Consider the following 72,089-nt stretch of genomic DNA (forward strand, 5'->3'; position numbering starts at 1 on the left):
ATAGGATCCATTTATTATTAAATGAACATTAGGCTACTTAATGAATAATAAATCTTTGACACAATGAAAACTCTTAATGCAGAGTGAGACCAAAATGAAAGTAATAACTGTTTTTCTTCTAACCCTTGCTTTAGTTGGTCTTTCCACCAGACTGTCACTTTAAGGATATTATAATAGCACAAAGCCACCAGCTTTACCATTAGAGAGATCTTCATTAAATTATCTTTGTTGTAATAAAGGTTATCTGGAGGAAATACTGGTCTGGACACAATAATAAATGTCAAGCTTTCTAATATTTTCCACTTTTAGACACAAACTGAAAGGATCATTTATAATGTCAAAAATATACTTTTTTCTAACTAATCTATCCTATGACTAAGACGCTATTAGCAATTAAAGTAGATAGAGCAAATCTAAATGTGGAGAGAAAAAGTAATTTCCACTTGTTTGAACAGATGAAAGCACGAATAAATTGAAAGCCTGAAATATTAGCTTGGGGGAATAAAATCACTTGGGGGAGCAAAAGCAGGATATACCAGCCTTTAACTCTACACTTCCCCCAAGAAAAAATTTATAGATAGCTATGTACAAACCAAAATAGCGCTGGGAGGGTTCAAGGGACCACTTAAGAAACTATAGCAACACAGTGAAGCCAAAAAAAAAAAAAAAAAAAGAGAGAGAGTGAAAGAAAAAAAAAACAAAAAAAACAAAAACGAATAGCCATATAGAAAAAACAACTCCTGAAATCAGCATACCTGAGACAGCAGAAACATCTTTTTTGGCTAGGAACGAAAAAAGCAGAAAGGGACTATCAGTATCAGCCACAAGGTGGAACCACTATGGCCCTCAGTAACCCTCTCTGGCAGAAGACACTGGCATTTTTGCCCTGCAGTAAGCAACAGCCATTTCTGAGAGAAAATCCAGAGGAAAAGATGAAGATGTACCATCCCCGCCCACATCCCTTTTCCCCCACCAAAAATACCGTGACTGTTGTGCCAAACCAGGATCGGAACTACTACCTTTCTTAATCTGCATGTGTCCCTGACATATGAGCAGCAACCATTTCAAAAGCTCCCACATAGAAATGCTCATACTAAATTTATTCTGTTACTTAAGACTGTTTATGGATTTACATTCCATTTGTGGACTATCTCACTGGATCTTCTTTCCTGCAGTAAGAGGTGGTTTGGGTGCTGCTGAAGGTCATTGTCTCAATTTGTCTGGTGTTTGCAGAAGAGATGTCTGCAAAGTAGTAGAAGATCAAATTGGTGCCTGCCGAAGAAGGATGAAGTGCTGTAGAGCATGGTGGATTCTAATGCCAATTCCAACACCACTTATCATGTCAGATTATCAAGAACCCCTTAAACCTAAGTTGAAATGAAACTGATGTAAAATAAAAATACATCAAAAGTGAAGTTATTTGCATCTAAGAATATTGAAATATACATATTAAGTACTTCCATCTTGATAACCATCTTGTGTTTTCACTTATCAACATAAATGAATAAATACTAATTTCAAATATACCCAATACTATTCCTTTGTGAGTCATTAACAGATCTTAACAAAACCTTTAAAAATGAGAAAACTGTTACTTTTGTTTTCCAAGATGGTGGATTGAAGGCATTGTTAGCCTGCCTCTTGCACTTGGAAAGACAAAATGGTGTGTAGAGATTCACACTGAACTTTCTTTCAAGAAGCAACACAGGAACTTAACAGGAAAATTGAAATAAGCCACAGACCATTTGAAAGAAGCAGCAGGATGCAGCTTACACCATAAGCTAGGCAGAAAATTTTGAGTTTCCAGGGTGTGAGATGGGGATAAACTGACTGTAAGATATACACTTCCATTGGGAAACCTATCAATCTAGGCCATGGGGGAAGGCCTTAATCGTACTCAGGGCTGGAGTTGATTCAGTGAAGAGTGACGAGTATATGAGGAGTGGCATTGGGATGTGCTTTGAGTCTCCAGCACGTTCCCAGTTTCTGGCAGGATGGAGGGAAGCCATTTCTGATTCTACCTCAGAGAGGACCTCCCAGAAGTCTGCCAGCTAACTCAAATGGTGGTCACAGGTTGAGAGAACCTCCCAACTGAAATGTTTGATATAATTTTCTGTGGGGACAAACTCCCCAGGCCAGAACTGAGAGGTGAGTGGGACGTGTGATGCAGCAGCAAGCACAGGAGCTGGATGCCCCTGCTCTGCAGGTGGATCAGGAGGGGTTTGGCCTGAAGGCTGCAGTTACTGTCTCAATAGGAGAGGCTTATGGTATGGGTCAGTTTTGAGCTCTGAGTTTAGACTTCTTGAAACTTAGCTAACTACTCCCAGTGGAACACTGTGGGTGTGAGACCTGCCTCGCCAAGGATGTGGGAGCTGGATGGGGCTTACTGCCAAGCTGCTACTCCCCATTCTTCATATGGACTCTCCTTGTACAGAGGCAGAGGCAGCTTCACTTCTCTCTGGAAAATTACCCCAGTGGCCTAAGAACTGCCTTCCAATTCCCACTGGAGCCACTGCTTGTCCCACACGTAGAGAGCCAGAGCATCACTTTACCTGACCTAGTTCCCACTTGGTTTTGCTCAACCACCTACCCTGGTAGATTAACACAAATAACAGAAGAAACTTTTAGAAGCCCTTTGGCTCTACCCGTTCCCTGAGACACCAGAGTACCTCCCATGGGTAACATAAGGCAAGTCCAAATCTCACCACTACCACCACAGCTGGCAGTCTTTTGCAAGCACCACCTCCTGGCTGAAGGCTAACTGACACAGTCCATTAGAGCATCTTGAATTCAGAACATACAATGTCATGACAGGCCGGGGAGCCTCCTCTGCCCTAATTTGGCTCTCTATCACACATTCACACACACACACACACACACACGTCACACACACACATCAACCTACTGGCAAACCGAGGTAAACACACACACACACACACACACACACCTGCTCAATTCAGGCCATTATCCCTGATGAACATCGATGCAAAAATTCTCAATAAAGTACTGGCAAACCGAATCCAGCAGCACATCAAAAAGTTTATCCACCACGATCAAGTGGGCTGCATCTTTGGGGTGAAAGGCTGATTCAACATACACAAATCAATAAATGTAATTGATCACATAAACAGAACCAAAGGCAAACACCAGACAATTATTTTGATACACGCAAAAATGCCTCTGATAAAATTCAACATCCCTTCCTGTTAAAAACTCTCAATAAACTACGTATTGATGGAACATACCTTAAAATAATAAGAGCTATTTCATACAGCCAATATCATAAAGAATAGGCAAAAGCTGGAAGCATTCCATTTGAAAACCGGTACAAGACAAGGAAGCCCTCTGTAACCACTTCTATTCAACATAGTATTGGAAGTTCTTGCCAGGGCAATCAGGCAATAGAAAGAAATAAAGGGTATTCCAATAGGAAGAGAGAAAGTCAACTTGTCTCTGTTTGCAGATGACATGACTTCCTATTTAGAAAACCCCATCATCTCAACTGAAAAACTTCTTGAACTGATAAGCAACTTCACCAAGGTCTCAAGATACAAAATCATTGTGCAAAAATCACAAGCATTCCATTACACCAACAATAGTCAAGCAGAGAGCCAAATCAACAATGAACTCCCATTCACAATTGCTACAAAGAGAGTAAAATACCTAGGAATACAACTAGGAGTACAACGGATGTGAAGGACCTCTTCAACGACAACTGCAAACCACTGCTCAAGGTAATAAGAGAGGACACAGACGAATGGAAAAACATTCCATCCTCATGAATAGGAAGAATCAATATTGTGAAAATGGCCATACTGCCCAAACATTATAGATTCAATGCTATACCCATCAAAATACCGTTGACATTTTTCACAGAATTAGAAAGAACTATTTGAAATGTCATATGGAATCAAAGAATACCCCATATAGCCAAGACAATCATAAACAAAAATCACAAAGCTGGAGGCATTACGCTAACTTCAAACTGTACTAGAAGGCTACGGTACCAAAACAGCAGGCTACTGTTGCCAAAACAGACATATAGACCAATGGAGCAGAGCAAAGACCTCAGAAATAACACCACACATCTATGACCACCTGATCTTTGACAAACCTGACAAAAACAAGCAAGGGAGAAAGGATCTCCTATTCAGTAAATGATACTGGGAAAACTGGCTTGCCATATACAGAAAACCAAAACTTGACCCCTTCCTTACACCTTATACAATAATTAACTCAAGCTGGATTAAAGATTTAAATGTAAAATCCAAAACCATAAAAACCCTAGAAGAACACCTAGGCAATATCATTCAGGACACAGGCAAGGACAAAGATTTCATGACAAAAATGTCAAAAGCAATTGCAACAAAAGCCAAAATTGGCAAATCGGATCTAATTAAACTAAAGACCTTCTGCACAGCAAAGAAACTATCATCAGCATGAGCAATCAACCTACAGGATGGGAGAAAATTATTGCAACCTACCCATCTGACAAAGGTCTAATAACAAAAATTGACAAGGAACTTAAACATATTTACAAGCAAAAAAAAACAAACAACCCCATCAAAAGTGAGCAAAGGATATGAACAGAAACTTATCAAAAGAAGACATTTATCTAACCAACAAACATATTTTTTAACAGCTCAACAATACTGATCATCAGAGAAGTGAAAATCAAAACTACAATGAGATACCATCTCACACCCATCAGAATGGTGATTATTAAAAAGTTAAGAAACAATAGATGCTGGTGAGGCTGAGAAGAAAGAGGAACGCTTTTACACTGTTGGGGAAACTGTAAATTAGTTCAACCATTGTGGAAGACAGTATGGTGATTCCTCAAGGATCTAGAACCAGAAACACCATTTGACCCAGTAATCCCATTAGTGGCTATATACCCAAAGGAATATAAATCATTCCACTATAAAGACACATGCACATGTAAGTTTATTGCAGCACTATATACAATAGCAAAAACATGAAACCAACCCAAATGTGCTTCAGTGCTAGACTGGATAAAGAAAATGTGGTACCTATACACCATAAAATACTATGCAGTCATAAAAAGGAAATGAGATCATGTCTTTTGCAGGCACATGGATGAAGCCATCATACTGAGCAAACTAACACAGTAACAAAAAAATCAAACACCGCATGTTCTCACTAATAAGTGAAAGTTGAACATTGAGAAAACAAGGACACAGTGAGGGGAACAACACACAACACGGCCCGCTGGGGACTGGGGGTGAGGGAAGAGAACTTAGAGGATGAGTCAATAGGTGCAACAAACCATCATGGCAAAGGATACCTATATAACAAACCTGTACGTTCTGCACATGTATCCCGTATTTTTTAAATTTAAAAACAGGAAATACTTATGGACATACATACATACATACATACACACACACTTTCTTCCCGGATCTTCATTCCTGGTAAGCCAAGGAACCTGGAGAAACACCAGAATTCTGTCCCTCTGAAAATGCAGGACAGGTCTACTTTCATCAGCATAAAATTTTGGACCAAATGTGGTAACTGCAGGTCCACCCCACAATGAGTAACTGAAAATTGAGGCAGTATTTCAGATCCAAAAAAACTGATGAAGCAATTCGTGACACATTTGGGTTGTTTTTGCCTTTTCCTACTATGAGGAATGGTAGTAGGAAGAAGGAAGAACGGTGTACAAATATCTGTTTGATTCTCTGCTTTCAGAATCCTTTGCTTGTTTGTGTGTTTGTTTGTTATTTCTTGAGACAGGACATCACTACAGTCAGCCAGGCTTTTCCAGTCTGTAATTTTTGTTCTTTCCTTTTGTCAAGTTTTAGATTTTATTTAATTTCTATTGAATTTTAAGGCATTTTTAGATGTGTATTAAAACATTATCTCACATGCTGTGTGTTACATTTCATTTATTTTCATCGTCCCTTTTTTATTTTATTATTTTATTTTATTATAGTTTATATTCTAGGGAATATATGCACAAAGTGCAGGTTTGTTACATATGTATACATGTGCCATGTTGGTGTGCTGCACCCATTAACTCGTCATATACATTAGGCGTATCTCCTAATGCTATCCTTCCCTCCTCCCCGCACCCCACAACAGGCCCTGGTGTGTGATATTCCCCTTCCTGTGTCCAGGTGTTCTCATTGTTCAATTCCCATCCATGAGTGAGAACATGTGGTGTTTGGTTTTCTGTTCTTGCAGTAGTTTGCTGAGAATGATGGTTTCCAGCTGCATCCATGTCCCTACAAAGGACATGAACTCATCCTCTTTTATGGCTGCATAGTACTCCCTGGTGTATATGCGCCACATTTTCTTAATCCAGTCTATCATTGATGAACATTTGGGTTGGTTCCAAGTCTCTACTGTTGTGAATAGTGACGCAACAAACATATGTGTGCATGTCTTTATAGCAGCATGATTTATAATCCTTTGGGGATATAGCCAGTAATGGGATGTCTGGGTCAAATGGTATTTCTAGTTCTAGATCCTTAAGGAATCGCCATGCTGTTTTCCACAATGGTTGAACTAGTTGATAGTTGACAGTTCCACCAACAGTGTAAAAGTGTTCCTATTTCTCCACATCCTCTCCAGCACCTGTTGTTTCCTGACTTTTTAATGATCACCATTCTAACTGGTGTGAGACGGTATCTCATTGTGGTCTTGATTTGCATTTCTTTGATGGCTAGTGATGATGAGCATTTTTTCATGTGTCTGTTGACTGCATAAATGTCTTCTTTTGAGAAGTGTCTGTTCATATCCTTTGCCCACTTTTTGATGGGATTGGTTTTTTTTTTTTTTTTTCTTGTAAATTTCTTTGAGTTCTTTGTAGGTTCTGGATATTAGCCCTTTGTCAGATGAGTAGATTGCAAAAATTTTCTCCCATTCTGTAGGTTGCCTGTTTATTCTGATGGTAGTTTCTTCTGCTGTGCAGAAGCTCTTTAGTTTAATTAGATCCCATTTGTCAATTTTGGCTTTTGTTGCCATTGCTTTTGTTGTTTTAGACATGAAGTCCTTGCCCATGCTTGTGTCCTGAATGGTATCGCCTAGGTTTTCTTCTAGGGTTTTTATGGTTTTAGGTCTAACATTTAAGTCTCTAATGCATCTTGAATTAATTTTTGTATAAGGTGTAAGGAAAGGATACAGTTTCAGCTTTCTACTTATGGCTAGCCACTTTTCCCAGCAGTATTTATTAAATAGGGAATCCTTTCTCCATTTCTTGTTTTTGTCAGGTTTGTCAAAGATCAGATAGTTGTAGAAGTGTGGTATTATTTCTGAGGGCTCTGTTCTGTTCCATTGGTCTATAGCTCTGTTTTGGTACCAGTACCATGCTGTTTTGGTTACTGTAGCCTTGTAGTATAGTTTGAAGTCAGGTAGTGTGATGACTCCAGCTTTGTTCTTTTGACTTAGGATTGTCTTGGCAATGCGGGCTCTTTTTTGGTTCCATATGAACTTTAAAGTGGTTTTTTCCAATTCTGTGAAGAAAGTCACTGGTAGCTTAATGGGGATGGCATTGAATCTATAAATTACCTTGCACAGTATGGCGATTTTCACTATATTGATTCTTGATTCTTCCTATCCATGAGCATGGAATGTATGGAATGTTCTCCCATTTGTTTCTGTCCTCTTTTATTTCATTGAGCAGTGGTTTGTAGTTCTCCTTGAAGAGGTCCTTCACATCCCTTGTAAGTTAGATTCCTAGATATTTTATTCTCTTTGAAGCAATTGTGAATGGGAGTTCACTTATGATTTGGTTCTCTGTTTGTCTGTCATTGGTGTATAAGAATGCTTGTGATTTTTGCACATTGATTTTGTATCCTGAGACTTTGCTGAAGTTGCTTATCAGCTTAAGGAGATTTTGGGCTGAGAGGATGAGGTTTTCTAAATATACAATCATGTCATCTGCAAACAGGGACAATTTGACTTCCTCTTTTCCTAATTGAATACCCTTTATTTGTTTCCCTTGCCTGGTTGTCCTGGCCAGAAGTTCAACACTATGTTGAATAGGAGTGGTGAAAGAGGGCATCCCTGTCTTGTGCTAGCTTTCAAGGGGAATGCTTCCAGTTTTTGCCTATTCAATATGATATAGGCTGTGGGTTTGTCATAAATAGCTCTTATTATTTTGAAATATGTTCCATCAATTCTGAATTTATTAAGTTTTTAGCATGAAGAGCTGTTGAATTTTGTCAAAGGCCTTTTCTGCATCTATTGAGATAATCATGTGGTTTTTGTCTTTGGTTCTGTTTATATGCTCGATTACGTTTATTGATTTGTGTATGTTGAACCAGTCTTGCATCCCAGGGATGAAGCCCACTTGATCATGGTGGATAATCTTTTTGAAGTGCTGTGGATTTGGTTCACCAGTATTTTATTGAGGATTTTTGCATGGATGTTCATCAGGGATATTGGTCTAAAATTCCCTTTTTTTTTGTTGTGTCTCTGCCAGGCTTTGGTATCAGGATGGTGTTGGCCTTATAAAATGAGTTAGGGAGGATTCCCTCTTTTTCTATTGATTAGAATAGTTTCAGAAGGAATGGTACCAGCTCCTCCTTGTACCTCTGGTAGAATTTGGCTATGAATCTTTCTGGTCCTGGACTTTTTTGTTGGTAAGCTATTAATTATTGCCTCAATTTCAGAGCCTGTTATTGGTCTATTCAGGGATTCAACTTCTTCCTGGTTTAGTCTTGGGAGAATGTATGTGTCCAGGAATTTATCCATTTACTCTAGGTTTTCTAGCTTATTTATGTAGAGGTGTTTTTAATATTCTCTGATGGTACTTTGTATTTCTGTGGGGTCGGTGGTGATATCCCCTTTATCATTTTTTATTGCATCTATTTGATTCTTCTCTCTTTTCTTCTTTATTAGTCTTGCTAGCTGCCTATCAATTCCGTTAATCTTTTCAAAAAATCAGCTTCTGGATTCATTGACTTTTTGAAGGGTTTTTTGTGTCTCTGTCTCCTTCAGTTCTGCTCTGATCTTAGTTATTTCTTACCTTCTGCTAGCTTTTGAATGTGTTTGCTCTTGCTTCTCTAGTTCTTTTAGTTGTGATATTAGGATGTCAATTTTAGATCTTTCCTGCTTTCTCTTGTGAGAATTTAGTGCTATAAATTTCCCTCTACACACTGCTTTAAATGTGTCCAGAGATTCTGGTATGATGTATCTTTGTTCTCATTGGTTTCAAAGAACATCTTTATTTCTGCCTTCATTTCGTTATGTAACCAGTAGTCATTCAGGAGCAGGTTGTTTAGTTTCCATTTAGTTGAGCAGTTTTGATTGAGTTTCTTAATCCTGAGTTCTTGTTTGATTGCACTGTGGTCTGAGAGACAGTTTGTTATAGTTTCTGTTCTTTTATATTTCCTGAGGAGTGCTTTACTTCCAACTATGTGGTCAATTTTGGAATAAGTGCGATATGGTGTTGAGAAGAATGTATATTCTGTTGGTGTGGGGTGGAGAGTTCTGTAGATGTCTATTAGGTCTGCTTGGTGCAGAGCTGGGTTCAATTCCTGTATATCCTTAACTTTCTGTCTCGTTGATCTGTCTAATGTTGACAGTGGGGTATTAAAGTCTCCCATTATCATTGTGTGGGAGTCTAAGTCTCTTTGTAAGTCTCTAAGGACTTGCTTTATGAATCTGGGTGCTCCTGAATTGGGTGTATATATATTTTGGATAGTTAGCTCTTCCTGTTGAATCGATCCCTTTACGATTGTGTAATGGCCTTCTTTGTCTCTTTTGATCTTTCTTGGTTTAAACTCTGTTTTATCAGCGACTAGGATTGCAACCCCTGCCATTTTTTGTTTTCCATTTGCTTGGTAGATCTTCCTCCATCCCTTTATTTTGAGCCTATGTGTGTCTCTGCACGTGAGATGGGTCTCCTGAATACAGCAAACTGGTGGGTCTTGTCACCACCAGGCCTGCCCTATAAGAGCTCCTGACTCTTTATCCAACTTGCCAGTCTGTGTCTTTTAATTGGAACATTTAGCCCATTTACATTTAGGTTAATATTGTTACATGTGAACTTGATCCTGTCATTATGATGTTGGCTGGTTATTTTGCTCATTAGTTGATGCAGTTTCTTCCTAGCATCGATGGTCTTTACATTTTGGCATGTTTTTGCAGTGGCTGGTATGGGTTGTTCATTTCCATGTTTAGTGCTTCCTTCAGGAGCTCTTCTAGGGCAGGCCTGGTGGTGATAAAATCTCTCAGCGTTTGCTTGTCTGTAAGGATTTTATTTCTCCCTCACTTATGAAACTTAATTTAGTGCTTCCTTCAGGAGCTCTTGTAGGGCAGGCCTGGTGGTGACAAAATCTCTCAGCGTTTGCTTGTCTGTAAGGATTTTATTTCTCCCTCACTTATGAAACTTAATTTGGCTGGATATGAAATTCTGGGTTGAAAATTCTTTTCTTTAAGAATGTTGAATATTGCTCCACCCCTCCCTTCTGGCTTGTAGAGTTTCTGCCGAGAAATCCACTGTTAGTCTAATGGGCTTCCCTTTGTGGGTAACCCGACCTTTCTTTCTGGCTGCCCTTAACATTTTTTCCTTCATTTCAACTTTGGTGAATCTGACAATTATGTGTCTTGGAGTTGCTCTTCTAGAGGAGTATCTTTGTGGTGTTCTCTGTATTTCCTGAATTTGAATGTCAGCCTGCCTTGCTAGGTTGGGGGAGTTCTCCTGGATGATATCCTGCAGAATGTTTTCCAACTTGGTTCCATTCTCCCCCTCACTTTCAGGTACACAAATCAGACGTAGATTTTGCCTTTTCCCATATTCCCACATTTCTTGGAGGCTTTGTTCATTTCTTTTTACTCTTTTTTCTCTAAACTTCTCTTCTCACTTCATTTTATTCATTTGATCTTCAATCACTGACGCCCTTTCTTCCAGTTGACCGAGTCGGTTACTGAAGCTTGCGCATTTGTCATGTAGTTCTTGTGTCATGGTTTTCAGCCCTCTCAGGTCATTTAAGGACTTCTTTACATTGGTTATTCTAATTAGCCATTCAGGAAATCTTTTTCCAAGGTTTTTAGCTTCTTTGCTATGGGTTCGAACTTCCTCCTTTAGCTCGGAGAAGTTTGATCGTCTGAAGCCTTCTTCTCTCAACTCGTCAAAGTCATTCTCTGTTCAGCTTTGTTCCGTTGCTGAAGAGGAGCTGCATTCCTTTGGAGGGGGAGTGTTGCTCAGATTTTTAGAATTTTCAGTTTTTCTGCACTTCTTTTTCCCCATCTTTGTGGTTTTATCTACCTTTGGTCTTTGATGATGTTGATGTACAGATGGGGTTTTGGTGTGGATGTCCTTTCTGTTTGTTTGTTAACTTTCTTTCTAATAGTCATGACCCTCAGCTACAGGTCTGTTGGAGTTTGCTCAAGGTCCACTCCAGACCCTGTTTGCCTAGGTGGCAGCAGTGGAGGCTGCAGAAGAGTGAATATTGCTGAACAGCAAATGTTTCTGCCTGATTATTCCTCTGGAAGCTTCGTCTCAGAGGGGTACCCGGTTGTGTGAGATGTGAGGTGTCAATCTTACCCTAGTGGGGGTGTCTCCCAGTTAGGCTACTCCAGGGTCAGGGACCCACTTGAGCAGGCACTCTGTCTGTTCTCAGATCTCAAACACCATGCTGGGAGAACCACTACTCTCTTCAAAGCTGTCAGACAGGGACATTTAAATCTGCAGAGGTTTCTGCTGCCTTTTGTTTGGCTATGCCCTCTCCCCAGAGGTGGAGTCTACAGAGACAGGCAGGCCTCTTTGAGCTGTGGTGGGCTCCACCCAGTTTGAGCTTCCCCACTACTTTGTTTACCTACTCAAGCCTCAGCAATGGCAAGCGCCCCTCCTCCAGCCTTGCAGCCTCCTTGCAGTTAGATCTTGGACTACTGTGCTAGCAATGAGGGAGGCTCTGTGGGCCTGGGACTCTCCAAGCCAGATGCGGGATATAATCTCCTGGTGTGACATTTGCTGAGACCCTTGATAAAGGACAGTGTTAGCGTGGGAGTAACCCAATTTTCCAGGTGCTGCGTATCACGGTTTCCCTTGGCTAGGAAAGGGAATTCCCTTCCCCCTTGCACTTCCTGGGTGAGGTGATGCCTCGCCTTGCTTCGGTTGTTGCTCTGTGTGCTGCATTCACTGTCCTGCCCCCACTGTCCAACAAGCCCCAGTGAGATGAACCCGGTACCTCAGTTGGAAATGCAGAAATCACCCGTCTCCTGTGTTGCTCACGCTGGGAGCTGGAGGCTGGATCTGTTCCTATTCGGCCATCTTGGAACTGCCTCTCATCGCTCCTTTAATGAACAAAAGGTTTTAGCTTAGATATCTTCCTGTTTGTCAAGTTTTTCTGATTTTGACTTTTCAAAATATGCTGTCATATACAAGAAACCCTTGGATATAAAATTCCATGAATATTTCTCTTTTCTTGCAGTCATCACTTCGGTGGATGTCATCAATTAATCTCTGGGTTATAGCATGTTTTCTTGAAAGTGTTCTGCAGTCTATTTTGGGCATTGAGAATTTCAGCAAACTTAAGTGAATATTTCTACAAATTGAACGCATAGTCCCTTTTGATGCTTTATTATTTGCATATATTGCTTCCACAAGACCATTTCATGCAAAGACTTGTCTTGTCCCCACAGCCAGATCATTGCAACATGATATAGAATCAATTGGTCAAAAATGGGAAGGTTATCTCTGGAGTGTCTATTTGACTCCATTGATCTCTCCATTTTAATTAAGACACAATATGCAGTGTTAATTACATAACATCGCTGCACATTCTCAAATCAGAAAGTGTAGTTCCAACTTCTTGTCGTTCAATCGCGGAAAGAATGATCTTATCTCCCAGATGCACATGCTTGGAAGTACTTCTCAACACACACACACACTCTCACATCCAGACACAAAGATACAAATACACACACAGACACAAACTGTTTAATACGTACACAATTGTTAACTGGCATTGTTTTACATGAAATAAGGCAAATGTGTAGCCACTGTCCTAACTCAGTTCCACTCCTATCATATTTGCCCATAACACTGATTAGTAAATCTGATTCAACTGTTCTATAATCACAATTTAAGCTGTGTCCATTAAATTCCCTGAGGAATGCAAAAGGATACAACCTAAGACACAAAACTTAATGGACTGCTGATATTTCATTGTTAAATTGGGTAATTGATGGGTAAATGTAGTGGAACCGGTGGGTGGGCATTAGTTATATAAGGGGTGAAGCAGCAAGATACTTCATTATTAAAAGGTGTTTGAAAGAAATTGAAACACAGGAGTGTGTGTATTCAGCTGAAATAATATTAGAAAACCCGGAAATAAATCTCACTTGGGGTGTTAAAAAATGGCATTAGGGGAGATTCTGGGTCAATCGTCCAACTGTGCAAACTGGATCTTGGAAGCAGGATCCCTTTCCTGCAATGAGACTTGTTTATTGGTGGTGGTGTTTCAGTGGAAACGATTTTAGAGAATGGCCCCTTCCTTTTGTGTATCTGCTGATTAGATTTCATGGCTGATTAGATTTCATGGGAAATCTGGGGTTTTAAACTCTATTTAAATGTTAACATAATTCATTCAAATGGCAAAAAATCAACAGGTTCTTTGATGTGGAATCATCACAGATCCCTTTCTTCTTAGGTACAGTTATTAAAGTTGACCTACCAGAGTGAAACAATTATGGAGAATGGCCCCTTCCTTTAGTGTATTTGCTGATTAGATTTAATGGTACATTTATCATTAGGTATAGTGATCAAAGTTGACCTACCCAAGAGTAGAGATGTCCAGGACAGAACTCAGGACTCTGTAGAATCACAGAATCTTGGATGCAACACTGTTCAAGCACATAAATATGCTCATTCAGAGTGTTTCGGTGTGACATGTGTGTGAATTGCAGTGTAATGAGCATGACACGCAGACAGGTTATCAAGTGGACTCACCTCAAAATCAGTTATGGGCATTACAGAACAATGATGCCAAGTTCCCGGATCCAGAGGAAAGAAACTCCAGCATCCTGTGTAAAGCCACGGCATCTGGATTTCTCATGCTTCTGGGGATCATGCTCCTGAAAATAGTGACTCCTTCCTCCTTGTGGAGCATCTTTCTCAGCAGCGCTCATTTCTTCTTCCAGGACTCTGTCCAACAGAAAGGGGAAGCCTTCTGATAGAGCACACCTGACCCATGAAAAGAAAAGGGAAAGAAAGGAGGCCAAAGGTCACACTCTCCTCATTCCACCATCCTCCCTAAAATCATCCTGATTTCATGGGCCCTGAGACCGGAGATGCTTCTGTACACCTCGAGGTCTTGCCACCTGGCCTAAATTCTATTCTCTTTCTCATTATCTGAAAAAATTTAAGAAAATCCCTAGAGCCAGGATCTTTATTCCTAGTAAGCCAAAAGTCCCAAAGAAACACCCAAATTCTGTCCCTCTTAGTTTGGGAAACAAGTCTACCTTCATCAGCATGACATTTTCCACCAAATGTGGTAACTGCAAGTCCACCACACAATGCTTAACTGGAATTGGAAGCAACATCTCAGACGATGAAAAATACATGCAACAATCCCTAAGACAAATGGTTTATTTTTCCCTTTCTTACTAAAACAACCGCCAGTTTTAACAACGGTATGCAAATCTCTTTTAGACGCCCTGCTTTTAAATCTCTATGTTTCCTCCTGAGACATGGACTCACTCCCATCACCCAGGCATTTACAGTGTTTAATTCTGGTTATATGCTATTCTCAAATTTACAACTATTTATTTCATCTCTCTCAAATGTTGATCCATTATCATATACGTATTAAAATATTATCTCCCATGCTGTGTGATATGTTGTTTTTATATTCATCCTTTCTTAAATGAACCAAAGGTTTTAGTTGGATTAAATTGTGATTAGTCAAGTTTTCTGATTTCATGATTTCTTAAATTGCGGTCATAGGACCTCAATCACTGGAAATAGAATGTCATGAGTATTTCTCTTTACTTGCAATCATAAATACGGGGAATGTCATCAATTGGTATGTCGGTGATTGCATGATTTCCTGAAAGTCTTTCACAGTCTAATTTGGGCACTGAGTATTTCGTCTAAGTTCAGTGCATGTTTCCAACACTTGATTCTTTATGATTTCGGTATATAGCTTCCACAAGAGCATTTCCTGCAAAGACATGTCTTGGTCCCCACTGGTAAGTCATTTCACTCGAACACAGAATCAATAGGCTGAACATGGAAAGGTTATCGCTAGAATACTTATTAGACTGCACGGATTTCTTCTTTGATATTAAGGAAACAAATACACTATGTTATTAACTGTACTTCATTGATGATTCTCAAGTCAGAAAGTACAGGTCTGACTTCCTGTCCTTCAGTGCCTGAAAGGATGATCGTAACTGCCAAAAGCACATAGTTAGAAGCACATCGCAGCTCAAACACACACACACCCAGACATATAAACAAAAACAAAGAAACACTCACATGGGCATGATTCCGCATGCCCACAAGTTCACGCAAGCAAACACATACACACAAACACACACATTGTTTGGTAAGGACAGAATTCTTCCCTACCACTGTTTTAAGTAAACTAACGCATTCCCCAGGAGTTTTAAGTGAACTCCCTGGGGAATATAAGGGGACATACCCTATGACTCATTCTTTAACTGAGCGCTGATATTGGATTGGTGGACCGCGTACTTGATGGGTGGGTGGGGTGTTCGCGGTAGGCGGGGGTGAGTTATATAAGGGCTGATGCAGCCAGATGGCGCGTCATTTGAAGACTCTCTCGGAAGAGATAGCGTCTTTCTGCAACGTGTGGTCCCAGCAGAAAAAGCTTGTGATCCTTGCTCCTGGCGACATGGAGGCCGATTCACTCCACTTGGGAGGTGAGTGGCAGTTCAACCACTTTTCAAAACTCATATCTTCTCGGCCAGATGCAGCTTTTGCTGAAATTCAGCGGACTTCTCTACCTGAGAAGTCACCACTGTCATCTGAGACCCAAGTCAACATCTGTGATGATTTGGCTCCTGTGGCAAGACAGCCTGCCCCCAGAAAGAAGCTTCCTCTCAGTAGCAGGAGACCTGCTGCGGTGGGGGCTGGGCTCCAGAATATGGGAAATACTTGCTACTTGAATGCTTCCCTGCAGTGCCTGACATACACACCGCCCCTTGCCAACTACATGCTGTCCCAGGAGCACTTTCAACTTTGTCAGCGTCACAAGTGCTGCATGCTGTGTACGATGGAAGCTCACATTACATGGGCCCTCCACTGTCCTGGCCATGTCACCCAGCCCTCACAGGCATTGGCTGCTGGCTTCCATCGAGGGAAGCAGGAAGATGCCCATGAGTTTCTGATGTTCATTGTGGATGCCATGAAAAAGGCATGCCTTCCCGGGCACAAGCAGGTAGATCATGACTCTGAGGACACCACCCTCATCCACCAGATATTTGGAGGCTGCTGGAGATCTCAAATCAAGTGTCTCCACTGCCAGGGCGTTTCGGACACCTTTGACCCTTACCTGGACATCGCCCTGGATATCCAGGCAGCTCAGAGTGTGAAGCAAGCTTTGGAACAGGTGGTGAAGCCCGAAGAACTCAATGGAGAGAATGCCTATCATTGTGGTCTTTGTCTCCAGAAGGCGCCTGCCTCCAAGACGTTCACTCTACACACTTCTGCCAAGGTCCTCATCCTTGTATTGAAGAGATTCTCCGATGTCACAGGCAACAAACTTACCAAGAATGTGCAATACCCTGAGTGCCTTGACATGCAGCCATACATGTCTCAGCAGAACACGGGACCTCTAGTCTATGTCCTCTATGCTGTGCTGGTCCACGCTGGGTGGAGTTGTCACAACGGACATTACCTCTCTTATGTCAAAGCTCCAGGAGGCCAGTGGTATAAAATGGATGACGCCGAGGTCACTGCCTGTAGCATCGCTTCTGTCCTGAGTCAACAGGCCTATGTCCTCTTTTACATCCAGAAGAGTGAACTGGAAAGATGCAGTGAGAGTGTGTCAATAGGCAGGGAACCAGGAGCCCTTGGCGCCGAACACAAAGACAGGCGAGCAACGCAAGGAGAGCTCCAGAGAGAACCCTGCCTCCAGGTACCCGACTTGGAGGAGCACTTGGTGGAAAGAGCCACTCAGGAAAGCACCTTAGACCATTGGAAGTTCCTCCAAGAGCAAAACAAAACCAAGCCTGACTTCAACATCAGAAAAGTCGAATGTACCCTGCCTCCCAACGTGCTTGTGATTCATCCATCAAAATACAAGGGTGGGATGAACAACCGTCATCCTGAACAGGAAAGCTCCCTGCTGAACCTCTCTTCAAGGAACCTGACACCTTAGGAGTCCATGAACACTGACACACTCACTTCTCTGCAAGGGAGGACCAGGAGATCCAAAGGGAGGAACAAACACAGCAAGAGGGCTCGGTTTGTGTGCCAGTGATCTCAGGAAAAGTCTCCACCCAAACGCAGGAGTGCATGCGCACACACACTGACACACACACACATACACGTACACACACACACCCCCACGAGGGGGTTCAAGCACGCACACACACACACCATCACATCACATACACAGTCAATCCGACATAAAGTAATGAGGAGCCCAGGTTTCTGTCTACACAAGAGGGACAACTGGATAGTGATGGCTGCGTTTCAGGATGAGCCCAGACATGGGAAACATCGAGTTTTGCAGTCGTGAGTCTTCTGAACCTGTGGAGGCAGTGTCTGTGTGTTTGTGTTCATGGTAGATGACATTCAGTGTGAATTTCTGAATATGACATATTGCGGTGTAGGATTGCGCATGAGGTTATTGCAGGGGACGGGGTTGACTATTTTCTCTTGGGGTGTGTTTCATTCGTCAGTTGTTGGTGAGCACCAGAAGTTGAAATTTTGCGAACGTGGGACTTCTGTGGATCCTTCTCCCTACCTTGAGTAGTGGAAACTGGGACGCATTTGAAGAGAGGAAGGGTGTTCTTCTTTTGAACCTGCCTCGCCGTTTTTACATTGCTTGTTGAATGGATGTCAGGCGCCCTAGGACTTGTGCCCTTGGTGGAACCCACAGAATGCTGGAGACAGACAGACAGACACACTTGCCTATTGAATGCTGTCCATTTCCAATGAATTGAAGCAGAAAATCATCCCACTGGTATGTGAGTCATTTGGAAGTAAGTCGTATTGATAATAAAGGAAATCAAACACAGGAGCGTGTGTGTATTCAACTAAAATAAAATCAGCAAGTACTGAAATAAATCTCATTTGGTGTGTATCAAAATGGCATTTGGGAGATTCCGGGTCAATCGTCCAGCTGCGAAAGGTGCATCTCTGAAGCACAGTCCCTAAGCTGCAATGAGACTTGTTCATCCGAGGTGGTGTTGCAGTGGAAATGATTGTGGGAAATGGCCCCTTCCTTTTGTGTATTCGCTGATTGGATTTCAGGCTCCGTTTCTCGTTCGGTACAGTGATCCAAGTTGACCAACCCGAGAGTAAAGATGTCGAGGGCATAACTCAGGGCTCCGTACAACCACAGAATCTTGGGTGCAACCCTGCTCAAGCACACAAATGTGCGTATTAACAGTGTCTCTGTGTGACGTGTGTGCAAAGTACAGTGTGATGAGCATGACTGGCAGACAGTATGTTGCCATCATATGTCCCCAACCACCGGAAATAGAATGTCATGAGTATTTGTCTCTTCTTGCAATCATAAATTCGGGGAATGTCATCAATCAGCAGGTCGGTGATTGCATGATTACCTGAAAGTCTTTCACCGTCTAAACTGTGCATTGAGTATTTCGTCTAACTTCAGTGCATGTTTCCAACACTCGATGCTTTATGATTTGAGTATCTAGCTCCCACCAGAGCGCTTCCTGCAAAGACTTATCTTGTTCCCCACTGGCAAGTCATTTCACTCGGATATAGAATCAAGAGCCTGAACATGGAAAAAATCAAGAGGCTGGAATGTCTATTGGATTCCCCGGATCCCTACACACACACACGCACACAGGTGTACAGTCATTTCTACATAACATAATGTGGTCCTCAGGTTTTTCTCTATGTAAAAGGGATAACTGGTTAGTGATGGCCGCATTTCAAGATGATCCCATATCTAATATGTTGTTGTGGAGTTGTGAGTATTCTGATCATGTGAAGGGACTGTCTCTGTGCATGTGTTTTCACAGTAGATGACATCCTGTGTGAATATCTGTAGACTACATTTTGAGGTGTAGGTTTTCCCCTCAGGTTACTGGATGAATTTGAATTTATTGTTCTGTCTTGGTTTGTTTTGATTAGTCAATTGGTAGGCGAGAGTAGGTGAAATTTTGCTAAAGTGGGATATAGGTGAATCATTCTCGTGAATGTGAATAATTGAGACTGGGATGCATTCGTAACATTTGAAGGGTGTTCTTACTTTTTATTCCAACTTTTTTGCGTTTGTTTTCAACTGATCTCAGGTGCCCTGGGTAGAACCTAGGTAATTCTTGGAACAGACAAACAGATGCTGCTAATTTTATGGTGTGAGTTTAAGTTTAATTTAAAGGGAAAATTTTCTCACCAGTATGTAATTCATTTTCAAATAAGTTATACTTATCATCAATGGAATAATACACAACACACTGAAATGTGTGAGTATGAAACTACAGTCAAATTAGAAAGTTCTTAAATAAACTGCATTTCATGAGTAAGGGATGGAATTTTCAGAAATTCGAGATCAACCATCCAGCTGTGAAATCTGTGTCTTTGAAGCAGTATCCCTGTCCTGAGAGTTGTTTTTCTCTGGTGGTATTTCAGTGGAAACTACTTTGGGGAATAGCCCCTTCACTTTTTATATTTGCTTGTTACTTTTCATTGTAAATCTGCGTTTTTAAACTGTATTTAAATGTTAATAGAATCCATCCCAATAAAACATAACCAACAGATCTTCTCATTTTTAATCATCACAGATCAATCTCTTGTTAGTTATGGTGATCAGTTTACTTACCTGAGAGTAAATGACACCTGGGCAGAACACAGGGCTCCATAGAAGTACAGAATCTTGGGTCCAACCCTGTCAAGCATCAAAATGTGTATATTAACAATGTGTCTGTGTGAATTGTGTGTCAAGTAAACTGAGTTTAGTAAAACTTCCAGTAGATTATTAATTTGGCTCACTTAGTAATCAGCGAATGAGCTTTACAGAGTATCAATGACCAGTGCCTACCCCTTAGAGATAAGAACTTCCAATGTCTTGTGTGAAACCATGGCATCTGGATTGCTCATGATTCTGAAGATAATTCTGTCCTCCATGGTTTCAGAATCACTGCAGGAGGTGGAAACAGATAACACATCAGTCCCTTGCTCTCTCTGCTCTCTTCACTCAGGAAAAGTCTCACTGGGACCAAGGAAAATCCTATCGTTTCCTAGGGAGAAGGATTTTTCTCAGGAGAGAAAATGGTGACTCCTTCCTCCCTGTTGAGCCTCTTCCTCAGGATTGCCCCTTTGTCTCTCCAGGACTCTGTTCATCAGACCTGAGATGCCCCCTGGTTGAGCACATCTGGCCTATGAACAAATAAGGGGAAGGAATGGTTCCAAAGACTGTACTATGCTCACTCCACCATCCCCTCTGAAACTATCCTGACTTCATGAGCCCTGGGTCAGAAGCTGTTTCTTTATATCTCTAGGCTTTGCCTCACAGCCTAAATCCTGCCCCATTTCCTACATCTTGTAAATTTTGACAAAACCTGTAGAGTCTAGATCTTTATTCCTGACAGGGCAAAGGGAGACACACCAGAATTCTGTCCCTCTGAGACTGCAGGACATCTCAGCTTCCATCAACATGAAATTTTGCATCAAATATAGTTACTGCAGGTCCACCTCACAATGAGTAATGGAAGTTGAGACAACATCTCAGACCCTGTACAGTTTTTGACCAAGCTCATTTAGTTTGGCAATGCTTTTACTCTATAAATCAGTTGTGAAAACACTTAGGATTCATGTTATTTAGTCTTTTAATCAGTCTGTTCTTATTTTCAATGTATTTACTACACATTAGCTTAATATTTCTGATAAACTTTGTTGCAAAATTCTCAATATAATAGTGGCAAACCAAATCCAGCAATACATCAAAAAGCTTATCCACCAAGATCAAATCGGCCTCATCCCTTGGGTGCAAGGCTGGTTCAACATATGCAAATCAATAAATGTAATTCACCACATAAACAGAACTAAAGACAAAAACCCCATGATTATTTCAGTTGACTCAGAAAAGGTCTTTGATAAAATTCAACATTCCTTTATGCTAAAAACTCTCATGAAACTAGGTATTGATGGAGCATGCCTCAAAATAATAAGCGCCATTTATGACAAACCCACAGTCATTATCATATTGAACAGGCAAAAGCTGGAAGTATTCCATTTGAAATTTGGCACAAGGCAAGGATGCCCTCTCACCACTCCTATTCAATAAAGTGTTGGAAGTTCTGGCCAAGGCAATCATGCAAGAGAAAGAATAAAGCATATTCAAACAGGAAGAGAGGAAGTTGGACTTTCTTTTCTTGCAGATGGCATGATCCTATATCTATAAAATCTCATCATCTCAGCCCAAAAGATTCTTAAGCTACAAGCAACTTCAGCAAAGTCTCAAGATACAAAATCAGTACGCAAAAATCTCAAGCATTCTTATACACCAACAATAGACAAGAAGAGAGCCAAATCACAAATGAATTCACATTTACAATTGCTACAAAGAGTATAAAATACCTACCTAGGAATACAGCTAACAAGGCAAGTGAAGGACCTCTTCAAGGAGAACTACAAACCACTACTCAAGGAAATAAGAGAGGACACAAACAGATGGAAAAACATTCCATGCTCATGGGTAAGAAGAATCAATATCATGAAAATGGCCATACTTCCCAAAGTAATTCGTAGATTCAGTGCTATTCCCATAAACTACCATGGACATTCTTTACAAAATTAGAAAAAAATACTTCAGAATTCATATGAAACGAAAAAAGAGCCCATATACCCAGGACAATCCTAAGTAAAACTAACAAAGCTGGAGGCATCCTGCTACCTGACTTCAAACCATATTACAAGGCTACAGTAACCCAAACAGCATGGTAGTGGTACAAAACAGACACATACACCAATGGAATGGAATAGAGATATCAGAAATAAGACTGCACATCTACAACCATTTTATTTTGGATGAAAACAAACAATGGGGAAAGGATTCCCTATTTAATAATAAATGGTGCTGGAAAAACTATCTAGACATATGCAGAAAACTAAATGGACCCTTCCTTATACCTTATACAAAAATGAACTGAAAATGGATTAAAGATTTAAATGTAAAACCCAAAACTATAAAAATCCAACCCCATATAAAAGTGGGCAAAAACTGGGTGCAGTAGCTCATGCCTGTAATCCCAGAAGTTTGGGAAGGTGAGGTGGGCAGATAACTTGAGGCCAGGAGTTCAAGATCAGCCTGGTCAACCTGGTGAAACTCAGTCTCTACTCAAAATACAATAAATTAGCCAGATGTGGTGGCAGGTGCCTGTAATCCCAACTACTCAGGAGGCTGAGACAGAAGAACCACCTGAATCTGGGAGGTAGAGGTTGCAGTGACCCGAGATTGTGCCACTGAACTCCACCCTGGGTGACACAGCAAGACTCTGTCTTAAAAAGCGAAAATAAAAATATTTTAAAAAGTGGGCAAAGGATATGAACAGACACTTATGCAGCCAACAAACATATGGAAAAAAAAGCCCAACGTTACTGATCATTAGAGAAATACAAATCAAAACCACAGTGAGATGCCATCTCATGCCAGTCAGAATGGCGATTATTAAAAAGTCAAGAAACAACAGATGCTGGTGAGACTGTGGGAAAACAGGAACACTTTTACACTGTTGGAGCGAATATAAATTCAAACTCTGTGGAAGACAGTGTGGTGATTTTTCAAAGACCTAGAATCAGAAATACCATTTGACCCAGCAATGCCATTACTGGGTATGTACCCAAAGGAATATAAATTCTCGTATTATAAAGATACTTGCATGCGTATGTTCATTGCCACACTATTCACAATAGCAAAGACATGGAATCAACCCAAATGCCCATCAGTGACAGACTGGATACAGAAAATGTGATACATATACACCATGGAATACTATGCAGCCATAAAAAGGAATGAGATCATGTCCTTTGCAAGGACATGGATGAAGCTGGGAGCCATTATTCTCAGCAAACTAATGCAGGAACAGAAAACCAAATACGCATGTTCTCACTTACAAGTGGCAGATGAACAATGAGAAAACATAGACACAGGGAGGGGAACAACATACACTGGAACCTGTCTGGGGGTGAGTGACGAGGGAGTGCGTCAGAATAAATAGCTAATCCATGTGGGGCTGAATACCTAGGTTACGGGTTGATAGGTACAGCGAACCAACATGGCACACACTTACCTATGTAACAAACCTGCACGTCCTGCACATGTATCCTGGAACTTAAAATGAAATAAAATAAAATTTTTAAAAACTTTATTTTTTCTAAGTCGTGTTTGCAATTTTCAATGTGAACTTTCTAGTAGACATTTATCATATATAGAATTATATAGTTGATTTTTGAACAACTATGGGTCTGCCATTCTTTAAAATGCAGATTCTTTATGAGTGTGTGTATATGTACACATATGTGTGTATATATATTTGTGTGTGTATATATATGTGTACGTGTGTGTGTGTGCAGATAGATAGATAGATAGATAGATAGATAGATAGATAGATAGATAATGCTCCTGGTCTTCTGTTTGAGTAGGCTGAGAAGGAGGAGGGGGAGGAGTGATTGTTCTTGCAGTCTCAGAGGTAGCTAGGTGGAAGAGAATCTGTACAAATGAACAAATGAAGTTCTCATTTGTAAGTGTGATTTAAATAATTGTACACCTGGACATAGAAGTGGAATGATAGACACTAGAGATCTGGAAGGGTGAGAGGGTGGGAGGGGCAAATAATAAACAATGGTTCAGATATCTGGATTCCTTGATCCCAAATGGTGTACAATTATTTCTCTTTAATTTGTGTCCATTTACCAGCAAGTTTGAGAGGAGTGAGCCAAGCTCAGAAAGGCATTCAGCTCTAAAATCAGATGTGCATGGCAATGGGCAGAAGTACCCTCTCCCTTTCTCAGAACAAATCCAAGCTTCCTTTATACCCCTTATGTACAGGAAAGTTATGTTCCAAAATGTATTTCTGCTGGAGGCAAAACATTTTATATTTTATGAAAAAAAAAACTTGTAACTTGGTAAAACTTAGAAATTAATATTGGAAAAACAGTAGGGCATTCTCTTTGGGACTTAATCTTTGAGACACTTCAGCAGCATATACAGCTTGTAATTCGTCCTGAGAAAATCCAGATAGTATAAACTTGAGAATGTTCATGAGGAACGGAAAAGTACACATTTACTCACATATTTTACATTAAAGTTTATCAAGGGTAGAAATTCAAAAATCTGTTTTACTATGAACGTTCATATGAAAGTACAGACATTCACCTAAATTTTCCTGAAATTATTTAAAAATTAATTTGTCATTGGTAACAGAAACTTCCAAACATCTCCTTTTTACAAGTTTCATTATCCATATTTTCTCTAAAATATTCAGAAGTAGAAAAAAATATATAAATTAAAATAGCTCCTATTTTTCAAATTTAAAATAATTGTTCAGTAACTGGGAAGAAAGGTTTACACAAATTGGAAATTCTGTATGTATATAGAAATTAATAAGATGAGAAAATTATGGCAAATAATAGGGGGCTTTAATAAGTTCATGCAAAATAACAATTATGAAAAAACTATGCATGAACTTTTAGCTTTTGCATCAAAACACACATATGCTAGTTTATTTTAACTTTTTTTAATTTTTGAGACAGGGTTTCACTCCTCTCACCGAGCTTGCAGTGCAGTGGAGCAATCTTGGCTCAAAGTAACCTCTGCTTCCCAAGTTGAAGCGATTCTCCTGCCTCAGCCTTCCAAATAGTTGGGACCTTGTCTGGTTAATTTTTGTGTTTTTTGTAGAGGCTAATTTTTGTATTTTCTGTCGAGGCAGGGTTTTGCCATGTTGGCCAACCTCCCAAAGTGCAGGGATTACAGGCATGAGCCACCATGCCCGGACCTGTTTTAACATATGTGAACAGGATTTAAAACATCAGTCTGAAAAGAGCCACATGAATTCTGCCGAACTTGAATTCTGCCAAACCTGAAATAAGAACAAACATCAAATTTATGGTGAAGCTACAAAAAACGGTGAAATAAATTATTCTTTATGAAAAGTCTATGGGAAAAATGACCTGAAGGATCAGTCTTATACAAACGGATACCTGATTCTAAGAAGAGGTAAGACAATGTTGAAGATGAAGCCCACAGAGGAGGGGCACCCATTCCAATTTTTGAGAGAAAAAAAAAAAATGTTTCTATGCCCTAATTGAGGAGAACTGACAATTAACGAGAGATATTATAGCCAACACCACAGACATCTCAATTGGTTCAGCTTACACAACACTGACTATAACGTGAAAGTTGAGAAACTTTACATTTGATGAGTCCCGAATACCCTTGTGCCTAGATCAGCTATGGACAAAAGCAGAGCTATTAGTGACTATTTTGAACAAGCAGAATCAAGATCCTGAAGCATTATTTTGAAAAATTATAACAGGGAGTGAAATTGACTTTATCAATAGGATCCTGAAGGCAAAGCACAATTAAAACAATGGCTACCAAGAGGTAGAAGTGCTCCAGTCAAAGCAAAAGCAAACTTCTCAAAAGCAAAAGCCATAGAGGTTTTGGGGATGCTCAAGGCATTTTGCTTGTTGACGTTCTGTAGGATCAAAGCACCATAATATTTGCTTAGTAGGAGAGTTCTTAGAGAAAATTAGCAAATACTTTTGCAGAAAAGTGCCCTGTAAAGCTTCACTAGAGAGTCCCTCTGCACCACAACAACACTTCTGTTCCTTCCTCTCGACAAACACCAGTAATTTTGAAAGAGTTTTCATGGGAAATTATTAGGCATCAACATTACAGTCCTGATTTGGTTTCTTCTGACCTTATTTTTCCTAATCTTGAAATAACTGTAAAGGGCACCCATTTTTCTTTAGTTAATAGTAGAAGACTGCATTGACATGGTTAAATTCCCATGACCCTCAGTTCTTTAGCAATGGACTGAATGGTTGGGATCATCCCTTAATGCAGTGTCTTGACCTCAGTAGAGATTATATTGAGAAATAAAGTTGATATTTATATTTTTATTTTTAATTCCATTTTCACTGACATTTTTAAATCCCTTCACAATTCGCGTTTGTCTCAAAGGTATTTAAATTTAGAAATCATATCAAGTGAGGTTGGTGCCACAATGGCCGAATAGGAACAGCTCCAGCCACCAGCTGCCAGCGTGAACAACACAGAAGATGGGTGATTTCTGCATTTCCAATTGAGGTACCGGGTTCATCTCACTGGGGCATGTTGGACAGTTGGTGCAGGACAGTGGGCGCAGCCCAACGAGTGAGAGCCGAAGCAGGGCAAGGCATCACGTCACCTAAGAAGTGCAAGGGGGAAGGGAATTCCTTTTCCTAGTGAAGGGAAACTGTGACACAGAACACTGGAAAATTGGGTCACTCCCACCCAATACTGTGCTTTACCAAGGGTCTTAGCAAACAACACACCAGGAGATTATATCCCATGCCTGGTTCGGAGGGTCCCAAGCCCACAGAGCCTCTGTCATTGCTAGCACAGCAGTCTGAGATCTAACTGCAAGGCGGCAGTGAGGCTGGGGGAGGGGTGCCCACCATTGCTGAGGCTTAAGCAGGTAAACAAAGCAGCCAGGAAGCTCGAACTGGGTGGAGCCCACTGCAGCTCAAGGAGGCCTGCCTGTCTCTGTAGACTCCACCTCTGGGGACAGGGCATAGCTAAACAAAAAGCAGCAGAAACCTCTGCAGATGTAAATGTCCCTGTCTGACAGCTTCGAAGAGAGTAGTGATTCTCCCAACATGGAGGTTGGGATCTGAGAACTGACAGACTACCTGCTCAAGTGGGTTCCTGACCCCCGAGTAGCCTAACTGGAGAGCCTAACTGGGAGTAGCCTACCGGAGTGGACCTCAAGCAAACTCCAACAGACCTGAAGCTGAGGGTCCTGACTGTTAGAAGGAAAACTAACAAACAGAAAGGACATCCACACCAAAACCTCATCCATACATCAACATCATCAAAGACCAAAGGTACATAAAACCACAAAGAGGGGGAAAAAGCAGTGCAGAAAAGCTCAAAATTCAAAAAATCAGAGCACCTCTCCCCATCCAAAGGAACGCAGCTCCTCACCAGCAACAGAACAAAGCTGGATGGAGAATGACTTTGACAAGTGGAGAGAGGAAGGCTTCAGTTGATCAAACTTCTCAGAACTAAAGGAAGAACTATGAACCCAGCACAAAGAAACTAACAACCTTGAAAAAAGATTTGACGAATGGGTAACTAGAATAACCAATGCAGAGAAGTCCATAAATGACGTGATAGAGATGAAAACCATGACACAGGAACTACATGACAAATGCACAAGCTTCAGCAACCGACTTGATCAACTGGAAGAAAGAGTATCAGAGATTGAAGATCAAATGAAGCAAGAAGAGAAATTTAAAGAAGAAAGAGTAAAAAGAAATGAACAAAGCCTCCAAGAAATATGGGATTATGTGAAAAGACCAAATCTACATCTGATTGGTGTACCTGAAAGTGATGGGGAGAATGGAACAAAGTTGGAAAATGCTCTGCAGGATATCATCCAGGAGAACTTCCCTAACCCAGCAAGGCAGGCCAACATTCAAATTCGGGAAATACAGAGGATGCCACAAAGATACTCCTCAAGAAGAGCAACTCCAAAACACATAATTGTCAGATTCACCAAAGTTGAAAAGAAGGAAAAAATGTTAAGGGCAGCCAGAGAGAAAGGTTACATTACCCACAAAGGGAAGCCCATCAAACTAACAGCAGATATCTCGGCAGAAACTCTACAAGCCAGAAGAGAGTGGGGGCTGATTGTCAACATTCTTTAAGAATTTTCAAACCAGAATTTCATATCCAGTCAACTAAGTTTCATAAGTGAAGGAGAAATAAAATCCTTTACAGACAAGCAAATGCTGAGAGATTCTGACACCACCAGGCCTGCCCTACAAGGGTTCCTGAAGGAAGTACTAAACATGGAAAGGAACAAACAGTACTAGCCATTGCAAAAAGATGCCAACATGTAAAGACCATCAATGCTAGGAAGAAACTGCATCAACTAACGAGCAAAATAACCAACTAACATCAAAATGACAGGATCAAGTTCACACATAACAATATTAACTTTAAATGTAAATGGGTTAAATGCTCCAATTAAAAGACACAGACTGGCAAGTTGGATAAAGAGTCAAGACCCATCGGTTTGCTGTATTCAGGAGACCCATCTCACGTGCAGAGACACACATAGGCTCAAAATAAAGGGATGGAAGAAGATCTACCAAGCAAATGGAAAACAAAAAAATGGCAGGGGTTACAATCCTAGTCTCTGATAATACAGACATTAAACCAAAAAGATCAAAAGAGACAAAGAAGGTCATTACATAATGATAAAAGGATCAATTCAACAAGAAGAGTTAACTATCCTAAATATATATGCACCCAATACACGAGCATCCAGATTCATAAAACAAGGCCTTAGAGACTTACAAAGAGAGTTAGACTCCCACACAATAATAGTGGGAGAATTCAACACCCCACTGTCAACATTGGACAGATCAACGAGACAGAAAGTTAATAAGGATATCCAGGAATTGAACTCAACTCTGCACCAAGCGGACCTAATAGACTTCTACAGAACTCTCCACCCCAAATCAACAGAATACACATTCTTCTCAGCACCACATTGTACTTATTCCAAAATTGACCACATAGTTCGAAGTAAAGCACCCTTCAGCAAGTGTAAAAGAACAGAAATTATAACAAACTGTCTCTCAGACCACAGTGCAATCAAACAAGAATTCAGGATTAAGAAACTCAATCAAAACCACTCAACTACATGGAAACTGAACAACTTGCTCTTGAATCACTACTGGGTACATAACGAAATGAAGGCAGAAATAAAGATGTTCTTTGAAACCAATGAGAACAAAGATACATCATACCAGAATCTCTGGACACATTTAAAGCAGTGTGTAGAGGGAAATTTATAGCACTAAATTCTCACAAGAGAAAGCAGGAAAGATCTAAAATTGACACCCTAACATCACAATTAAAAGAACTAGAGAAGCAAGAGCAAACACATTCAAAAGCTAGCAGAAGGCAAGAAATAACTAGGATCAGAGCAGAACTGAAGGAGACAGAGACACAAAAAACCCTTCAAAAAATCAATGAATCCAGAAGCTAGTTTTTTGAAAAGATCAACAAAATTGATAGACCGCTAGCAAGACTAATAAAGAAGAAAAGAGAGAAGAATCAAATAGATGCAATAAAAAATGATAAAGGGGATATCACCACTGACCCCACAAACTACCATCAGAGAATACTATAAAAACCTCTACGCAAATAAACTAGAAAACTTAGAAGAAATGGATACATTCCTGGATACATACACTCTGCCAAGACTAAACCAGGAAGAAGTTGAATCCCTGAAGAGACCAATAGCAGGCTCTGAAATTGAGGTTATATACAAAATTAATGTGCAAAAATCACAAGCATTCTTATACACCAATAACAGAAAAACAGAGAGCCAAATCATGAATGAACTCCCATTAACAATTGCTTCAAAGAGAATAAAATACCCAGGAATCCAACTTACAACAGATGTGAAGGACCTCTTCAAGGAGAACTACAAACCACTGCTCAATGAAATAAAGGAGGACACAAACAAATGGAAGAACATTCCATGCTCATGAACAGAAAGAATCAATATTGTGAAAATGGCCATACTGCCCAAGGTAATTTATAGATTCAATGCCATCCCCATTAAGCTACCAATGACTTCCTTTACAGAATTGGAAAAAAACCACTTTAAAGTTCATACGGAACCAAAAAAGAGCCCGCATTGTCAAGACAATCCTAAGTCAAAAGAACAAAGCTGGAGGCATCACACTACCTGACTTAAAACTATACAGCAAGGCTACAGTAACCAAAACAGCATGGTACTGTTATGAAAACAGAGCTATAGACCAATGGAACAGAACAGAGCCTTCAGAAATAATACCACACTTCTACAACCATCTGATCTTTGAAAAACCTGACAAAAATAAGAAATGGGGAAAGTATTCCCTATTTAATAAATGCTGCTGGGAAAACTGGCTAGCCATAAATAAAAAGCTGAAACTGGATCCCTTCCTTACTCCTTACACAAAAATTGATTCAAGAGGGATTAGAGACTTAAATGTTAGACCTAAAACCATAAAAACCCTAGAAGAAAACCTAGGCAATACCATTCAGGACATAGGCATGGGCAAGGACTTCATGTCTACAACACCAAAAGCAATGGCAACAAAAGCCAAAATAGACAAATGGGATCTAATTAAACTAAAGAGCTTCTGCACAGCAAAAGAAACTACCATCAGAGTGAACAGGCAACCTACAGATAATATCCAGAACCTACAAAGAACTCAAACAAATTTACAAGAAAAAAACAAACAACCCCATCCAAAAGTGGGCAAAGGATAAGAATGGACACTTCTCAAAAGAAGACATTTATGCAGCCAACAGACACATGAAAAAATGCTCATCATCACTAGCCATCAGAGAAATGCAAATCAAAACCACAATAAGATACCATCTCACACCAGTTAGAATGGCAATCATTAAAAAGTCAGGAAACAACAGGTGCTGGAGAGGATGTGGAGAAATAGGAACACTTTTACACTGTTGGTGGGACTGTAAACTAGTTCAACCACTGTGGAAGACAGTGTGGCGATTCCTCAAGGATGCAGAACTTGAAATACCATTTGACCCAGCCATCCTATTACTGGGTATATCCCTAAAGGATTATAAATCATGCTGCTATAAAGACACATGCTCATGTATGTTTACTGCAGCACTATTCACAATAGCAAAGACTTGGAACCAACCCAAATGTCCATAATGACAGACTGGATTAAGAAAATGTGGCACATATACACCATGCAATACTATGCAGCCATAAAAAAGGATGAATTTGAGTCCTTTGTAGGGACATGGATGTAGCTGGAAACCATCATTCTCAGCAAACTATCACAAGAACAAAAAACCAAACACCGCATGTTCTCACTCATAGGTGGTAACTGAACAATGAGATCACTTGGACACAGTAAGGGGAACATCACACACTGGGGCCTGATGTAGGGTGGGGGGAGGGGGAAGGTATAGCATTAGGAGGTATACCTAATGCAAATGCCAAGTTAATGGGTGCATCACACCAACATGGCACATGTATACATAGGTAACAAACCTACACATTGTGCACATGTGCCCTAGAACACAAAGTATAATAAAAAAAATCATATCAAGTGTGAAATAAAGAAAATTATATATAGAGAGGGAGAACAGAATCTATAAATATGCATATTTGTGTACATACATCCATATACATACATATGTGTGTGCATGCAGTAATTTTATTCTCCTAAAGCAATGCCTCTGCCTTCCACCCCCACTGTACATGTCCTAGTCCTGTGATGTCCCTAGAACTGAGCACCTGATTTCCTTTTCTGCCTCCCACATGAACAGGGAATAGAAACGGAAACTACACTCTGTGGTTACTGTTGTGAAAATCCATGTCCCCCACAGGCTAGTTTGGCATCTTACATTCCATTTCCCATTGTGAAAAAAGCAAGCAACAAACAAAAACTACAAAAGAAAAAATGAAATATTTGAAAGTCTAGAGCCACAGAGGTTCCGGATTCACCCACCACCCACAATGACCTCCGCCGCCCTCCAGACCTGAAGGCAGTTGCGCCTGAACAGCCTGCCTCTTCACCATCCATGAAAAGAGGTGACCTTAAACTTCAATAGATTTTACTCTGTTCAAAAGGAACCAGGTCAACATTCAAAGTCAGTGGTCTAGCAACTCTAAACTTTGGCCAGAAAGTATTGGAAACATTTAACGTGCAGTGGATGAAGCAGCCTGGCCCCACTGCACACAACACACTCGTGGGGACTCAAAGGAGGATACTCAAGATCCGCTGGGTGGAAGTGAGGACAGACCCAGAAACACGGGGGGTAGGGGGGTCAAACCAGGAAGGCTCAGGCCCTGACCTCCTCCTAGGCCCTGCCCCTCCAGAACTTGCAGTTTTTCTGACCCAGAAGTGGATTTCACTGATGGAAAAGAAGTTCAGTATTTCTGGTCCAGCCCAGTAAGCTGCTCCCGTCGCCCAGCCTTCCACACCCCTGCAGACGTCACAATGCCTACTCCCACTAACCCCACAAGGTAGCTATGCATCGCCTAGAGACGGTCCTTGGCCTGCAACCCCGCGATGGGGCCCAGGGTCTGTGTCCATTTCTGGTTAAAATTGCTCTAAGGCTGGTCGCTGTCTTGGCCTTCCCTGCTTCCTCTCTGTTTACTTCTCCCCTCCTCACCCCATATGAAGCTTTTACTCAGGAGATGGATTATCGCCCCTCTTCGAATATCAAGGACACCACCACGACACCGCACTGTCTCCTTGACCCTGGGATTCTGCAGACCTCAGTCTTCTTCTGAGGTCCCCTCACTCCCTACCTCATTTTTTCCATCCTTCTGGGGCCTGGGTCTGCTATACCTCAGGCTTCCTCTTCACAGTCAGAGACGGAAGGAGCCCCCTTCATCCTTGGGCTCTGGCCACAGTTCACCTGCTGCAGGACACTCAGTGGCTTTCAGTAGTTCATCCAGACATCCAGATGGAAGTGGGATTTCCTGGAAGAAAAGCAGGACCCCAGAATTACACTGAATTCTAACACAAGAGCCCAGAGTCCCCTTCTGCATGGGACATTAAGCTGCAAACACTACATAGGCACTTAATGCTCAGCTGCCCTTTTAACATCTGGTCCAGTTGTGTCCCTCCTCCTTGGAATATCTCAGAAAATATATCTCCACATAGAGTTGTTTAAACGCATCATCCTATGTGATTCCAGACCATCGGAGGTACAATCGGTCCTCACCAGAACTTCCACTCTGCTTGGAAGACTTAGAAAATCCTGGGGCTGCTCAGAGGGTCAGATTCCCATTTCTGGGTTTCAGAAAAACTTCAGTCTTCCCCGGACAAGTGAGGAGACAGAAAATGTCTAGTCTCTGGCACATCTTTTGCAAGCAATGGCGGCTCCCAGGAATCAAAACTATCAATGAATATATTTTTGAGACTCTGGTCAAAAGAAGAGTCATTCTGCAATTTCAGGTAGGATGGAGTGGTTTTGTGGCTCCTGAGGTGATTTTGAAAAGATCTGGACCCTCACAAGAACCATGGAGGACATTTCTGGCATTCAGACCAGGAGGAGTGACTGATGGACCTCCAGTGTTACTAGGAAAACTTTTTGTTGGACAGCTTTGCTTTGGCTTTCAGGCCTTCACATAGGTTGCTTAGATCATGGAAGTGCTTCTGCATTTCTGCATAGGCTCAGGATGCCTTCTCAAGTCGTCCCTGCAATTATGAGACAGTTTCTGTCTCCAGAGGTCACTTAGAATAACACAAGAGGCTTCACCTTCAAAGGGACACCAGACAATATAGCCGCAGTTCAGCCAAGATTATCTGTGTTTACATACCTGTAAAGTAACACTCCTAGTTACCTCCATTAACGTGGACATCTTTCATGAATAGAGAAACTCTAGTGATTGTTATATAACAGCTGCCACAAAAATTAACCAATAAAAATAAATGATAAATGAAAAATATTTAATAATTATGATAGTGAACGCAATGACCTAAATAGTAAGAATTTTAATACTGGTGACAATATGAACATAAGGATACAAAAATCAATGTGGAGATTCTCCTAAATATATGAAAAGTTCACAAATTGGGTCCTCCTTGTGTAATTTGGAGTCAGAGTCAAAGAATTTCACTATGAAATGTGTTCCATGACGGCAAACATGAGAAACAGGTAAAAGGAAAGCAAGCCACAGGAGAGCATCGGCTAATAGGACCACTTGTGTGCAACCTCTCTAGTCAAGGACTACCAGCCAGAGGTGAAGAGAGTTTGGCTTGTGTCTTGCCTACCACTGGGCACACAAAAGCTTTCAGTAGTGCAACCAGATGGCTGGTTTGGCCTGGCTCCCTGCAAAGAAGACATGTATCTCATCCCCACCAGCCCATCAGTCCTGGAACTCAGAATCCTACATGCATTAAACATGAAGCTCCAACTCCATAGCTGACTTCACCTCCTTACTGTCCTTCTGCCATCTGGTGTTTCAGGTGCTCTCCAGATCTGGACTTCGTGGCTCCCCTACATTTATCAAGTGAAGTCAGGATGTATCATTCTCAGAGTTCTCCTTCCAGTCCAAGGTGAAACTCACCAATACAGGCATACCCTGGATGGACTTCCTTGGAATATTTAGAAAACAATGAGCTTGCTCGGGGGTGGTGTGAGCTCTAGGAGTAGAGTTACGGTTTCCCATGGAAACCTGAGAGGACTTAGAATAGTCCCAGAGGCCTAAGCAGTCCAATCTGTCCTGGAAACATCAGGAATGATGTACTTGGTCTTCCTGAGGCTCCAAAGTTTTTCTAAATAAACTCAGAGGTTACAGAACCATTTTTCTCTCAGGAACTGAAGTGGAGTTATTTGTCTTCTGCCAGCATCTCACTTTTTTTATTATCTAAGTTAGCTTTTGAGCCCAGAAGTAGATATTCCTTGTATCTGATTTACACAGGGAGCTTCCTAGAATGCCCATGCATCTGGATACTTTCTGCATTCACTCAGGTATTCACAAAATGCTGCAGTTCTGCTGAAAATCTATGAGATGATCATTTGATCACCCGAGCAACTTTAGAATGTGTCTTCTATGGAAGCCCTGGAGCCTCCCTTCTGGTATTTCATCCATTGCTGGTACTGAGTACCCAGGGTGAAACCCTCCATCAGACATTATCAGCAATTCCAGTATGGAGATGGCACTTACGTGATGGGGCTCAAGAATCAGATGGTAGAAGACCAGCCAGGAGGTGAAGTCTCAGTAGGCTTGGGGGCTTAATGTTCGATGCACACCAGACTTCTGAGACTCAGGAAGCGGGTGTGGATCTGTCTGCCCAGTGCTTCTCATCTACAGCCTGGACCAGCCATTTCTTGGGGTGAACTACTGAAAGCTTTTGTATGACCTGTGTCAGGCAGGACTCTGGCCAGACCCTTTTCCATAGTCCATTTGTAATGTATTTCCACGTGGCACAGGCATCTCCACTTTGGCCCAAGCCCTCGTGTGGCTCAGAATTATTCTCCCCACTGCCACTCTTCTTTGCCATCATAGAAGATATTTCAAGATGCAGCCCCAAGCCTCTCCCTGTAATCAATAACATGAGGGCTCATATGGGAACAATGTCACAGGCTTACAGGAATATGCTCTTAAATATCTGCTTTTTTATTATTCTCTTCATTAAAATGACATTTATATCACACCATTGTGATTGCTATTAATGTTATTATTATGTGGGTACAGTTCTTTATCATGGATACATTTGTGGTAGTTATTAGGCAATGTTGAATAATTTTGTTTATGTTCTGAAGACTGTTGAATTTGCTGAAGATGATTAAAAGACAACCTGAAAACATACATACCACAGCAACCCCAAGACTCCTACTGTACCAGCTGGTGTCCTGTAGAAGAATGGGCTTCCTGACTTATTCTTTTCTTTTTCGGGCAAGTACCTATTCATACCAGCATAGGAGATGGATGAAGTGCACCCTGGTCTTGCCATGGGCTCAGAAAGAATTCATACATATGCTTTATGTGCTAGGAACTCTATGTGTAGGCCTGTGAGCCCTAGAATGCACTTCCTTTCACCAACTAGTCCACTTAAAAGTTTTCTAAGTCAAATTCCCCCTCCATGCTTGGATAGGTCATGAATGGCTTTCTGTTACTCACCTAAGATGAAGGGATACCGCTAAATCAGGTTTGTGGCCAAGAAACTTTTACCTGGAGTGGCAGGAGAGGGACTACCTGTTCACCAGAGTCTCTGCAACATTTTCTTTTTCTTCTTCTTCTTCTTCTTCTTTTTTTTTTTTTGTGATAGAGTCTCGCACTGTCGCCCAGGCTGGAGTCCAGTGGCACAATCTTGGCTCACTGCAACCTCCGACTCCCAGGTTCAAGCGATTCTCCCGCCTCAGCCTCCTGAGTAGCTGGGTTACAGGTGCATGCCACCACGCCTGCCTAATTTTTGAATTTTTAGTAGAGACGGGGTTTCAGGCTGGTCTCAAACTCCTGACCTCGAAATCTGCCCGCCTCGGCCTGCCAAAGTGCTGGTATTACAGGCATGAGCCACCGCGCCCAGCCTCTGCAACATTTTCTAAGTCAGTACAGTAGTTCTTTGAGCCACTTTTTCAGTCAAAGAACTTGTGAAAAAGTCCTCCAAGAACTTGTGACCTTCTGGAAATTGTCAAAATCTCTACAGATGTCCAGAGTCATCCAGAGCTGTATTGCAAACCACTGACTGGGTGCCACCATTAGTAAAGCAAATGCAAAATATGCCATGCCCACCAAAAAGAACCCAGAAGCCATGGTATTTAGCTCTTTCCATCTTTCTTGCCTCCTGCAGGTGGGAGAGTACTGAGTATGATGCCCTCCTACAGCCTCTGGAGGACATGCCAGTGCCTAGAGGTACCAGTAGAGAGGGACCATGAAAGAGCAGATGACAGTCAGGTGGCTGGGAATGACATTGTCCTGGGTTTTTTTGCTTGTCATGAACTCTGCCGCTGGGCAAATGTACGGGTCTGGACACGTATCTTCTCTGGATCCCTGCCCCATCAGCCAGCTATCTTATCTCCTGAAAGCTGGTAGGTGTTGGTCAGCATGGTGTTGCAGGACCAGGGTTATATTAACATTCCCTCTTAGGCTGAAACAGCAGAAGTTAACACAGGAGTCCCCAGGTGTGCACATGCCAACCTCCAGATTGTTTTTCTTCTCGTTCTAGATGTTCATCCTTGCTTTCTGGGACTTGAAATAACCCTACACCACCAAATATTTATGCCTATTATCCACTTAGGGAAAACTCGTATGTCCCAAGTCCATAGGGTTAGTATTATTATCAGTATTATAACCACTAGTACTAGTATCATGATGATCATCATTCCTGTTAATATTCATCAATATTTTTATTAGTACCATTGTTAGTATGGATTTTTCATTATTGTACAGCAAGGAATATAGTTTATCCATTCACAAATGGTGTTCAGTTACTAAAGATGACCACAAGGCATGCTCTGCAGACATATACACACACAGCTGTCCTGGAGACCCAGCTTTGCCACCAATTGCTCTTTCATAAGATGAGCTCCCCCAATACACACCAGCTTTTCAGGACTCGACCTGAGCTGCTTGGGCTAGACCTGGAAAAGTTTCCTATTCTCAGCTGTACCTGGAAAAATTTTAAAGACTCTTCCAAGGCCCAGTAATAGCTTTTGGCAGCTTCCAAGATCAGAGAGGGTTTCTTGGCCATTCAGAGCCATTCAAATATTCTAAGTATACTCAAGGAACCAGAAACCCCACTTGCAGTCATGAAATACCAGTGAATGGCTTCTGTGAGTCTCTTCAAGTTTCTCAAAGATAACTGCCTGGAAAGGCTGGCCAGGAAGTCACCCAAGCCCATCCCTCTGCAGGATGTTCTATGTCAGCCAGGGACCCAGTGAATTGCCATTGAACAGAAGGGTGGAACAGAGACAGCATGCCTGAGCCTCTGGAAACATTCTAAGTGCCCTTGTTGGCCCAGAAAAGACTGGTGCTGCCATATGAGGCACAGATATGGCAACCTAGCCACTCTAGGAACCACACAAGATTTAAAGGCTCCCAGGAAGTCCAGGAAGGGCAAACATGGCCTTTTAGAGCCATCAGATTTTATTCTAAGTCTACGTGGGAGACAGTGCACTTGGCTTCATAAAAACACCAGTGGAGGTGATATCGCTTGCCCCAGTATCCGGTCTTTTCCACCTCATCTCAGAGCCAGGCAGCCACCATTTCCCAAAGCTGCTGTGCAATGAAAGGGGAATATTCTAGGTGCTCTCCTGTGCCCACGAAATTCTGTGGCTGCACTAAAGGCAGGGGTTGTCCTCCGGAATGCTCTTCAGGAATCTGACAACACTAGTCAAGATTAGAGAAGTTCAATTCAACGTCATACAAAACCAATCACAAAAAAAAAAAAAAAAGCATAGTGAGACAAAATGATGAACACACCTGCTAATAATCATGAATGACAATAACAACAATGATGATCTTAGTGATAATGCCACCAACACTGTTAATGGCAATAACAATAAACCTGAGGTAATGGGTGTTAGGGTCCCGATTCACTGATGTGAAGGATGGTGCCAATTTCTGGCCTTCCAGAAATAAAGGAAAAGTAAACACCTGAAGGAGGAGGAGGTGAACCTGGAGCTCCCGCCGGCCTCTGGGCGCTCCTTGGTGGAAGGAGAGGGACTTGGTCCTGAGCCTGCCCAGGATCCACCCGCACCAGAACTCGGGAGTCCCAGTCCCTGGATGGGCTCAGTCCCACCCAGGCCAGACGCCCCGGAGCCCCGGAGCCCGGGTCCTCCAGCCCTCGCTGCCGCCGCTCCTCGCGGAGCCGGGGCCCCCCGCGCCACCTCAACCTCAGCGCGGCTCTGCGAGGGCAGCGCCAAGGATGCTCCGGGCCCAGCGGGGGCATCCTGCCCCAACGGGATACTGACGCCCTGAGGGCGCGGAACAGCGCGGCCTGTGCAGGGCCCGCCATCTTGGGCCTTGCAAAAAGAGCTGCCTCTTCAACGCCCCCACCCGGAACCTCCCCAGAGGCCCCAGCCCCAAAGCCAGGGCGGCGGCGCCTTCCTCACCCTGGGTAAAGAAAACTCAGGTCCTCCCTGGAGACCCGGCTCGCCGCGGCAAGCAGACCGCGCATGCGCCCTGCATGGCCGGACCGATGGGTTTCATTGCCCTTTGCCGGCCATGAGGTGGCAGCACAGGACGTTTGGCCTTTACTGCTTAGCGGTGGACCTGAGTCTGAATCAATGAAATTCAGGTATGGATTATTCAGTACCTTTCTTTTGGAAGATCAAATGGAAATTGAGTACGATATCTTGTGCTTTAATTAAAGAAGATGGGAATAAAGAAACAAATTCGAAAGTTAGTATACAAAAGTCGATTGATTCCCTCTATGTGAAGGGAAGAAGAGCTTGAATAAGAGAAGCATTCTGTGTTATGCTTTAATGCTGGAGAATTGCCACCATGCATTTGTCAAATCCCGTAGAATTTCACAGCACAAATAGTACATCTTAATGTGGCTCAGGACTACATAGAATGTCAGCCACAGTTTGAGGGTAAATTACATATTTAATTAAATAGATTAAACAATAAATAATGTTATGAGTTCTACCTGGACACAATCCTTGCCTCTCCAACCAGTTTGCCAAGGGCTCGAATTTCTTGCTCGTTATCCTCACACTTGACATAAACCCTGGCTGCTGAGTAAAATCAATCACTTGTGGAGATTTTTAAATATAATGATGTGTCAATTTCAACCATGGATAAGGCCATTTAGCCTTAGTAAGGCCTATCGTATTAAGATTGTGCCAGTTTTGCAAGATTTCAAGTCATCATCCCACTTATTATTCAGGAAACGTTTTCTCTTGAGTTTTAGGTTGAGTACTGAGGCTCCTTGATGGACAATACATTTTCCAATTCTGAGGACAAGGCAGAGGAGGCCCCGTCTGTGAGAACTTTCATTTTGCTTCTGGAAAAGTACATTGAATCAAATATAGGAAAGGCTTGCATGGTGGCTGACAGGTTCGGCTGTTTTAGCATGCTGGTGTTTTACCTTCTGGACAGAAGTAAAAGGAACACAGCTGTGTCTGTCTCTGTGTAATAACTCAGGACTTACCTGAGTAAACTCTGGGGTGTCATGAGATGAACTGCTACCTCCACTTAGAGAGGCTTCAGGGACAAAATTTCAAGAGATTTCTGAGGGATAGAAGAGCAGGGCTGCCTTATTCTCTGATCCCAGGTAACTACTCAGAGACAGAGGCAAAGGCTGGGGACACCCAAATGCATATACTAGGTGTCTTTGATCCAGCCTCCGTTTCCTTGCTAAATCTATGCAATGACACACTGAGAAATCTGGCAAGTGGGGCTGAAGATCCCTGATGTGTCAGTTCCAGGGTTGGATGGAAACAAGTGGTTTTAGTGGACATGGAAGTAAAGGGAGGTGAGCTGTGAGGAAAGAGCCGTTGAAGACTGGGGAGACTCAGAAGTTGGGGTAGAATCTCGACCCATAATCCGAGGAGTGCAGATGCAAATCAATTTGTTAGGGCTGCATAAATGAAAGAAGGACTTTACCAACACACTAAGTTTTTCCAACAACCGATTGTATTCTTTGAATATTTGTAAGTATTGATATTTTGGAAATGTTTAATGAGATTTCATATATAATTCTGCATTCAATTTATGCCCAGGTCACTTTGCTATTATACGTTTATGTGCTGCATTTTTATGAATAGACATTTTCTCAAATTTCTGAATTATTTTGCCAAACTATGTGTTAAGAGTTTTTTCTAGAGGTCCACCTTCTTGACTCACTTTTCTGATGAGAAACTTATCAGGTTTCTCCATGGTGATTTTCAATTTTAATAGCTCCTCAATGTGAGAAACTTAATGTTAACTAAGAAATGAATTACCCCTAAAGAATCTTCTCCTTTCAAGATGCTAACCGTGTTTTGTCCAGTGTGAAATCTCACATGTGCCACAAGCGTTACCCTGTGAAGAAAGGATTTCTCTTGATTTTTCAAGGCATAACTTCTCCAGTAAGAAGTGTTTGGTATTCCAAGAGAATTCATTGCCCTTGGAAAGACTTTCCCTTCTTATTTAGCTTATAAAGGATTTCCTCTCTTATTTTCCATTTTAGCAGCATTTTATCACTGTGTTTTCTTGTGAACATCAAGCCTAGTGCTTGGCTGAATGTTTATTCTCAGAAAATACAAATAAAGGGTTCATCCAAGTAAAGTTTTCTTACGTTATTTGACAACAAATTGCACATAAAAACATTTTCACACTGAACGCAGAGCTAGAGATTCTCTACCTGAAAGTCCCACACGTTTTAAGTTATTAAAACTGTTGCTGAAGACTTTTAGTTTATTATGTTGACAGTTTCAGCTCTCTCGTGTCATTTATGATCAGATCACTAACAAGCCTTTGGTACATATATGTCGTACAATTTCTCTTCCATATGAATTTATTGATGTGGACTGAAGAATAAAGGTAACTGAAGTAACGTCCATGTTGATTATAGTAATTCTTCAAAATGTGAGTCCTTTGGCATGTTTAGATGTTACAACTGCAGCTGAAGTCTCTTCCATATTCCTTACATTCGTCATTCCTAACACCATGTCATCTAAAGTCAGAATATGTTCTGAAGACATTTATCATTTTCTCTCCAGGGTGAATTTTCTGATGTTATTTAAGATTAGTACACTGACTGAAGGCTTTCCCACATAAATGGCATTCATATGGCTTTTCTCCAGTGCGTGTTCTCTCATATCATCTAAGGTCAGAAGATAGACTGAAGGCTTTCCCACATGGAAGACAAGCATGTGGTTTCTCTTCAGTGTGAATTCTTGTGTGTCCTCTAAAGCCAGAGGTTTGACTAAAGACCTTCCCACTTTTATCACATTCATAACGCTTTTATCCAAGGTGAGTTCTCTCATGTCTTCGAAGATTAAAGGTTTGAATAAAGCCTTTCCCACACTGATGACACTTATACGGTCTCTCTCCCCTGTGAGTTTTCTCATGTCTTCTAAGGTGAGAACACTGAGTGAAGGATTTTCCACATAGATGACATGCATATGGCCTCTCTCCAGTGTGAGTCATGTGCCATCTAAGGTGAAAGTAATTAGTATAGGCCTTTTCACATATATTACATTGATATGATTTACCTTTAGTATGAATTTGTTTATGTGGTTTAGGGAACAACTGATTACTAAGGCATTTTCCACACTGTTTGCTGATGTAGGGTTTCTTTCCACTCTGAGTTAACAAACGCTGAGTCATTGTGGAACTGTGAGTGCAATCTTCTTCCAAATCATTACATTCAAAGGGATCCTCCAGAATGAGAGAGTTCTCCTTTAGGGACAAAGATTAAAAGCTCTTAATGATTTACCAACATACATCTATACATTCATTTCACCACCTTTGAATTCTAGACCAACTATACAGTGGTAGAGCCCAGTTGAAATCTTTCCAATGTTACTTGTGTGAAAGGAAATTAAATTTTGGCACCCCAAACTCATTGAACCAAAGGGAAAAATCGAGCTGGGAACAGGGTCACACAAACCTGCCTCCTCCTTCTGGTTCCTAAATAGTATGGCTACAAGATGAAAAGCTACATGCCTCCCCCATATTTTGCCCACAAGGAAATTCCTCATGAGCTGTTAAAGTTACACCATGGCAATGCAAACTGATAGCTTGTCTTCATAGGCGCAGTCATCCCCAGTTCACCAGACACAAATGCATATCCGATTGTTTCCCTGCCCCATTTTGCCTATGTTGTCTTATATAAAATGCAGCTCTCCTGCATTATTCCTCTGCCTCATTTGTTTATGTCATCTTAGGTAAAAAAATCCAGATTCAGTGAGCCAGAAAAATGCATGAATGACTATTTTTTTCTATGCACCTTTTACATGAAAATTGTGTACTTCTCAATATCCCACCCTTTCCCCCTTTAAATTTAGAGAAAATCATCTTTGGAGAAAGGTATACACCTGTCCCCCAGGTACATGTCCTTAACTCTGGCAAATAAATCTCCTAAAATGATTGGGACTTGTCTCGTCATTTTTCTCGATTGACACTTGCGTACACATTGTCTCCTGCAAACACAGATACTTTCTCTTTTGTAAGATCCCAACTGCAGAGTTATTCCATTGATTGTGATGATATCAATATCTTTCAAAGTCTGAACATGAGCAATGTATATGCACTTGTTCTATTTTAAAGATCTCATGTTATGTTTTAGAACACAGGTCACTTTATTCACTGAATTCAAACTATCAAATTTTTTTTTGCTTAGAAAGCACTTAATGCCAGCCTAATTACACTCAGGTGACTGTGCGTCATTACTAACTTAACCCATTACCAGGTCTTTAACTTAGATGACTGGTGTACACAGCTATAAAACTCACCATTGTCATACCGGTGGATGCGTCTTTTCTGATAGGATGCATGAATATCGTGTGTTTTTTCTTAAGGGCACTTTCCTTGTCTGAAATAATTGAAAAATAAATTGTTACCTTGGTATTATGGTAATAAAATTCTTTGAAAAACCCCAAGGCCCTTTTACTTTTTTTCAAAAATTGACACTTAGATGTGGCAAATGTGTCAAATGAAGAAAATACTTCAATAGAAGAAACAGATTGTACAGCGTCAGCAATTAGAAAAGTGCTTTAAAATTAAAATGTGAAAAGAGATAAAATGGAGATGAGATATCAGGCAGGTAAATAGAGGGATAGTCTTCACAGGGGTATCGAGAAAAGAGTCAGCATGTGACAGTTTAACCCCAACAGGTACATGAATTATCCTTTTCCCGAAAGTAAAAGAAAAGGCAAGAGGACACAAGAGTAGCATCTGACATATGAACAAAATGATAATAACATCTAAGGAATTCTGCTCCAGTAGCTTAACCTACATTTTAGAAATTACCACTCATTTAATAAAACTGCTAATTAATATTTGACTGATATTATTCATTGACAAAGCACTTCCTCCTGTTAGAGCACAGGACCTTGTTCCTTACCCAGATTCTGGCTTTGGAGAAATTCTCTTCCTTCCCGCCAGAGCTCTTTTCCTTGCTCCAGCTGCAAAGTTATATAGGATTTGCTTATCTGTACCCTGTTAGTGGAAACAGTACATGTGTTTTGAGTTCACTGTCAATAAATGTGCATTATCACCAACTGTAAGGCAGGCCACCGAGGAAGAATAAAAACAGTGAAGGTCAGCTCAGGCCACAAGACCTAAAACACAGAAAACTCCCCAGGATTTTTCTGACCCAACGTGAGACTAGAAAATAAATCCAAACAAAAGGTCCATCAGGAAAAGGAAATTCAGAACAGTCAGGACCTATGAATGCTGAGTCCATGCCTAAGTTCCAAGACACAATGCATAATACACAGTCTTTTCAGAAAGAGATTAATTAAACCTCTGCACAGTATGTTTATTATTATTCTCATGCAGAACAAAAAAAAACATTCGATTTACAAAAATAATTGGTGTTCCATACAGAAAAGATATTGCTATTGTTTTCACTAATTGGTCTCAGCCTAAGCATAGCGACTGAAGCAGAAGAGTTATTTAGAAAATATTTAATTTAATACATTGAAAATATTCATTAAGTTCCCAGGTCCGTTCCGAGTATTAGAGACTGAGTACCAAGGAAACCATGAAATCCCTGTCAAGATTACATTCTAATTGCGTGACACACTAAATAAAACAAAACAAAATAAAATAAAATAAAGATATTTCTTTAGACAGATTTAGAGAGCTCAAACTTTTTTCAGATAAGATCTGTGAGAGAAACAGAGAAGAGATTAGAGTGAGATATGGGGAAGCTGTTCCAACACTTATCGAATGAATGAGTCAATGTGTGTCTACATACGTATGTGAATGTTGAGGGACTCACCGAGGGACACCAGGTGACACACGTTTTCCAGCATTACATCTCTGTACAGCTTTCTCTTGGATGTGTCCATCATGGCCCACTCTTCCTGGGTGAAGTCAATAGCTACATCTTCAAAAGTCACTTTGTTCTAAAACATCACAGACATTTTAGTTTAGACAGAGAATCCCTTTTAATGTCCAGAGGAGGAAGGCTGAAATGACATAGGTAGGAGCTGGGTATGCAGAACACTCAGTGTTTTAGGTTCCAGCCAGTTCATTCTCAATACTAAGCTGGTATCTGCCTTTCAGATTCACTCACAGAGACATACCCACTCTTAATCCATTAAACTTTCCTATGAAGAAATATCGCATGAGATGTGGCATAATACAGCCCAGATATTTTTCAGTAATGTGCTAATCACCTGTACATAACTGATTATAAAATTTTCACTTGAACCTTCATAAATAAAACAAATTTACCATGAATTTCAAGTAAATTACAGATTTGTCACAAGGCAAATAACCATGATTTACTACTTTTTAAACACGACCGTGATTAAATGAATTATTTCTCTAGATAAACCACACGTTTCTCACCAATCAAATGGTTAAAAGACCTATTGTGTGTTTTGAATAATCTAAAGAAGTAATAGAAAACATGTTTCCTATCTAGCAAATATTTATTAAATACAGGTCATTGGTCCCTTATTCATTAAAAAGTTAGAGAGTGATGAACCAGACTCCAGCATTCTTCAGAACTGAACAAGTTTTACACAGAATATAGGACTCAATTAATACATATAGTCACTCTAATGTTATGCAATTCAGGTGTTCATGACAAGGCTTAAAGACAGTCCAGCCGCACAAGACAAGACCGCTGAGGCTGCTATACTGAGGAAGTCTTAGTCTGATGATTCCTGTGATATGAAGCCTCCTGTTCTCAACTTTCTCTGGGCAACCCAAACATCAGTTATCACTGCCTCTCTTTTAACTTTACCTTTTCACTTGGCTTGTTCAAGGATAAAAAGGCCTCTTTACTGTTTTGTTTTTTTCTAACCAGCCCTTATAGAGCATTTCCACAGAACCCTAAATTGTACTATATCTACTATATTCCTTCTCCTGAGTGTGCAACCATAATTAAGTAATTGTATTTCTTATATGTTATTTTCAGTTACCTGAAGGCAAAAAGTTAATTATCAAAAGGCAAAACGAATGGGGATAAGAATAATAACGACTTCTTTAGTTGTCCTTTTGCAAAGTTTTTAAAAGCATAAATATATTTTATCAAACTCTCCTTTTTCCTCAACACTGTGCAGCTCTTGCCCAAGGCCTATCACACGGGATTTATTGAACTCAGCTGCTAGAACATCAGCCTCATTATTGGGCTGTGATCTTCTGCTCTTCACGCATCTCTATTGCCTGCATTCATCACAATCCTAAGTCTATTTCAGCCAATGGTACAGTTAATGGGTCAATTATTTCCCTATGAGGTTATAGGATGGATAGAAGAAAAAGAAATACATAAATGAGACCTCCATGTCTTTTCTTGTAAATAGCCTGCATAGGGGCTGGAATAAAGTAGTGTAATATTAGAAATTATATTGATAATTTAGGAATCTTTGACACCTGATACCCAACCTAGAGTCCTGAGAAAACTTAACTGGAGGCCAGATACCTGAAAGTCTCCTGATTGTATCTGGAACACCCTGGCTGGGTGGATTTTGCATCATAAAAACAAACAAAAAAAGAATAAAAATGAAACACCCATGCAAACTGGAGAAAACTGCCCATTTGCCAGCAATATGGGTATAATTTCAGTAGAAAGAGCCATCCCCCACTCACTAGTGAATGTATCGTCAAGAACTCAGTTTCTCTCTGTCTTCTTCTGGATTTCCACTTGCAGACGCTTCAGGCACTAAGAAAAGCTGAGGTTGGAGAAAGGACACGGGAGACACCAGCCTTGTACAAAATTTTCAGACCAACCTGTGATGAAAAGCCAGACCTTCACTGAAGGGTGACACCACCTGCACCACAGCCTGACCAACAGTCACAAACACACAGAGGCCTCTCCTCTTTTCCCATGGTCAAAATTAGGAAGCCTATGACTGTGGTTTCTGACAAAGAAGGAACACAGATATCTTATGAATGAGAGCATCAACAGCACTGGGTTTTGTATGTGAATTGACACAAGTCCAGATATTCAATTCCCTCACTAATTTTAAAACACAGGGATCCCTGACTCCGCCTACATGTGGAATATGATTTCCACCTGTAGATAAACACTGTGGGATTTCTCAGATTTTATTATCCCAGCTTTATGCCCTAGCAATGTTTCTCCAACACCAATCACAGCCTTCTGAAACCTTACTCCACTTTTACTTTCTCTCAATTTTGACTTTTGTATTTCCCCTTGGAACTCAGAAATCAATCAAGTAAGAATCTGTTTTAGGGTCAAGTGCGGTTGCTCTCGCCTGTAATCCCAGTACTTTGGGAGGCCAAGGCAGGTGGATCACCTGAGGTCAGGAGTTCGAGACCAGCCTGGCCAAAATGGTGAAACTCCATTTCTACTAAAAATACACAAATTAGCTGGGCATGGTGGTGTTTGCCTGTAATCCCAGCTACTCAGGAGGCTGAAGCAGGAGAATTGCTTGAACCCAGGAGGCAATTACAGTGAGCCAAGATCCTAACACTGCACTCCAGCCAGGGCGACAGAGCAAGACTCTGTATCACACACACACACACACACACACAAAATCTGTTTTAGGATGGGGATAATCAACTCAGGAATTTATTTCACTTGGAGGGTCAACACTCCCATCCTGCTGATCTAGCCCTTAAAATCCCCCGCATCAGAAATTCGCAGCAGTACCCTGCGTCATGGTGTTTCTGTCCTGTGTATACAGTCACAATCCTCTAGGATGCTCAGAAAATACAAAATGACTTAGGGCTGAGAGAAATTTAGCAGCTCAATCTGATATTTTACTAAGGTGGTATCTAAAATTCTTGCAATCATGGTTTATATTAGTCTTTGTTAGTTGCAATATCTCTGATTATCATGATACATATTTGCTGAGAAATACTGATGTTCATGTGTATATTCATACATAGATATGTAGGTATATAGATGGATATGTTTATATGAACGCATGTGTTTGAGACGGGGGAAAACATGCATGTATTATTTCCCTGCTAAAAATATAAAAATAATGAAATATATTTTATGTACAAATGATAATTATGTGTCATAAACAAAAAATTAACTGACCTATTTGTACATGAAATCCAGGAAAAATAAAAAGGGTAGCTTTGTATTAATTGTGACATTGTGCTTACAGATATACACAAATTTCCTTATTTAACCCTTATAATAACCCTGCTGATTATAGTTTATTTACCAGTTTAATAAATGATCAACAGAGTTTGACAAATATGACAAAATTACAAAACTAGAAAATGACACAGCAATACTTTTAATTATATTCTGCCTTGTCACTGCCTCTTCTTGCTTTTTTACAAAATTACTCCCCTAACCAAGGTTCTCTATGATTCTGGGGACTCCAGGATTTAGACCCCCGTTCCCATACTTCACTGTGTCTATTTTTACTGCCACATTTTAATGCACATTTACAGACTTCAACAAGCACTTTTCAATATCAACTTTTTTCTTATTCCTTGGACTATTTCCTACTTCTGTTCATCAAGACTCCAGTAACATATGACTCCATCTGCCTGTCCCTTCCATGAATGTACCTGACAGTACATGTATTATGTAGTCTATAATTCAAGCAGAACAGATATTCCTTCAAAACAATAAGGTATTAGAGAATGCCTACAAAGCTTCAGTGAAACCAGCTGTAACCCTTAATACTATTACCATGTAAACTCTTCCTCGAATATCAAAATAAGATTTGGACTTTAGAGAATATCTGTGTATGATTATAACCCAAACATGAACTAAAAGTAATTTCAATGGTCATATACAGACTGTGCCAGGGACAAAAAAGGACAAATATTATAAGAAAATTAAAGCACACTTATTTCCTAAAGGACTCTTGTGTGGAATCTATAAAAACTATTTCAAGATATAGAGATTAAATATATTTCAAAACACATACATACACAAGCAATCTTTAGGAGAAATTTTTTAAAACTTATGTTATGAGTCTAAAATTTTCATTAATTCATGGAAAAAATGTATTGACAAACTTCTCACCAGAGCAGGAATAACAACTTACGTATTTGGTGACTTCAAGATAAGAGCCTGCACAGCTTAGTATCTCCCTCCAGATCTCTCTCTCTCTCTCTCTCCTTTTTTGTTTTTTGACAGAGTTTCGCTTTTGTTGCCCAGGCTGGAGTGCAATGGTGAAATCTCAGCTCACTGCAACCTCCACCTCCCAGGTTCAAGCTATTTTCCTGCCTCAGCCTTCCAAGTAGCTGGGATGACAGGCCTGCGCCACCTCGCTTGGATAATTTTGTATTTTCAGTCGAGACGGGGTTTCTCCATTTTGGTCAGGCTGGTCTGGAATTCCTGACCTCAGGTAATCCACCCGCCTCAGCCTCTCAAAGTGCTGGGATTACAGGCGTGAGCCACAGCGCCCGGCCCAGATCTCTTAAAAAGTCATGAGGAAGGAGCCATTCTGCATCCTCAATATTCCCTTAATATTTTAAGGACATTCATAACAACTAAGAGGCAGACTTGTGACTTCCTAGCCCTTTCAGGGCTATTTAAGCACACCTTAGTGAAGTATTAGGAATGCAGTATTAGGTCTCAAGTTCCTTGACACCAAAACCATGTTCTCCAACAGATCTTCAGTAAAAATAGCTGATGTCTATATTCTTTTGCCTGTCTTTTCCCTTCCTTTTAATTCAGAACTGCGGTCTTGAAAAGTGCTATTATTTAGTAGGTTCTCTCAATTCTCAACACCAGCACTATACAGTGTTGAGTAACATCTCAGGTGCTAGGGAAACAGCAGCCGACATTCTAGCAATGCACAAATAGAAAAGCAAAGATCACCACAGAGTAAAAGAGAATAGATTTTTTAAAAGTATGAAACCAAAACGAATATATATCAGATTACACTATAAATGGAAAATCCTATTACCTTGACTGGATTGCAAGTCAAAACCTCTCATGGTTTCCAACATCCAATATATTCCAAGCAGTTCAGGAATGGTGAAAGTGGAATGGAATTTAAAATTATTCTAAGGTTGCATGTGTGAAAGCACCATGCCCTGAAACAAAATATTTATTTTTAAAGCGCATAATGACCACTTCATACAAAGTTTGTGTAACAAGAGAGAGAAAAAAATCTCACATTTTTAAAAAAGGAATATGCAACATATTTACATATAATAAAATAAAATTAAACTAAAATAACAACAATGAAAGACACAATCTGACCTCTGAAAATCAAGGGAGAAATCTCTTTTAAATAAACTTGGCACAATTTTTAAAGTAAGTTATGAAAAATAATAATACCTGAATATAGTATGTAAAAGTACCAACACAATAAAGCTAAAACAATATCCATGGAAAAATTATTTGCTGTAGATTACTTTTAAAAAATGATCTAAGGACTTTCCTGAAGAAGGTAAATGAATGAAATTTAAAAATTGCCTGAGAAAAATCTGTGAAAGGAAATGAATATAGAGAAGCAGAATATAATTTAACTATAAAGCACACAAATAGAATTTAAAAATAAGGCCGCGTGCAGTGGCTCATACCTGTAATCCCAGCACTTTGGGAGGTGGAGGCAGGCGGATCACCTGAGGTCAGGAGTTTGAGACCAGCCTGACCAACATGGAGAAACCCCGTCTCTACTAAAAATAGGAAAAAAAAAAAAAAAAACTGGCGGGCGTGGTGGCACATGCTTGTAATCCCAGCTACTAGGGAAGCTTAGGCAGGAGAATCGCTTGAACCTGGGAGGCGGAGGTTGCAGTGAGCTGAGATCATGCCATTGCACTCCAGCCTGGGCAACAAGAGCAAAACTCTGTCTCAAAGAAATAAAAAATAAAAATAAGTGGCAGCCAACATGCCCAACATGATTTTCTGTGATGAAAGAAATTCTCTGTATCTACATTGTCCAATGCAGTAACTACCACACATATGTAGTCACAAAATTTCTACTTTGGCCACAAATTTGGCTATTACTACTAAGGATATGCCATTTAGTTATTTAATTATAATTAATTTACAGTTTATAGCCACATGTGACTAGTAGTTACTCTATTGGTCAATGCAGATCTAGAATCTTGGAGAAGGCAGTTAAAATAATGAGATATGGTCAAAACAAAAATGGAAAAGGTGCACAAATAGTGAACACAGAATATGAGAATGTGAAGTAACAAGTCACACAGTAAAATTTAATAATGAGATGCTGCCTTGATGGGACATATGTCTAATGATATTCAAGGCTTGTCTTGTTACAGGTAGAAGAGCAGGAGCAGGGCAGGAGAGGGCTCTTCCCCTACCCACTAGAAATGTCAGGTGATGTTCTGTTAATGATCACTTTGCCTCTCTAAAAATGATAATTAGACAGCACCAGAGAGAGGCCATTTCCTGTTGGTCTACACCTGTTAACATCAAAAATGTTAACTAAATGCAGACCCCAGGAAGAAGCAACTTCTTGGGCATTTATGTTAAGAGACAAAAATGGCAAAGCATAATCTTCTGGGGACACACTCCACTGGAAAAGGAAAGAAAACTTCAGATGGACATGCACATAACTCCCTAAACGCACCGTGCATGCTCAATTCCAAAGGGTAAGGAAAGCACTGTGCATGCCGGAAACTCTCCCTAAAGGAAGAATCATGGGAAAGAGGCAAGCCCATCCCAGGATCAAGGTTAAAGGCCCTTCTCTTTTCTCTCTTGGACCTTCAGGCATCCACTTGGGTCTCTTCCAAGAGAATTTTCCTTTCCTTTCTGTTCTAAAGCCTTTTTAAATAAACTTCCACTCCTGCTCTGAAACTTAGCCTCTTTTTCCGCTGTATGCCCCTCAGTCGAATACTTTCTTCTGAGGAGGCAAGGACTGAAGTTGCTTATGGACCCATGCAGATATGCTGCCAGTAACTCGAATCTCTTCTACAGGTAACAGTATCATTGTAAGGGAATGAGACCAGTTCACATCTCAGTGCTCGGAGAACTCACCAAAAATAAAAAATTGGAGGATGCTGTGAACTTATCTACCTTCCAAGGCAAGTCCCACAAGCAAGAAGCAAGACTCTCTTCCCCCAAGGTCTTAAACTCTTCTGATGCTCCTTCTCTGGGAAAACGCATCCTCTGATAGGCTTCCCCTTATATAGGAAAAAACAATTAATAAACCTAATCAGCACTACATTCCAAGAGACATGCCCTGATTGTACAGGTACTGAACCTCATCAAAACTTCATTCTGGAGACACACCCGGGTCAATTTGATTGGATTTTTGAGACAACTACTAAAAACCCCACATCAACTTGGAAACCAAAGAGTTAAGGCTATTTTGAAGGAAAAATAGGAAGATTCATTCCTTTTTTCATTCATAGGTACTTTTTTATTTTATTTTATTTTTTTTGAGATGCAGTCTTGCTCTGTCGCCCAGGCTAGAGCGCAGTGGTGCGATCTCGGCTCTCTGCAAGCTCCGCCTCCGGGGTTCATGCCATTTTCCTGCCTCAGCCTCCCAAGTAGCTGGGACTACAGGCGCCCGACACCACGTCCGACTATTTTTTTGTATTTTTTTTAGTAGAGACGGAGTTTCACCCGTGTTAGCCGGGGTGGTCTCGATCTCCTGACCTCGTGATCCGCCCACCTCGGCCTCCCAAAGTGCTAAGATTACAGGCGTGGGCCACCGCATCCGGCCTTATAAGTACTTTTGAGTGTATTATATGTACTAGAAAGCATTCGCAGTCATGGGGTACAGCAAGAAACCAGACAAACTCGAGTCTTATGGAGACTCTATATTCTAAAATTATTTGGAAGTAAACTGGACTTGAAAACAAATGGAAAGTGAATCGATATAAAAAGTTTCAATATTCATGATGATGTAAAAAAATAAAATATATGCAGAAATGAAGTCAGGAAGTGTTAGGGGGCATATGGTACTTTTAAGGCCATTGGTATCCTCTGAAATTCAAGCAGGCTGAATACATTTGCATAACTAAAAGGAAAGCAGATGCTAATAGAAGACAATGAAGAAAGAGCCTGAAAGACATTTCAGAGACCTTGGCTGGTGGCAGCCCCTCCCTTCAAAGGTCTGGAGGCCTATAAGGGAAGACTGGTTTTGTGGACTGGGCCTAGGGCTGCACCATCCAGGGCAAGCGCAAGACAGTGCTCACAGCATTCTACCTCCCAACCACTCCAGCTCCAGCCATGGCTAAAAAGGCCCCAGACACAGTTTGGATCACTGCTTTGAGGGTGCAAGCCATAAGCCTTGGCAATTTCCATGGGATATTAGACCTGCAGTTGCACAAAGTACAGGAGTGCGCTGCTGATAAAGACATATCCGAGACTGGGCAATTTACAAAAGAAAGAAGTTTCATTGGACTTACAGTCCCACATGGCTGGGGGGAGGCAGAAGGCGAAAGGAATTTCTTACATCACAGCAGGCAAGTGAGAGAATGAGAGCCAAGCAAAACTGGTTTCGCCTCATCAAACCATCAGAACTCGTAAGACTTACTCACTACCATGAGAACGATATGGGAGAAACTGCCCCCATGATTCAATTATTTCCCACTGGGAACCCTCACAACACGTGGGAATTGTGGGAGTACAATTTGAGGTGAGATTTGTGGGGGGACACAGAGTCAAACCATATCTGAAGCTTTCACCTGGATTTCAAAAGATGTATGGAAAAGCCTGTATGTCCAGTAGAAGCCTGCTGGGGTGGAGACCTCATGGCAAATGTCTACTATAGTAGTGCAGAGGGAGAATATGGGGTAGGAGTCCCCACAGAGTCCCCACTGGGGCACTGCCTAGTGGAGCTCTGAGAAGACGGCCACCATCCTCCAGACCCCAGAATGATAGATCCGCTGACAGCTTGCACCCTGAGCCTGGAAAAGCTGCAGGCACTCAACGCTAGCCCTTGACAGCAGCCATGGGGACTGACCCTTGTATCCAAAAGAAAATAATTGTTCTACCATAAAGACATGTGCACTCATATATTTATTATAGCATTATTTGCAATAGCAAAGACATGAATATTTTCTCTATCATTGGATAGAGAAAATGTAGTATATGTACACCATGGAATACTATGCAACCATTAAAAAATTATGTCCTTTGCACCAACATGGATGCAGCTAGAGACCATTATTCTAAAATAATGCAGGAAGAAAAAACCAAATACCATACGTTCTTAGTTATAAGTAAGAACAAAGCGCTGATTACACATGGATGTAAACATGGCAACAACGGATACTGGGGACTACAAGAAGGGGAAGGGAAGGTGGGGACCAAGACCTGAAAAACATATACACCATGAAATACTATGTTTTCTACCTGGGTTACAAGATCATTCATACTCCAAGCCTCAGCATCACACAATGTGCCAATGTAAAACCCTGCACATGCATTCACTGAATCTAAAATAAAAGTTGAAATTTTTTTAAATAGGTGAAGATCTGAATAGACGTTTCCCAGAAGAAGAGATACAAATGGCCAACAAATATATGACAAAATTCTTACCATCTCTAATTGTCAGGGGGATGCATACAAAAACCACCATGAAATGTCACCTGACACCTCTTAGAATAGCTGTTATCGAAAAGATGAATAGCAAGTATTAGTGAGGATGTGGACAAAAGATAACCCTTGTATACTTGTGGTGGAAATACAAACTACTATGGCCATTTTGGATAATAGTATGAAGGTTTCTCAAAAAATTTTTAAATAAAACAACCTGCTGATGAGGCTGTTGAGATATAGGAACACTTTTACACTGTTGGTGGAATGTAAATTAGTTCAACCATTGTGGAAGACAGTATGGTGATTCCTGAAAGACCTAGAACCAGAAATATCACTTGACCCAGCAATCTCATTACTGTGTATAAACCCAAAGGAATATAAATCATTCTGTTATAAAGATACATGTACACACATATTCACTGCAGCACTAGTCACAATAGCAAAGACATGAAATCAACCCAAAGGTCCATCAATGATAGACTGGATAAAGAAAATGTGGTACATATACACCATGAAATACTATGCAGCCATAAAAGGGAATGAGATCATGTCCTTTGCAGGGACATTGATGGAGCTGGAAGCCATTATCCTCAGCAAACTAACCCGGGAACAGAAAATCAAACACTGCATGTTCTCACTTACAAGTGGAAGCAGAACAATGAGAACATATGAATACTGAGAGGAGAACAACACACATTGAGGCCTGTTGGGAGGCAGGTGGAGGGAGAGTATCAGGATAAATGGGTAATACATATATGCATTGGACTATTATTCAGTGTTACATAATAATGAAATCATGTCATTTGTGACAACATGGGTGGACTTTGAGGGCATTATGTTATATGAAATAGGCCAGCCACAGAATGACAATTACTATATGATTTCACTTGCATTTGAAATCTAAAATAGACAAACTCACAAAAGCAGAGAGGAGAATGGTGGTTGCCAGGGGCCCTGGTGCAGGGGAAATGGGTAGATGTGGTTAGAGCACAAAGTTTCAGATATACCATAGAAGTAAGTTCTGGAGGTCTCATTTACAGCATAGTGCTTAGAGCTAAGAATACTGTATTGCACACTTAAAATTTGCTAAAAGGGTGGATTTTGTGTTCTTACCAAAATTTCTTACCAGTAATAATAATAATAATGGGGGGGGAATTTTAGGAGGTGAAGGATATGTCTATAATCTTAAGGGTAGTGGTGTTCATGATGTATACTTACCCCAGACTCACTGAGATGCATACCTTAAACATGTACAGCTTTTTAAATGTAATCATAGCTCAACAAATTGGGTTAAAAAAATAAAAAGAGGGGTTTGGTTAAAAAATTTAAAAGGAGGGGTAGATGTTCCCTTGTTTTTCTCTCTTGGCTATTTTCTTTCCTGGTGTCTGGAATTAAAAAATGATAGGTGGGCATTTAGCAGCCAAACTGGAGCCTCTTCTAAAGCACAGCAGAGCAGACAGCTGGATGGGGCCTGCGTCCCTAATGAATTTGGCAAGCATCTGTACCAGCCGTGATAGGTGTAACTATAGATTTAAGTGAGAAAGAAATAAACTTCTGCCTTGTTTAAGCCACTTTGTTCAGACATTAATTTCATATGCATATAGAGAATATATGCTCCTTATGAGTAGGAAAAATGTTTATGCCATATGGTTCGTAATGGGTATTCCGCAATGTAGGATGATGCTGATTATGATGACAATGATGACAAACAGCATGAAATAATAAGTAATGAAAAAAAGTGGCTTAATAGTTGTATATGGTTACTTTATTTAAATATTCTGCTGCTAATATCATTCAATGTATTTGTATGCCGGTGGGAGTTTTATTTGATGTACACTAAGAAAGTTTACATTATTTAATGAAAAATACTAGATCAATTTTAAAAAACAGTAAAAATATCATGAGATGGAACTAAGCATCTGTATTACAAAGCAACTGTCCCAGTTGATTTTATGCATAATAATGATTGAGAATCCCCTGATCTAGATCCAACATATCTCAACCTTTATAGGTGCTATCAAGGAAGCACCTAAGGAAGACAATTTTCCTGACTATATCCATACCTCCAGTTAGTAATAGATCTAGAGATCTAGAACCCAAATCCAGACCTCCTGCTTCCACGTGCAGTGGTCTTTCGCTGTTCTGTTTTGTTCCACTTGGTGAAGAGGATTTGAGAATAAATGGCCACATGATTCAACTCCCTCCTCTGCTCTGAGGAATATAGCATTGTCCTAGCAAGCAAGAAGCTCATACAGTAGTGGAAGAGGCAAATATACATTCACTAATCTAACATACAAGGCAGTAAGCACTGTAACATCAACAAAGCACTTTGGGGTTTCAGATCAGGAGCAAGTGGAGTGATTAATTCTTAGCAGGGCTAGAAAAGTCTGGGAAGTGTTCACTAACAAAATGTCTGGTCATTAACCAAAGCAACTGGTTTCTCAACACAGTCTAATTTATTGTAACAATATAAATGGTTGTTTGTTCATAAACTTTCATCTTTTGCCAAAATGTTTGTAGCTTATGTTCCCATTTAACAAGGTTTTCTGGCCAAAATTGTGCATCCACATCAGTCCTCCCATCAAAGCAATTGTGCATGCATAGAACACCTCTATCTATGAATATCCCCAATGAGGTACAGAAAGGCTCTTCTTGTCCAAACAGAGACATTCCACTGGTGCTAGAGAGCCATGGACGAAAGTTTTCTCTGCCTCCTGGAAATGAAGCCAAACTTTCTTCTTTCTTCAGCCATGAGGATTCCTGTCCTCCTCTTCACCATTTTCTTCTTTATGAGCCAAGTTCTACCAGGTAACAAAATAAACTTGGTAAGAATGGAGCGCCTAACACCTTACAGGGATTCAGAGCAATCACTATCATCTATGACCAGATAGGGGATCTCATAGGAAATCTGGAAGACACACCAGTCTCCGGCTCCCTGGTTAGGCCCAATTCTGTCCAACCCACCTGTACAGGCCCCGCACACCCAGTGCCCACCAGGTCCTGTCAGCCAGGAGGACCCGTGCTCATCCCGTGAAGTATCCGTGGGAGCCTGCATCCCACAGGGACCCACATCTCGGGGCCAACCTCCATGGGGGCCTCTTGGTTGTGGTGGCAGGGGTGAGGGGTAGTTGACTTCCAGCCCTCCCATCCTGGCCACTGTATTTGTGGGGATCATTCAGTCCTGGGAGCTTCCTGGGGACCCCAGAAGGAAGAGAACAGGGTGGTCATGGCAGCCTCAGCTCCAGGCTCTGGGCCAGAAGTTGATAACGACCAATTGAGAGCAACCACTGAATTCAATCCTCTTACAGATACATGAGAAGTTGGCGAAAAACTGAATGTCGACCATTCTATGGTCATCCAGCATTTGAAACCAATTGGAAAGCTGAAAAATCTTGATAAGTGGGTGCCTCATGAGCTGACCAAATATTTTAAAAATCATCCTTTTGAAGTGTCATCTTCTCTTATTCTATGAAACAACAATGAACCATTTCTTGATCAGATTGTGACATGCCACAAAAAGTGGATTTCATACAACAGCCAGCTCACTGGTTGGACTGAGAAGAAGCTCCAAACCACTTCCCAAAGTCAAACTTGTATCAAAAAAAGGTCATGGTCACGGTTTGGTGGTCAGCTGCCGGTCTTCTGATCCACTACACTTTTTGAATCCTGGTGAAATCATTACATCTGAGAAGTATGCCAAGTTAATTGATGAGATGCATGGAAAACTGCAGCACCTGGAGCTGGCACTGGTCAACATGAAGGGCCCAGTTCTCCACAATGCGTGACCACCTGTCATACAACCAGGACTTCAAAAGTTGAATAAACTGGGCTATGAAGTTTTGTCTCATCTGCCATATTCACCTGAACCCTCGCCAACCAACTACCACTTCTTTAAGCATCTTGACAACTTTTTGCAGGGAAAACACTTACACAACCAGCAGGGTGAAGAAAATGCTTTCCAAGAGTTCATCGAACCCTGAAAGCACGGAATAAACAAGTTTATTTCTCATTGGCAAAAATGTGTTCAATGTAATGGTTTCTTTTTTTATTTTTTAAGACCTAGTCTCACCCTGTCGCCCAGGCCAGAGTGCAAAGGTGCAATCTTGGCTCACTGCAACCTCTGCCTCCTGGGTTCAAGAGATTCTCCTGCCTCAGCCTCTTGAGTAGCTGGCATTACAGGCACTTGCCACCACACTGGCTGCTTTTTGTATTTTTAGTAGAGACGGGATTTCACCACGTTGGTCAGGCTGGTCTCAAACTCCTGACCTCCTGATTCACCCGACGCAGTCTCCCACAGTGCTGGGATTACAGGTGTAAGCCACTGTGCCCAGTCCATTGTAATGGGTTCTATTTTGATTAATAAACATGTGTTGCAGCCTAGTTATAAAAATTTAAAATTCACGGTCCAAAACCACAATTACTTTGGCACCAACCTAATAATAGAAGAATTAAAAGAGGCCTTTATATTAGAGAGCCCATGGATGATAAAATAATAAAGAATATTACAATCTCCATAACCCACAAACTTGGTAAATTAGACCAACTGGATGAATTAAAAGGCACAATCTATTAATACTAAAACATAGGAGAAATAGGTAATCTAAAAATATTGATATCTACTTTAAAAATGGAATCAATACCTAATAACCTTACAGAAAACCTATATATTCCAAAATCCTGACATTCTGTCATGTTATTCTAACTGGTGGGATTCGGGGATTTCCATTTTGATAAGAACATAGGTGAGTCGCACACACTTACTTTTACTGCTCATTGGTCAGGAAACCTATGTCCACTATAGGATACTGCAGAGCGATGCGTTTTGGAGAATTTAGGCAAGATAATATGATTTACAGAGTTAAAGGAAGGCAACTGGTTTTATGTACAATAATTCCTCATAATATCACAGGGGATACCATATTTAAACTTTGGGGTATCCCCAGGTATAATTCTTATTTGAGCCACATGTGAATTTCAGACATGCAGGCTTCCCAACTTTTGTGGCTTTCAAGAGATGTGGAAGTTAATTCACAACCTACTTTGTGGAGGCATAAAATTCAATGAGCACTCATTTAGCATTTTATTTTAAATATTATTTTTGTAAACTTTGCATTTCCAATTAGGTGAAATTTTAAACCTGTTTCAGTTCTTATCCACTTTTTTTTTTTTCCCCTGAGACGGAGTCTTGCCCGCTCACCCAGACTGCAGTGCAGTGTCATGGTCTTGACTCACTTCAACCTCCACCTCCCAGGTTCAAGCAATTCTCCTGCCTCAGCCTCCCAAGTAGCTGGGATTACAGGTGCCCACCACCACGCCTGGCTAATTTTTGTATTTTTAGTAGAGATGTGGCTTCCCCATGTTGGTCAGGCTGGTCTTGAACCCCTGATCTTGTGATCTGCCCACCTCGGCCTCCCAAAGTGCTCGGATTACAGGCCTGAGCCACCGTGCCTGCCCTCTCCACTCTTTAGGCAGAGGGGAGTAAGGTTTGCTTTAAGTTAGGAGGGACTCCCGTGTACCCAACCCATTTGTGTAAATTTCTTCCTTCAGAGTTCTTCAAATCAGCATCACCATTGTTAAAGGCCTCCCACATGGTAATAATTGTGCTACAGGGTTTTACGAACATGAAGTTTATGTTTGGCTGAATTAACCTCCTTGCTGTGGCACAAGGGGGGCGATAGGTGTTTTCACCAATTATGAAGCGAGTTCACTGTGTAATGGCTACCAACTTTCCTGAGTACAATGAGACCAAACACATTCATACATAAATTCCATAAAGTGAATTTATTACTTACAAATAGCAAACAAAAGACAACAGAAGCCTAGGATTCAATATGAACCGCTACCACAAGATCAGGAAGGCTATCCAGAGCAGATGGATGGAGTTTTGACTGTAAATGCTTCACTTGCACTACAACTGAGGGACCCCAGAAAGCAGCCCACCTTGGGTTTTCTCCCACGATGTGGTTTGCTGGACACAAACGTTAAAGGCCACTCTGTTTTGAGCAGGGACTCTAACAGAGCCTGGGCTGTTCTGACCAATGTCACCAGATTATCAGGATATTGCATTCCCAGCATATCATACAGTTATCTTGAGAACTACCAGTAAGAAAGGGAGGAAAATGGCCCTGCACCCTTCAAACTGAAGGATCAGGATATTTGTTGTGACAGAGGCACAGACAGTAGCGACAGAGTGTTCTTGTGAGCCATCTATTAGCTCTCTTGAACCATGAGGCACCATGGATGTGCACCTCATCAGGAGGGTGTAGGGGACAGCGGCAAGGGGAGCAGCAGCACAAGAAACAAACAAGGCCACTACTTCTGCCTACATAATTACTATTGTCTTGGAGTGTACAGTAGTTAATAATGTTCACATGGCTGCCCTAAGCATACAGAGATGGTGACCAGAGTAGATGCAGGGACTACAGAGATACAGCCTGATTTTTGCTAATTAGGACTTAAGTGTCGGTTTATGTGCTGTGCTTCTGTGCATTAATAATCCAGGGCCTCAAAACTGCCTGTTAAGCACAGGCCAAATGTCATGCTGGGGTGCAATTAAACATTCATGTTTAGGAGATGAGAGCATTTTAGTGTGGGAGACACCTGAAGACAACACCTGAAGACCACAAAACACTGTGCAGAACAAAGGGAAGGCCCATCGTCAGCTCATGGTTCTGACTCAGGTGACTGCTGATGTGTTACGGAACCATCAGCCGACAGCAGGTAGGTCAAGTTGAGCAGGTGTCCTGCATGAGGGCTGGTCCATTCCACTCGTGTTGCATTGCCAATTGTTTCAATAGCGTCTCATGCACCCCACTGGTGAGGAAGGAATGACACCCTAAGTTTACTGGCACCGTTAAACACATAATATCTATTACTAAACAGATAAGCCAGACATCAGTTATTAATTACATACAGAAAGATGGCATAAGCTCCCACAGGCCCAAACAGGGATTAACTTGGGAGCAGGGAGTGGTATCACATTAAAAAAGTGAGGATGTTCCTTTTTTTTTTTCCTTTTTTTTGAGACAGAATCTCGCTCTATCACCCTTGCTGGGGTGCAGTGGTGTGATCTCGGCTCACTGCAAGCTCCGTCTCCCATGTTCATGCCATTCTCCTGCCTCAGCCTCCCTAGAAGCTGGGACTACAGGTGCCCACCACCATGCGTGGCTGATTTTTTGTAGTTTTAGTAGAGACGGGGTTTCACCGTGTTAGCCAGGATGGTCTCAATCTCCTGACCTCGTGATCCCCCCGCCTCGACCTCCCTAAGTGCTGGGATTACAGGCGTGAGTCACTGTGCCCGGCCGAGGATGTTCCTTTGTTCCTACAGGAGTACGTGATTGGTTTGTCTGTTGGCTGGTAGGGAACTGAATCATGTGACACTGACTGGTAAGACTGTAATACTCTAAAATACAATATATAAACTATCATACCTTAATGGTGTAATACGATCTACTACAATACCAAAGACATCGATGAAAAGCCCAACGCTATCATATGTGACTGAGAGACTGAATGCTTCCTCCCTCAGATTGGTTACAACGTATCGTCCTATGACAGTCCTCTCTCCTTCATTCAAAGTGAACGATCCAAATAACAGACAGAAATAATAAAGAATAAAGGGCAACAGATGCAAAGAACTCACGAGATGATACTCCATGATAAACTTTATGTACTTAGGAATTAATACCAACTCAGTATTAGCAAAAAAGAAACATCTTTACATCAAGAGTAATTTTTCCTTTAATAAAGAAATGTGGAATGTGTATAATGAACAAGGCATAATCAAAGTTTACCAAATGAGGCTAGTAAGACTATCTCAACAATTCACAATCATTATTCACTGGTCCATTAATCACAGGGCAATACATACAAATGAAACTTACCTGACCGGGCACGGTGGCTCATGTCTGTAATCCCAGCACATTAGGAGGCCGAGGCAGGCAAATCATGAAATCAGGAGTTCAACACCAGCCTAGTCAACATGGCGAAACCCTGTCTCTACTAAAAATACAAAGAATTAGCTGGATGTAGTGGCGGGCGCTTGTAGTCTCAAGTACTCAGGAGGCTGAGGCAGGAGAATTGCTTAAACCTAGGAGGTGGAGGTTGCAGTGAGCCGAGATTGCACCACTGCACTCCAGCCTGGGCAACAGAGTGAGACTCCATCTCAAAAAAAGATAATAATGAAATAAAAAAATTGAACTTACCTACATATTAGAAAAACATCAAAATTCAACCATGAATCCAGCAAATTATCAAATGAATAGACAAAAATTCTACCAACAAACAATATCATTATCTATGAAACTCAAGTACTACTGCTTAAAGAGCATTTACAGAACTCTCACCTCAAGGTTTCCCTGCAAAACAACGTGAAATGCATACTCAAGACTCTTTAAGAATGAGTCACTGATAAAAACAATATACTTGTAACTTGTGTAACATTTCATACACTTTTTTCAAACACTGCACGATAATTAATTTGCATCAGGCTTTCCAAATTAGAAAAGCTTCACTTATAGAGCTTCTTTCTCATGGGAGTTTTCACATGACTTTTCAAGTAAATGGGAAAACTGAAAATATTCTTGCAGTTTCTAAACTATTAGAGTCTTAATCCTGTGTATGTTCTTGTATTTACAAAGTCCAGCCAGCTACAGTGTGCATTTTCATATGTCCTTGAGTGGGTATGAGAGAAATGAAACATTCCCACATTCTGGACATTCATAGGGTTTTTCTCAGGAATGAGCTGATGCCTTCAAATGGAACTAACACAACTGAAGGCCTTACCACGAATTTAAATTCAAAAGGCTTTTCTCCACTCTGAGTCCTCCCAAATCTTCGAAAACAGGAAAATCTGAAGGCTTGACCACATTTCCTACATTCTTAAGGTTTCTCTGCAGTGTGAGCCTTTTCATGGTTATGAGAGAATCGGAAAGAGTAAATGTTTTACCACATTTCTTACATTCAAGGGGCTTTATTTATTTATTTGTTTGTTTATTGATTTATTTATTTAGAGATGGAGTTTCACTCTGTCACCAGGCTGGAGTGCAGTGGCACAATCTCGGCTCACTGAAACCTCCGCCTCCTGGGTTCAAGTGATTCTCCTGCCTCAGCCTCCTGAGTAGCTGGGATTACAACCATATGCTACCACACCCAGCTACTCTTTGTATTTTTAGTAGAGACGAGGTTTCACCATGTTGGCCAGGATGTTCTCGATCTCCTGACCTCGTGATCTGCATGCGCAGGGCTTTCCCCCAACCACCCGTTGCTTTTTATGTCCTTGAAAAAGAACTAAGACCACTGAAATGTGCCACCATGCCCAGCTAATTATATTTATTTATTTATTTATTTATTTATTTGTTTTGAGACGGAGTCTCGCTGTGTCGCCCAGGCTGGAGTGCACTGGTGCGATCTCGGCTCACTGCAAGCTCCGCCTCCCAGGTTCACGCCATTCTCCTGCCTCAGCCTCCCGAGTAGCTGGCGTGAGCCACTGCGCCTGGCATTTTTTTATTTTTTGTAGAGACAGGGTTTCACCATGATGCCCAGGTTGTTTCACATTGTTTTAATCCAGACTGGTTATAAACTCCTGGGCTCAAGCAATACACATTCCTTGGCCTCCCAAAGTGCTGGGATTATAGGCTTGAGCCACCGTGCCCGGCCATCATGACTTCTTTCATGGCGAGTAAGGTGGCTGGAACGAATGTAGGCTTTACCGCATCTCTGACATTCATATAGTTTTTCTTCAGTATGAATTCTTTCATGGAGGTGAAGGGAACTGAGGCGACTGAAGGTTTGGTCACATGGTTTACATTCATAGGCTTTCTCTCTAGTATGAGTGCTTCTATGGTTACAAAGGGAACTCAAAGAACTAAAGGCTTTGCCACATTGTTTACGTTCATAGGGTCTCTCTCCAGTATGAATGCCTCCATGGTCACGAACGGAAGTGGAACAGCTGAAGGCTTTATCACATTTGGTACATGTATAGGGTCTTTCTCCCGTGGGAGTCCTGTCATGCGTCTTAAAGGAACAAGAAAATCTCAATGATTTTCCACATTCCTTACATTCGTAGGGTTTCTCTCTAGTGTGAGTTCGTTCATGTGTTAGACAACAACCGGAAACAGTGAATGCTTTACCACATTGTTTACATTTATAGGGTTTTTCTCCTGTGTGAGTTCTCTGATGTCTTTCAACTGAATTGAGAAAATAAAAAGCTTTCCCACATATCGTACATGTATAACTGGACTTCCACTGTGCATTATCATGTGTCTTCTAACACCTGGAACAGAAACGAAGAGTTTCCCACACTGTTCACATTTATAGTGCCTCTCTCCTTATGGTTTGTATCCTGAGTGAGCTAGGATGTGCCTATTAAGGAGGGAATGACGCACAAAGACTTTTCCACAAATACTTCATTCACATTGTTTTAATCCAGGAGAAATGCTCTCATTCAGATCAAGCTTTGGAATTTGGCTGACAACTGTCCATACTGACTACCTTCTCTGCATTCACACAGTCTCTGTATCATATGATTTCTGTAAAAAAAAAAATGACAAGCACATTATTATTGCTTGGTTTAATAACTTTCTACTTATTAATAGGTCTTTGACTTACACTGCTACCAATACCAAGGAAAATGCTTTTTTATTTTTTTTTTTTATTTTTTTGCCATGACTGAATTATTTGAAAGTAAATGGGTTACTACTGAAAACACAACTACCACCAGCATGGCTATGACCAAATTAGTAACATTCATGTACACAATTTTGTAGTACTATTTTCAAGTAAACTGTTTTCCAAACACTGACTGCTACACTGAAGTACGTTACATTTTGGGTGAAATTTTTCTAAAAAGAAATAAATTTCAAGTGAATCTCATTTGTTTTGATCGCTTGTTTTTAAGTTCATGACAAGCTAAGATTCCTTCAGAGGACTTTATTTCCTCTTCTCAGTGCAAATTATCTTATATCTTTCCCAGGTTTTTCAAAGTGATCTTCAATATTCTGGTCTTTCCATTTGTTTCCTAAAATACAGACCCACATTATTATCACAAATTATTACAAACTATAGAAACATTACTAGATTTAATGTTCATTGTACACAGTGCCCATGCCTGATTTCTTCACCAAATCATTCCCTTGCCACATTCCAAATCACAAATAGCACTGATGATAGGGAAATAGTTCTGTAATTAAGTGAAATGTGTTGTCATTCTCACCTACAGAAGCCAGGTTCCTGCAAGTTTCCTGCATCACTTCTCTGCAGAGAAACTTCTGAGAAGAATCTAGCAAAGCCCATTGCTCCTGGGTAAAGTTCACAGCCACATCCTCAAAAGCCACGGAGTCCTAGAACATCCCACACATGTGGATAGAAGGATGGGTGGGACTGACAGCACTGGGAATCTATAGTCAATCCATAAGCTGTTTACATGATTCTAAAATTTCCAAGCATTTATTCTGTGACTTGATTGTCACATCTCTTACTCTGTTCACACATACTCCCTCCCACACAGCAGTACTAATGCTAGAATTGAACTATTCAAAAAGGCAACAGCAAAGTAGAAACACCCATCTTATTAGAGAATCCAGGGAGTAAGATGTGCTGCTAGGAGCTACCTTTTAACTTCACTTTGTACATTTCTAGTATCTTTCATAATAAAGTCCTACCTGATGTGCATAAGCGAGTTAATATTATCAGTCCCGAGACTACTTATTCTTAAAAACGTCTGCTCACAAAGTTCCATCTTTGTTTGTATTAGTAACTTACATTTTGAAAGGGATTCCACCAACCCAAGTAATAAGAATGACTCACTGCATCTAAATGGCTTATGCAATATATTTGCCAAAACTTTTTCTGCTGAAGGTCCATTATTTTGTGTCACTGCAGTGGTGCTTAGGGAACCAGACACCAAAACACAGTCTGAACACTAAGTGTTCAATGAGTTTCCCTGGTATACAATATTTTACACGTGCTGTCACTTGTTAACTGAGGAGTTGAGCCCATGCCATGTGATTACACCAAGACAGAGTAGGCTGATTAAATTTAACTGAGTAGTAAATTAAACCAATAATTGATATTTGGTAATACTAATGCCACAATTTTAAAAATTTCTATTGCACAATATCAAGGTAGAAAAGAATAAGAGGAAATGCGACATATGTTTTTTAAAATGACATTTATATCACCACTTCCAGATATTATTCCTATGAAATCACATGAATTCCCAACTCAGGTTGTTTTTAGGCAAGAAAAACTACTTTTTCTTACGTAGTAAAAATGACAAATGTCTAATGATTTTTAGTCATCTAAAAAAAGAGTGATGGCTTGTCTAACATACTTCTAAGATTTTCAAACGAAAATATTCAGGACAGCACAGTATTAGCAGAGAGATGAGTAATCAGATCAAAGGGAAAAAAAAGTGTTAATGACCCAGCATTCATATGGAAAGTTGATGAATGATAGAGTAGGCACTATAGAAGAGAAAAAGAAATCACATGCATTTTAAAATACGAGACAAACCAGGCTGGCATCTACTTGGGAAAATGCATTGCATTCTTCTCTATTCCATGAACCATAATCAACTTATTATATATTCAAATATGAAAGATAAAACCAGAACACTTTCAGAAGTCACAGGAAGATTTTTTTTTTTTTTTTACGAAGGATTATGCAGAATTTCTTTTATGTAAGAAAACAGTAATAAAGGAACAGACAAACTCAAACATATTAAAATTTAGGGAATAAAAGAAAATAGAGTAGGCAGGGCATGGTGGCTCACGCCTGTAATCCCAGCAGCTTGGGAGGCTGAGGAGGGCGATCACCTGCGGTCAGGAGTTTGAGACCAGCATGACCAACATATCAAAACCCTGTCGTTTTGTTGTTTGTTTGTTTGTTTGTTTTTTGAGACGGAGTCTCACATTGTCGCTTGGGCTGGGGTGCAGTGGCAACATCTTGGCTCACTGCAACCTCCACCTCCCAGGTTCAAGCAATTCTCTTGCCTCAGCCTCCCGAGTAGCTGGGATTACAGGTGCCTGCCACCAGATTCAGCTAATTTTTTTGTATTTTTAATAGAGACAGGGTTTCATCATGTTGTTCAGGCTGCTGTGGAACTCCTGACCTCATGATCCGCCCACCTTGGCCTCCCAAAGTGCTGGGATTACAGACCTGAGCCACTGTGCCAGACCTAATACCCCGTGATTACTAAAAATACAAAAATTAGCTGGGTGTGGTTGTGGGTGCCTAAAATCCCAGTTAATCAGGAGGCTGACACAGGAGAATCACTTGAACCTGGGAGGCGGAGGTTGCAGTAAGCAGAGATGGCGCCGTTGCACTCTAGTTGGGCTACAGAGCAAGACAGTGTCTCCAAAAAAACAAAAAACAAAAAACAAAAAACAAAACCCTCAGATATCCAGAGAAGAGGATACAGATGTGTCCACTGTCATTAATTCTTCACCATGCTACAAGAGGGAAACTGACATTTTGGTGAATCTTTGTAAATCATCAATTATCACACTTTTATTTCACCGGTAGCATTGACAAAGCTAAGTCCTACAATTCCATTTGAAATTACCCTTGAAAAGAACAGACCTTTAAAACTTACTACACTTACTCAGGGGAAGAAATAAATACGAATTTTTAGCAAATAAAATACATCATTTTACTTTGCCTCTTTGGAAATAGTATGTTTATCTTTCAAGCTGTACAGGTAAAATGTATCTTACAGTCAATGAAAAACTGAAACTCAAATCAGCGGACAAGCCTTTTCAAGGTAACAAATTCAGGGAGAGGCAGTGCAGACTCCAACACAGACCTTTCTAAGTGTCACGGCAGGCCATTCTATCCCTCGGGATACCCATCCTGTTCAGTAAAGTACTCAGTGACCACCTAGGAGGCACTGGCACTGCTCTTTGTCCTCCTGTGTGCCTTAAGTGCATTTTCATGTTCAGGTTGTTGCACGTCCTCTCTGGGGTGGGTTTTCCTTGTCCTTTGGGACAGTTTTTCTCTCTTCACAAGTCTGAGACAATCTAGACAGCAGAAATCATTTCTGCCTTTTCCTCTCAATATCAGCATCCCATTGGCAGACCATCAAAGTGTCTCCGAGGAATAAAAACTCCGGCTGGAGGAACAGTTTTAATGACCTAGCTTTAATGACATTACATTGTATTGTCCATTAATTTTAATGTCCTAAAATTTTAATAACCCTAATGGGTCACCATTTTAGATGAAACTATACCAGGAGATTCCTCTAAGGCCAAGAGCATCCAGCTACTCCCCTGAGAGACTCTACCCCCTACCTCAGGCTGTCCTTGGCGATGAGATGACCCCGGGGCTGATAGTCACTAGACCCTCCAATAGACATGGCCACTGTGGGTATCCTGGGTCATCCCCAGACAGTTCTAAAATACCAGGACTAGGAAAAGACAGGAGGGTGGCTGAGAACACAGCACCCTGTAAAGTTTTCACGTGGGGACCTCAACCTAAAGACATTTTGGTAATATGTACACTTAGGAAAGATGAAAAGAAGAGAGGCACAAAGATTTTGTTTACAGTAGAGTGTCAGATGATTTATTCTCCGCTTTCCTCTCCTGTAAAGTGCTTGGAAACAGAAAAATATTTTGGCCAAGGTGGTTCGTGCCTGTATTCCCAGCACTTTACGAGGCCGAGGTGGGAGATAAATTAAAGTCAGGAGTTCGAAACCCACCTAGCCAACATGGCAAAACCCTGTCTCTACTAAAAATACAAAAATTAGTTGGACGTGGTGCTGGAAGCCTATACGCCCAGCTACTTGGGAAGCTGAGGCAGGAGAATCGCTTGAACCCGGGAGTCAGAGGTTGCAGTGATCTGAGACTGCATCATTGCACTCCAGCCTGGCTACAGGGTGAGACTCCGTCTCAAAAAAATATATATATATATAAAAATATACATTTAAAATTATTACATGTAGATAGTATTTGAAGTTATGGGACTGACTGTAGGTAGAAACAAGAGAAGGCAAGGAAAGTTTTTATATTTATATTTATATATAATTATATAAAATTAATATACATAATTATAATATATAAATATATCATAATATATCATATAGGCTGGGCACAGTGGCTTACACCTGTAATCCCAGCAATTTGGGAGGCCGAGGTGGGCAGATCACTTGAGGTCAGGAGTTCGAGACTAGCCTGACCAACATGGAGAAACCCCATCTCTACTAAAGATACAAAAATTAGCCAGGCATGGTGGTGCGTGCCTGTAATCCCAGCTACTCAGGAGACTGAGACAGGAAAATCACTTGAACCCGGAAGGTAGAGGTTGTGGTGAGCCCAGATTGCGTCATTGCACTCCAGCCTGGGTGACAAGGGTTAAACTCCGTCTCAAAATAAATGAATAAATAAAACAAGAAATATATATTTACGTCTAAATATATAATTGTAATACATAAATGTATATATAAATATACATTTATTATAAATTTATTGATATATGAAATATGTTTATTTCTGAGATAGTCTCTGGCTCTGTCACCCAGGCTGGAGTGCAGTGGCACTATCATAGCTCATTGGAGCCTTGAACAGATGGCTCAAGCGATCCTCCCACCTCAGCCTCCTGAGTGGCTAGGATTGCATGCACACACCACCATACCTAGCTAATTTTAAAATTTTTTGTGGAGACAGGGTCTTCCTTTTTTGCCTAAGCTGGTCTTGAACTCCTGGGCTCAAGTGATCTTCCTGCCTCAGGCTTCCAATGTGTTAGACGTGGGCCACTGCATCTGGTCTAATGCATTTTTTAATTTGCGAGTTTATATTATTTGATATTTTGAAGTATTGAATGTGTTGAACAACCAACTTAGCAGAATTCCTGAACAATGGATGGTCAGCTCTCATGTCCTGGTTCAAATCGCCCCAGCACACCATGGCTAGAAACCTTTCAGCCAACTTCCACTTATGTGTCCCGGGGCAAGACAATGTCACTTGGCCGATCCCCACTAAGAGGGACTCCAGAAAGGCAAGAAACTATTCTGTTCTTTATAATGGAACCTGACCAGGGAGAAGGCAGCTGGGAGGGCCAGCTGGGTCCTCCAACCAGCAGCGTCCACCATAGACCCACTGCCCTAGAACTACACCGTGCTGGGCATTTGGGGCACTGTTATGAGAAAGAGTTTCCATTTTTCTTCTCATGGGACCTTTATGCTAGTGGCAAGAGACAATTTTTTTTTTGAGAGAGAGAGTTTTGTTCTTGTCACTCAGGCTGGAGTGCAATGGTGTCATCTCGGCTCGCTGCAACCTCTGCCTCCTGGATTCAAGCAATTCTCCTGCCTCAGCCTTCAGAGTAGCTGGGATTACAGGATTGCACCACCACGTCTAGCTAATTTTTGTATTTTTAGTAGAGATGGGGTTTCACCATGTTGGCCAGGCTGGTCTGGAACTCCTGAGCCCCTGCACCCAGTCAAGAGGGAGATTTTCAATCAATAAGTAGAATTGTGATGAATGCCAGAAAGAAGAATGTATGTGATAGGGAAGGGACCTAAGTTATTGTCTCATATTTTAACACTTTTGTAGGCAATAACTAAAAACTTAGAAGCTTAAAACAACACACACTTTTAAGCCAATTTTGGCAAACTAGGAGTTGAGCACATTTTAGTGGGTCCTGTGTTTGGAATCTCACGCTAAGCAGCTGGGCTGCATCCTCATCTGAGGCTCCACCAGGGCAGAATCCATTTCCTGGGACCCGGTTGGCAAGGGCCCAGCTTTTTGCTTCCTTGCCTACGGGGCCCCTCAAAAGGTCTTTTCTCAGCACATTATCTCCCTCCGGCAGCGCCTGCAGGCGGAACATTTCTCTCAAGTGTGAGAAGGTGACGCACTGTGACAGTGACATCCGATTGCTTTTGCCAGACTCTATGGATTAGAAGCCAGTCACCGGTTTTGCTCGTACCCAAGGTCAGGAAGACTATACAAGGGCATAGGTTATTGGGGGGTCAGCCACTTTAGGGTGTGGCTGCCACCACAGAACTTGGTGAGAATTTAAAGGTTGGTAGGAGCTGGCCAGGTACAGGGGTATGGGTGTGTCAGGCAAGGCTGAGGGCATGGAAGGGGATGCAGAGGCCTGCACTCTGGAATGTCCTTTCACTCCCTGAGGTTTTGTTCTCCTGATCCCTGAGTACATCCCAGAACACGGTGGGGTCCTAGCAGGGGAGAGGTAGGGAAGCATGTGTTGTTCATCTGGGGAGCTTGTTAGGCAAATCAGATTAGGGGCCAGGCTTTCAGTGGTGGGTGCGAGCGTGGGAGTGATGAGTGTTCAGGTGTGTGTGGGAAGAGCGATGGGGATGGGGTCAGCCCCAGCCACCATGAAGACCTTAATTGTGCATCCACCCATCCCAGCAGCATCCCTGAGTGAGTGCCTTCAGGGTGCAGGTCCTATTTTACACAGGTCCCAGTAGCTGGGACCACAAGTATGCGCCACCACGATAGACTAAGTTTTTGTATTTTTAGCAGAGAAGGGGTTTCATCTTGTTGGCCAGGCTGGTTTCGAACTCCTAGCCTCAAGTGATCCACCTGCCTCGGCCCCACAAAGTACTGGGATTACAGGGGCGAGCCACCGCGCCCGGCCCTACTTCACTCCTAAAGCCCACCATACGTGCTTCCAAATGTTTGCTGAATCACAAAGTGAACGA

At 41.1% G+C, this 72,089-nt stretch overlaps 1 protein-coding gene, 1 long non-coding RNA gene and 1 pseudogene across 2 annotated transcripts; 1 reads left to right on the top strand and 2 right to left on the bottom strand.

The window, feature by feature from the left end:
• Positions 1 to 10,776: 10,776 nt before the first annotated feature.
• On the bottom strand, positions 10,777 to 32,850 carry LOC141408587 (uncharacterized). The gene is made up of 4 exons (XR_012424183.1): positions 32,713 to 32,850; positions 19,962 to 20,027; positions 13,925 to 14,158; positions 10,777 to 12,267 (listed from the first exon to the last, which is right to left on the bottom strand). It is a non-coding gene; the product is annotated as an uncharacterized lncRNA (long non-coding RNA).
• On the top strand, positions 15,834 to 17,321 carry LOC135967539 (ubiquitin carboxyl-terminal hydrolase 17). The gene has a single exon (XM_065531065.1). The coding sequence runs from the start codon at positions 15,834 to 15,836 to the stop codon at positions 17,319 to 17,321; it is 1,488 nt and encodes a 495-aa protein (XP_065387137.1).
• An 8,634-nt stretch (positions 32,851 to 41,484) lies between the features above and the next one.
• LOC107128665 (zinc finger protein 69 homolog) lies at positions 41,485 to 57,488 on the bottom strand (annotated as a pseudogene).
• Positions 57,489 to 72,089: the final 14,601 nt, after the last annotated feature.

The sequence above is a fragment of the Macaca fascicularis genome, chromosome 15 (assembly GCF_037993035.2).
Source record: "Macaca fascicularis isolate 582-1 chromosome 15, T2T-MFA8v1.1".
Lineage (NCBI taxonomy): Eukaryota > Metazoa > Chordata > Mammalia > Primates > Cercopithecidae > Macaca > Macaca fascicularis.

Excerpts from the sequence above, each read along its gene's own strand:
- LOC135967539 (XM_065531065.1), top strand. The coding sequence starts at position 15,834 with ATGGAGGCCGATTCACTCCACTTGGGAGGTGAGTGGCAGTTCAACCAC.